Consider the following 72,089-nt stretch of genomic DNA (forward strand, 5'->3'; position numbering starts at 1 on the left):
TTTTGGAACAAGTTTTAAAAATGAACTTTTTGGTACTCAGAAAAAATATGCTAAACTATTAAGCAATTTTATTTTAGTAAACAAAAAGAAAAAAACCAGCCAGTACCAGTTGTAGTTCAACATATAATTTTTCACATTTTTTTTTATACTGAATAGTTATTCCTGTGAAGTGCTTTTATCTTGTAGCGTGTTGGAGTGCTATGTGCTCAGCTGGTCAAAGCTGCTGAGCTCTCTATTGTTCTATTATATTCTGGTTTATTTATTCACATCAGCTTAGGATCAGGGCCTGGAGTATTTTTTTTTTTTTTTTATAATGTGAACTTAATATGTAAATGTTCTGGCATCTATTAATGCTAAAGGTCACCTGGCTGATTTTGTTCTTTCTTTGGATTGCAGCAAACCTTTGAAGAGTGTTAATTGATTGTAATTGTTTCAGTTAATCAATTTCAGGGAATCAGGAACCTATTTTACATGCAGGAGTTGTTTACTTTCAGGCAGTTCACAGAAGTAGTGAAAACTACCTTAGGTCAGTTTTTTGTTTATTGCAAGAGATTAAATATTTATTATATACTGGATGATACTGGTTTGTGAATATGTATGAGCAGAGCTATGAGGAGGGTAAGTATGGTGACCTTATATAAAAGTTGCAGAAAAATACATCTGATAATGATTGCTGAAATGGCTTCAGAAAGGTTAAAGTTTCCTCAGATGATGAGAAACCTAAGATATAGGGAGTGTGGATGGGACTCTTGTAGATCCAGCTTTTCTAAAACCTGTTTATCCTCTTCTTTTTCCATTGAAGGGAAATAAAAAGACAAAAGAGGGGAACCTTCTCCAGGTTTGATATTTCTAACAGCATTTTAAGCTTCGCTGATGTCTGCATCAGTGTCTTGCCAGCTTTCAGCGACCTGAAACTTGTTCCTTGAATGAAAGCTTGAGGGTCTCAAAATGCCCGGGAATGTGTACCAGAGTGCCAAGACTTCCTTAGAGGCTGGGTGAAATCCAAAGGATTTATGTGTAAGTACTCTCATTTATCTATGAAGGACAGTTTATTCAGTTAGGGCAGCTTATCACGGTGTTTGCAGTAAAAGAATGTGAAGTATAATCATGCATTGAATCCTAAGGAAACTTTTGGACTTCTTGAGAAACACACTTCATCTACTCAAAATTTTTCAGAAAGAAGAAATGTCTGTCCTCTCCTACTTCTTTTCCATTACCATATCATTTTCCCTGTCAAACCCTCATATAAGGCCTAGTATCTGAAAACAAGGTAGTTAACGCATAGAATGCGTGTTGTTGTGTATGAAGTAAAAGTAAAACTTCATTATAATTGGAGTGTGATATGGTTTTTCAAAATCTGTGGCAGTGACCTGTCCCGTGAAAAAAGGGGGGGTCTTTGTGGTTTCATCACTGATTTCTTAGTGCAGCCCAATGTATAATTTCATGGTCTGCAGGCATTAAGCAGGGACTATGGACTTTATTGCATAAAGTGGATTTCCCCACCCCCGACCCTAACAAACTTCAAATAAGCTGCAAGGCGGATCTTTTCCTCTCCTGAAAGTTTATTTTTCTATATTTCAGAAACTTCCTGTTCTTTTTTTCTCCTGTTTTTTGCTATCTATGCAGTAACTTCCAAAACCGGCAGATGTTCAGATGAATTAAATAACAAAATTCAGAGGGGAAATGGAAGAGGCTTCTGACCCAGAAGCATGAGTGGCTCACTAAGGAGAATGCTATTAGCAGAAAATGGCAAAGAAGGTAGTTAATGTGAATCCCAGACTTCTGCTAGGAAGAGAAAAACAAGAGTATAAATGAAATGAAATTACCCAACTGAAGAAATCTGTATTTATGGGCTGAATAGTACAAATACAGCGAAAAGGGGGCTATGAATGTGGAGCATAAATTTGACCATATAATTGGAAACTGTGTGTGGAAGTGGAGGAAGGGAGAGAAAAGAGTAACATTCACTTTAAAATTATGAGTGAAAATTAAAAGTAGGCAGTGTTATGCGATAAAGAAGTGACTGCAACAGGAGTTCGTTCTTCCTGAGTTCTCTTATTTCTTCATTCTCTCTTCCTCAAAGCCCTGACTCAGCCTGTGCCTGCTCACACATACCACACACAAATGTTTTATTCTACGCTCTTGGGAGCACTGGGAACAAACTAGTCAGAAACTGAGTACAGAGGTCTGCACTGCCTATGTACTTATTCTTTAAGGCATAGCTGATTATTTGACATCTAATTCAAAACAACCAAAACCACCTAAATAAAAGTCCTGATGATTGAGCCTCTAATCAGAGAATCTCAGCACTGAAAAGCTTTCTACTAAAATAAAGAAAGTCTGATGGGAGTGGAAAAAATAGCTAGAGAGGAGCAATTAGGCTGGTGGGTGATGATTGTTGTGTGAAGACCTGAACGTTTTCCTTTGCTGCAAGCATTTTGAAAGGGGGGTTGGTTGGTACCTGGGACACATCCTGATGCCTTTCCTCTTGGGTGGATTACCACTGCAATACCTAGGTCTGTTAAGGAAAGTATACGGAGTAGCATTTTCAGAAGACGAAAAAAAAAAACCACAACAACTTTTTTTTAATGTTGTAATAAAATATGTTACACTGGTTCCAGCCTGCTAACTTCCAGAAATAAATAGGAGTTACAGTAAACTACAGCACATTCCTTCTGATTTCATCTGACTCTAAAAAAATCACAGGTGCCTGACTCATTCTATATACCTTTTCGTTGTTAAGACAAGCAGGAAATTCAAGAACAGTATAATTGTCAGTAAGATAAATGAGAAGGCAAAATACTGTTGAACAGCAGAGGACACTTGGTGTTATTATGGCCTATTGTTGCTATGAATAGAACCACCCAGACACCAATTAACATCTCATTGCTATGATTACTTGCTACAGTACCTGTTCCACTAATCAAACTTGCACCTTTTTAGTCCATATTTTGATTTCAAAAAGTTATACCAAGAACAGATTACATTTATCTCAAATGCAAATAAATGTGAAGCTTAAGAAGCTAATTAAGTTTATAACCACTGAGAATAACATTAAAAAGAAAATTAAATTGCCTGGTTTGGAGGAAAACCTTTTAGGAAACATTTGTTGAATAAACATAAAAGAAATTCTCCTAATGTACTCTTCTGCAAATAGTGTTCTGTTTATATTTTTCCATATGCCAATCATATGTAAGTCTTATAACTTTTCCTTCACTAAACATTCTTCTTTGTAGGAATATTTACTATCAAACACACAATACGTACTAAGTATGAGAGCTACATGACACCAACTTGCTATAGCTTCCCATAATTCTTGAGGACAGAGTTTCAGCTTTACAAATATTTAGGAAATAATTGCTCCAGGCAACGAAATGGAAATTAAGGATAAAGCACACAAGATATTCCTTCTGTCACTTTTCCCTTTTTATAAGCAGTCATAAAAGATAGAAAATCCCACAGTAAGGAAATTTCTGCTTATGTATCAGGCAGCAGTACTGCAGAATTCTTTGGGCTAGGCTCCATCTTCCAAAGCACTGTGGTGTTGCCCCTTGTCTAACAGACTGCTAAGGCATGTTTGCCATCTATCTAAAGCCAATGAGAAAACAAGGGTAGTTAAGCAGACCTTTAAGTGTTTTGCTGGATCAAGTTGCTTGGTTCCTTGACAGGCTGAGCCTGTGCCTAGGAAGTTACTCAGCCAAAAGGCTGCCCCAACTGCCTTCTGCAGAAAGCAGTTCTGGATGGCACTGGTTCTGCAGAGATTCGCCCTCATCCCAAACAGAATAGCTGCTCTAGCAGAAAATATAACTGCCTAAATATCATTTCTCTGCTTGGTTCAAGGAAAAACTGCGTTTGAAGGAGAAATGGGAATTCCATTTAGTCCAGAATACAAATGGAAGAGTGACTTGATTTCTCCTTGAGGAGTGTTCTGCTGCTTCTCTTCTTTCTGGCCTGCTCTATGGAGCGAAGAAAATCAGTGCAGCATGCACCCCTTCTTTACATCTAGCTCTGGTTCTGCCAGGGCACAGAGGAGCAAAACATCTATGTCCTCCTTGTGTAAGAAAATCAGGGGAGGAGGTTGTGGAATACCATCATTCTCCATTGCTATATACTGTGTTCAAGACTTGACAGCAGCAGAGTCACTCACAGGGAATAATGGCACTAAATCTTTTGTTTTGACTTGCCCTAAGGTATCTGCACCTCCTGGATGAGCTGAGCAGTGGTTTTACCCTCTGCTGGTAACAGCTTCATTTCTGTGAGCTGGGCATAATGCATACAGGGAGGAAATTTTTGTGATAGAAATGATGTATGTGATGTAATTTTGGAGGTCTTGAAATTATTATTTTGTTAATTTTTAACACATGCCTTTAGCTTGCTGGTGTTCAGAGAGCATCACTTTCACTGCAAGGTTTTTAATTACAACTAGACTATTTTGAATTTTGAAACATGCCTCTGATGATCCATGACATTTTTTAAAGCTTTGGACATGCAAGAGCAGTGTTGAACTTGGAGCTTGGATGTAGATATAATTTTTTTTATAAAGCAGCTGACAGGTTTGCTGGATTAGTGTTTATAATGCTTATTGACATCCCATGATACCTTTCCATAGCTGAGCAGAGTTTAGATTGACTCTGGAGTATTAGTACTTGATGAAGGTAATCTGTTTTCTTGGCTGAAGCTCACAAACAAAGCAGTTAAATCCCCATTACAAATAGCCAAACAGGGACCCATTAAACTTCTTATAGGCCTGTCTCATTTCTATAGTCCCTGAAACATTTATAAAGGGCGCTGTTAAAAATTTACAGAACCTTGAGACAGTTTCTTAAGCAAAGCTACTTTGTGTACATGACCTGAAATACTTCTGTCTTCCTTTAAATAGTAAAACAGTAGTTAAGAAAAACTTTTTTTCCACACACTTTGACCTACAGTAACTGTTTTGGCTTTTCATGATTTATTTTCAAAGTTTCATAGAGAAAGAAATGCTACAGGTAGAAAAAAACCCTCAACACTCTTAAGCTACCATAGGAAGGCATTTGGGCTCATTATTAATAATCAAACTGTCTTTGTTAACGTCTGTTTCAATTATTAGTTCCCCAACCACCCTTTTTATACGAGAAGTTACTCTGGAAATTGTTGGTACCAGATTTGATATGAATATGGTAATAGTGGCTGTATCATGTTAATGAGAATTCTCATATTTAGAAATATAAGACACATTATTTTAATGATTCTACTGGCATCAAACGGTGGAAGCCACAAAGTTATTTTTGTAATGAATCAATCCCCACAGGCCTGAAGTAATTGTGTGAAAACTGTTGGACTCTTTTTATTCTGGTAAAAGACAGCCTTAAACTGAAATTACACTTTTTGCTGTTTTTGCCAACATTTTTTCAATAATACCAGGTATTTTCTAAACCTCAAAAGAAAGAAAACATTTAGCACAGCACTGGAGTGGGGAGGTTGAATCAGGCCTCCCAATGCATATCAATAAAGAGGTGATAATTAGAGAGAGAAAAAGCAAAGCCTTCATTAGGCCACGGATTATTTGAGTAGCATGGGCAAACTGTCAAATTGAGCACACCAGGGATGACAGTATCTTGTGAGACAGCCTGTACCTTAGTGCGTGCGGATAGTGGCGTTTGTTTGTATAATAGGGACATGGTACCAGGAAGGGGGAGGGGACAGCCAAGAATAGAAAAGCACTATTGTCTGGTTTGGTTCATTATATTCTTATTCTAATCATCCTCTCTAAGAGCTTAATCTTCTGCTCAAGTATTTTAAAAATAAATAAATGAGTGGTTCTGTTTTTCTAAATATGGGACATGAAATGGGATTGTGGAGAATAATGAAACCACACTGTGTATATATTTTCTAGTTCCTGTGAATTTTGATAATTTCCAGATGGTCCCTTGTAAGTATACTCATCAGACACGAAGAATGGTTTTATAGACTGCAATACATGTTCTAAGACAGCTCTAAAATACCTAGAAAAATTGAATCTTTAGGTGTTATTTTTCTCCTTACCCAACCACTACTGCTGCAAGGAGTAATAATAATAAAGTTCATATGATAGTATGCTTTTTATTTTCATGAATCCCAAAAATATATGCTAAGCCATCTCCACCATCTGCTTCACTAGGGTCAAAGCCCCAGCTGTACAAACCTAGGAGTAAGTGCTGAAGAGCTGATATTTACTGTGGGCTGAAGTTGGTGTTTTAAGTAGTTTCAAGCAAACCTTTCGCAAAATTCAGGGGTGCAACCAGCACTTGTTGCAACCAGCATACTCCTCCTTATGAGTTTTTAGCTAAAAATAAGACCTTTAAGAAAAGTCCTTTTACAGAAAAAGACCTTTTACAGAAAAGTCCTCTCTTAGCCAGGGCCAGAGAAGCAGAAAGTAGCTTATTCCCTTTGCAGTAGATAAGAAGGGAACTACTGGTCAAAAAGTCAATTAAATGCCCAGTACAGTTTAGCTGGGCAATCTTCCAGTTTAAGAGTCAATGCATGCTCAGCTCCAAAATATGGCCCAGCTGTAAAAATGCCACCTTCTCCCGGATGCCTTTCTCCTCCTTTCTGTGCTGCTTCTTATTAGTTATTTGTTCCCGAGCACAAAACAGTAAGGAATTGTACAAATTCCCATGGTGCTTGTATGTGGTCTGGGTACTTGTTTTAGACCTGTGTCCTTTTCAAGTGGGGAAATTGATCATTAGACACAGGACGAGAAGCATAGGAAATTAGCAGCAGCACCAGAAAAGGAAGATTGATTTTGGCTATGCTTGCCAAATTGGCATATATTGGTTGGTCAAATATCCCAGGATATGTATTAGGATGGTCATTGTCGTTAAGCAGCTTGTATTATCTTGACTGGTTTGAGCCTTTTTTGATAAATTTGGCAGAAGGGAAGGATGGCAGAACTTTACACTAGAGTTCGGTCTTCGCTTATACTGTCTCAGTTGGCCGTCTTTCTAGAAGATCCCAGTCTCATGTTGCGCTCCCTTTTGCAACCTTCCTGCTCTAGTTACCTTTTTTACTCGATGGGTGAAGTACTTTTAACTATGACAATATTTCGAGCTCTGTGCATCATAGCCATTCGGTCAATCTATAATCAAAACAAAACATATCTTTGGAATATGATTGACTTGAGCCTAAAATTACCAGGGATAATCAACTGCTTTCACACAGCCTTCATAGGTTTGTATTATATTCTTCTCAAATATTATCTTTCAATTCCAGAATTTGGAGGATAGCCAGAAAATCCAATCTATTGGGTTTCAACATGTATTTCAGTGGTTACATCTGTCAGCCTGTGCTTGAAGGCAGTGAAGAAAACAGGACTGAAAGTACAAATGTAATGTTTAGAAATAATACAGAGGGAGAGGAGGAGAAAAGAGCCCTCACATTCTACATTTCTGCTGTTGTGTCTGTTTAGCAGTTATGCCCGTATGACATACCAGAAGGTTTCAACCATCAAATTATTGTTATTTGTTATTTCCAAACAAAAAAATTTAACCTATGGCTTGCACCACTTTTTTAAGTGCCATCTTATGCACAACTGATGAAGTGCTATTTGTTTGATGCTTGCAGAATCACACTTAAGCAGACTCTTCTGGGAGCTGAGGTTGCCCATTGGAGTGTTGCTTTGAAAGTGATACTAGTTTGAAATAAGCCTGTTTAGGAGTCCTCTGTGCACTCTTCTGCAAATCAAATTATCTACTAGCTAACTAGGAGAGCAATAAGAAGCAAAATACAATCTGTCTGAAGAAAAGAAGGCATAGAAAAGGGAATTAGTTACAACTCCAGTTATGGTGTTCGATGTATTCATGGAAGAAAGGAATAGAAACCTTGTGTCTGTGCACAAAACTGGTCCAAGTGTGGTGGAGATCACTCCGTACAGGTCAGTCTCTGGATGAGTGCTCCAGAACAGCCTTGTTATGAGAAGTTATTCAAGGACCACAGATAAGGCCTGGATATATGATTCCATTAGGAAGGAACTCATTGGTCTAGAATTAAGGATAAGCATGACAAACCTTTCCAGTTTCTGCTTCATATGTAAGGCAGTTCTATTTAAGAATTTTTAATCTATTCTTAAAATGTTGTGCCAGGGACAAGTTTTCAAACATCCAATATTCATAGGAATATGATATAGCTACTCTAATGCGTTTTAGAAAACCTTTATACCTCTAGAATGGAATTTAATGAGACTTGACAATGCTCTCCCAAAAGGTCACTACCCAAGTGTTTTTGCCATCCTGTTCAGGAAGAGGACTCAGCAGCTCAAATTCTTTTCCCATTTAGGGTATGGATTAGATTGAGAGTTCTTAATGTCTCTCCTATTGCACCATCTGAGCTGCCAGAAATGGCTTTAACCACTTTCTTCTCCCTAGGATATTGATCTACTTATTCAGAGTAAGAATAGCTCTGGGCTGTCACAGTCTTGGATATATCAACGGGAAGGGTAGGTCCCTCCTTTGCCTATTTGGAAAAGGTTTTGGTCTTGAATCTCCTTACAAGACAAGAAAATTGCTTCCTACATGTTCTCATTTCTTTGGCATTGTTCTTTTTCAATAGGAGATAAGGTATTCAGAAGCATTGAAAGAGAGGAACAGAGTTAAATAGCAGACACCTTGCTTGTTAGTAGAAGACGGTTAAAGGTAGCATTGCAGGAGCACTTACGTAAAGTGTTGTGTAAGTTACCCTACATTTCCCAGTCACAGCTGAAGTCTACCAGGATATATCTCAAGCCTCTCAGGCTGTGGCTTTGTACCTCTGTGCCTCAATGCACACTGTTAGTTATCACGGGAGTTTGGTCTGGCTAGTGAGTCAATCTTGCTGTGAATTCAGAAAAGCCACGCTGAGCCTGGGCTGGGTGCTGAGTGTGTCAAGCTGTCTGTCCCCCTCCACTGGAAGGCATGGAGGGTAGGTGTTGGGTGCCTTGGGGGTTCAGGAGCTGGTGCTAAGCACCAGCACAGTTAAGCAAGGGCTAATGTACTCACCTAACTGCCCTCAAGTGTCTTTCTGTTATGCTCTTCAGCATGTATTTCCCAGATTTTTTAGTTATGCAGAGTATCCCCTCTTACCATTATCCCAGATAATGGGAAACCTGTCAATGCTAATTTCATCCACAAAATTTTTCTGGCATTATCTTGAGTTTTCTAGATGTTTTAGAAGTTCTCACAGGCAGAAGCAGTTTTCCCTTTACAAAATCATGACAGCAGGTGCTATGAAGTAGCAGTGGCTCTTCCAGGTTATGAGATATCCGCTTGTATGAGGAAATGTGTATCTTTGGCAGACTTCTAAATATTACTGCTTAAATCTATTACAAGGAAGCACAATTTTCTGTAACTTAATTTCCTAAGCTTAATGAACCCAGTAAATTTCCTCTGATGTCTTCCCAAGTTAATATGTTAAATCTAATCTATTTGGCAAAAAAATTAGACAAATTTCCTCTTAATTGAATTAACCTAAAAGAAAAAAAAAATGTATTGTTATGGAAATCTGTGACTAATAATTCACAGATGTGAAAGTCCTGATTTTGGTTCCATTAATTTACTATCTTACAATCGCTATTTTTGCTTCTTATAATTTAGATAGAAAGTTAATTGAAGCATATATGAATTTGAAAAGTTTGATGAACAATACTGAATTAGTTTTTTGTCATTTAATGTTGCAGATTTTTCTGTCCTATGTGATTATTTGCATACTTATTGAATATTATATTTGCCAATTGATTTTCTTTATGTTACAGCTATTTTTGAGGACACCACTAATGAGTGGATGATGCATTTTCATCAGCAGTAATATATTCCTAGCAATTTTGACTGCTAGACAGCAAAGTGGTGGAAACAAGAATTCTCATTATTTATGTTTTAATGTTGAAAAAACAGAAGTGCCAAGTCCCAAGCAAAGCCAAAGCAGGCCCATAATTGGGAACAGGTCCTGAATGTAGTTCAATTCCAACACAAAAACATGAGTTTGCCTGTGCATACTTTGATTTTATGCAAACAGAGTACAGATAAGAAGGATTTAGCAGCGTATCGTCCTGGAACATAATTCATATTCTTTATGCCAATAGCTATAGTCCTACATTCCTGCCACTTCCTTAATAAATGTGGAGAGGTTTGATGTAAACAATGGAGACAAACCTCTGACAAATATATTGCAAGGGCCACTAATGAGTGCAAATCCATGTATGACCTTTAGAGCATTCATGCAGCTGTCTCTACCTTCTGATGTGGCTTGTGCTGGAAGTATCCTACCAATACCTAGCATTTCAAAATTACTAGGGGTATGAAAAATAGTAGTTGTTTTCTTTCTGTTCCTGCATCTCTACCAGCGTCAGAATTAGTCAGGACAGAATTTCAGTTTAAAACTGTAGGCTAAAGAACATTAATACTCTTGCATTTTAAAGTGACTAGTGGTGATATCTATTATTATTTACAAACGGTCCAGGAGTTTATCTGCTACAAATTTTTACCCAGATATTTATATCTTTTCCAGCACAACAGCAATTGTATGAAAAATAGTCAATAAGCTGCAATACTGAGGTCAACAGTTTTAGTATTAAAATCAGTTTACATTATGTTTGCTTGAAGTGCATATAAATTCAAAGAAGCAAGAAGTATAAACAGAATAGCTGATTTCTTGGATGCACTCCAATATAATTATAGCTATTTACCCTTGTGACTATTTGTGTGTGTAGCTTAAAGCTATTTGCCTGCCCTAAGGTACAGTAGCAGTATTTTTATACATCTTTGTATCTGATCAAAATGCAAAACTCAGTAAACCTGGAAAGGATGCTAATAAGCTTAAGGAAATGTATGAGTAAAATTAACCACCAGCCTGAACGTTCATTTTGACATTTGTTAGCAGCACCACCCAATTCCTGGTACAGGTACTTCTCATTCTCTTCAGTTTTGTAACTGAGATATCCCTTAAGGATTTGTCACCAAAATAGTGTATTTCTAATAGGCAATTATGAAAAAAAATCATCATCAATCACATTTATTGCAAACATCTCATAAAACAGTAAAACATTTATGTGGCTCTGGAAGGCAAGTATGTTGCCATGTAATATACTAAGATTTGCATATAAAGAACAGCAGGCAGCAAACAAGTATCTTTCCCTTTCTTATTCCATTTATACAAATGCCTTTGATGCAATGCATCTATTTAATTTGCATCAAAATGTTATAGCTGCAACACCTGAGTGATATTATCTGTCGTTAAGTCTCAGAAGCACACTGTGTGAAGGTAACTGCTAATGCTGGTTCCTTCAGGTAGGGTCTGTCAGGCATGTCACACCTTGTCACAGGCTATCTGCCACCCAGGAGGCAGGATTTGTCTCAAGCTGATGTGCACCTCTCACAGATATTTATTTATGAATTGGGTTTTTTTGGTTTCCTTCCCCTCAGTTTCATTTTTTTCACCAAGATCTTTCAGGTCAGGATTTTGCTTTCAGACTAATTCCAGGGACATTAGGACTATATTGTTTCCTTGTCAACAAGAAAAAAATGCAGTTGCTTGGAAAGAAACATCGCTCTTCTTGTACTGGGGGGTGGTGATGTGGAGGGTGTGTCCAGGCATAGCACTGATTCTTGATACCAACACCTGCTAATCTCCTCTGTAATCATCTATATCTTGTTTGCTGAGCACACTCAAAAATAATTTTCTTGAAACTTTTTTTTTTAATAGCGTAGAGTACATCTACCATGATATAAAATGACTAACAGGATGTAAGTTTATTTATGTATCAGAGTTGGTAACAACTGTCTTTATCTGGGCTTTTTCGACAAGCCTCAAGGTAAAATGAAGCAGGCAGCATTGCAGAGAAGAGAGAAATGAATGGCATCACATTGTACAAATCTGTGGGATTTTTTGACATTTGACTTTCAACTATAATTTTAAAAAATTCTGCCTTCTATTTACTTGTCGGAACTGGATTTAATTCTTACATGCTGCAAGAAATTTGCCATGTTAAGATATTGATATAACAAATTGCTGAATATTTTAGAGATTGATTCTTGCTGACCGAAATGGGCTTTCAGATTGGAAGTCTTTTTTTCCAGAAAACACCTGCTGAGATAGGAGTCTGACTGATGCACAAAAGAAATATACCATTTGTTTAGTCTGCTTCTATCTAGCAATTTACAGATGTTATCAAAAATTGCATTTTTAAAATGAAAATTACCTAAGGATTTGGCAAAGGACCTTGGTTAAATTGGACTGAGTGGGCACTGTCAAGTGAGTATTAACAGACTGATTGGTTGTTACTTCTGTCAGTCTTTCTGCAAAATTATGACAAGCCACACAGCAGGGAGCAAATGATCGTTAATACTTCATCCTCTGGGACACAATAAACTGCCATTCACTTGCATACAAATAAAATACATAAAGCTTGTCAGACAAGGTGACATAAAAAGGTGCTTTTTCAAAATGATTTTATACTACAGTGGGATGTGATCATTTAATACGTTTTTGTATTGTGCAGTATATGATCTTGGCAACAGCATCTTTGAATTTGTTCCAGTTTAAAAATATCTTTCAGTGTTTTTTCTGATGTTTATTGTATGTCATTGAAAGTACATAAGATTTTAGAATATTGTTCTCAGCTATACAGTGAAAAGTTAACAATAGCTTTTGCTGGAAAACACAACCATCATGCCAGCAATGTTTATACCGTCTAACCTAACACCCACACATTCCAGGCTCTGTGCAGAAGACCACAGAGTCTGATGCCAAAAGGTGCCCATTGGAACCAAAATTCCCAAACTAAAGAAAGCTGCCCTAAACTTAAATAAGCTGTTTGCATAACATTTTTGCCAGCAAGAAGTCTAAAAAGGAATTAAGTTTTATGTTGTATTGTACTTTTGGTAAGGTCAGGAGGAGGCTAGTATTTGAGGTATTTGCTTAGGTACTACTTCCAGTAATAATCTTCTGTCCTAGGAAGTACACTGACAAAGATAATTACTGATTTATGAAGGGATTTTGTGTGTTGTTCTGCCTATAGGATATTTTGGTTTGATTTTGGGCTGGTTTTGACACATCTACCAATGAATTATTAGGTGGTTACTGCAAGTTTTCGGTAAGCAAGGCACATAGGGTGGCTTAACCAGTCAGGTTGGAGCGCGATAATTTCAGTGCACTTGAAAGGAATTGTTTTGACATTTATTAGAAAGCCAAGTTTTCTGACAAACTTCTAATGCTTCAGCCTTCTTTTGTCCCTTAATATTTACATGGAGATTTATGGGATGCATGGTATATCTCTTTGTACAAAGCATTTGATATATTTTAATTTCTTTAAAACTACACTTTTTAAGGAAGAAAAAGATATTTTATCAAATACTGTGATCATACTAATGGGTCTCATCTACAGAACTTTGAAGTTGTACTTTGTTGCTTATTTCACTGTCAAGGCAGGTGAGGAAATTTGAACTTCTCCTTTGCCAAAACAGATCCTGAGTTAATGCTTTCACAACGTGGTTCTGTTTGATTGTTTCCTTCTCCTGGCCTTGATGTCAGAAAGAATTACTAATGAATGATGTCTTTTGACTGAGCTAGAGGAAAGAAATACTGGAAGTTTCACACAAAAACTTGGTAGATCTGGCTGTGTTCTCTTCTTGGATCTCTGCTCTTTCTGTGTCCCAGTATCACTATTGCTACTGTAAAGTCACCTACTTTAAGCACCAAATACATGGCAAACTATCTATGAACAACAATGCTATTTAGTAACTCAGAATCAAGCATATATACCAGTTTTAAAAGTTTTGGTAAGGTATCTGCCTATATCATCTAGGAAGAAAACATGTTAGTGTATCCACAGCATCTATATTCATGCGCATGATTGGATAGAGAAGGAAAATAAAAACTCTAGTAGAAAATACTTTTTATATCACTTCAGCAAATTCCTAATTTCTATTCTTCCTTTGTGCACTGAATTACTTTTATTCTAGGCAACAGCTACAAAAGGTGAAAACGGAGCTGAAAAATTAAACAGTGGTCTGGAAAATAGAAAGAGGGAATTGATACGATGAGATTTTTCCCTTTTATGCCCATGCATTAAGTAGTTGTGGGTAACAATCCACAACTGTTTCTTTGTCATTAAAAAAATGGAAAAACACTCGCTGATTTCAGGCCTAAACAGAAAAGTAAATAGTATCTTTAATAAATAAATTTTATTTTTGCAGAAGTTTATCTTTGATATAAGGATAGACTTTTCAATAGATTTTCAAGATAGGTCTTTTGTATTGAATTTTATTTTTATACTGAAGGGAAGATTCCATAGGACAAACCTGGAGACTGAGAGCAGACTGGAAAAGGTAATGACTGCTTTGAATTCTGTGTGAAATGTTGTTAAGTATTATGGTTCACATTGCTTGGGGAAATGTGGATTTCAGCGATAAAATCAGGTTGGGGGGGGGTTGCATGGTAATTTTACTTCACCTTCTGTAAGTCCTATCCTTTCTACTATGTGCATGCAGAAGCATATAAGTTAGGACTGATTAGATGGCACTGGCATTACAAAATCCCAAGAAAAATACTACTGTTAATGAGAATTGTGTTCATAACCCCCTGCTTACTGCAATGGCAATTCATTCCTATGACTGTCAAATATTGTAAAAAATAAATACAACTGATAGCTCAATAATAAATAACAGATCAAGATGCTTTTTTTTAAAAAAAGCAACAACTTTAGAATGTAATAACCTAAATCCTCAGATAGATTGAATCCACCTCTCTCTACTGAGTTCAGTGCAGCTAAAGTGATTTACAGTGGTGAATTAGCCTGTTGTGACTCAAACTGCAAAGTATGCAAAAGTTTTGACAAATCCAGTTTGAAAATGGATGGAAATGAATATGGGGGTTTCAAATGTTGAAAGAAAGCATTGGTTGAAAAATCTCAACAACTTAAACCGCTGCTTGAAAATCCTGAACTACTACCACATATGTTCCAGTAATTTGCTCAGCCATGCAGTATGTTTTATTCACTGAATGAAGAAAAATTCTCGTGAGAATGTTTAAAATGTCACTGAGGTTCAGTCTGGATCAGGGTGCAGGTGGCTCTACAAAGGCTTTGCTGAGGGGATATGTTTATACAGTTGCTGCTGACGGGTGGTATTCATTGGCTAGGCAACTCGTAAAACAAGCAACCTCACTTTCATCTTTGTGGTTTCTGTTCCTTCAATAGATAGAAAAATGGATTTAATTATTCACATCATCCATTTTAGTATATTTTTTTTACTCTTATCCACTCACTGTCTTATAACCTAGTAATATTCTCATCCTCAGATTATTGTACAAATCATGCAAAGAGGGCAGGAGTAGGCAGATATATAAGAAATTTTTAAGGATGCAAAAGTTGATGCTGCCTCACTGCTAAAATTACCAGAAGTCAAGATACATTGAAATATCCACCCTACAAGACTGCCAGAGGCACCTTCAGGTTTACAGAACATTTGACAGCAACTGAGATTTAGATATTGCCATAGTACCTCTGGTGTTTTGCTTGTATTTATTTGAGACCAGTATTTTTAGAGTATCACAGCTTCTACATGTAAGACAAATACTTGCTGCTGTTGTAAACTGTATTTCCTCCCTCTTTGCTAGATTATCACAAAAACCTACAACCTTGGTGTGCAAGCAATTTTAAGGAAAGAGTATAGTAAGCAGTCTTAATCTAGCTCTTGGATTTCCAGTAAAAAATTTTACCAGAAATTATTAGTGTGAAAATAAAATTTTAAATCCAAGATGCTTAAAAAGGACCTCTAATTCTACTGATTCAAAGCAATCCTATCTACATTTCTGGTTGTAGTATGATAGCCGTGGTGTAAGGCACGCTCTGCACAGCACTTGCTGCATCCCCTTGGATCTCCTGAAACACCTTCTGCTCAGGCACTGATATTTGATCTCTTCAAAACTACAATGTTACAGGTTGCAATCCTTTCTCCCAGAGGCCATTTTCTCCTATTGTGTGACAAATTTTTCAGCTTTCATGTAACCTGGGACTTGTGATAAGAGTTTGAGGTCATTTAGTGCTTCTGGTTCTGCAGTTTGTTGGTCCTTAGAACAGAATTCCCATACCATAATGGGAATTTTGATGCTTTTAGTTATAATTGCCCATTCTTTCATGTATTAGTGGCTGCTGAGAAGAAAAAGGTATAACATGGGCATATGCAAATCAGAAGACAACACCTTTTACTTGCTTTGTTTGCATTTTTAGGAGTGAAAAAAGTGAATATGTTCTTTATTGTTTGCAGAAGAGCTGAAAAATTAGAAAAAAATAATCTTAATTTTGGGAACAAAATACTTCATTTGTTGATTTACAGTGGCCGGCTTTATTTAACATTTGAGCTAGTTAGTAGATGCATGCGATCATCATGACTTCTATGTTCTGCTGATGAACTTCATGGACAAACATATCAAGGAGTAGTGTATGGACTTGATGGCTACAGCTGCGTGCTAATTCTTTTGCACAATAGACTTGAGTCAGGCTTTTGGATGAATTAGCCATTGAAATTATCTGAGCTTTTCATAGTTTGTATAGGTATGCTTCTCTGGAATTGCTCTGCTAAAAAAATTTCCCCTTGGAGATGTGAGATACAGCCCAGTTGTAATTTCTATAAACCTACATTTAATAGCATTTATAGAAACTATTCAGGCTACAAAATCTCTGCTACTTCCTGGCTTTGTAGAAAAAGACAAACGTGTGAAGTAAAGAAACACAAGATATAGCAGAGCTGAGGAGTTTTTAGGTGGTTGACAAATCCAAGGGAAAGCAGCAGATAGAGAAAGAGCATTGTTTCTGTCTCTGAACTGGCCTTACAGAGTTTTAAAGAGCTCTCTAGGTGATCTTGGATAGGTTACATAAAAATAAACAAGTGTATTCTGGCTCAGAAATAACATCAAATATATGGCACAGCAAGTAAAATGAGAAGGGAGTAAAGATGCGAGAGTTCCTTAGTCAAGTATTGGTCAAGCTACCTTTCTGTAGCTTCTTTTCTTCTTTTTGAGATGTTCCCTTTTTTCTTCAAGCTAATTTTAACTCTAAACTGTCTGTGATTATTTTCTTTATAAATCAAATTGAGTATTAAGGAGAAGACAGACAGGAAAACAAGAACCCAAAATATGCAAGGTGGCATCCCTCTTAAATGTGGTCTGCTGGAGAGCACAGTTTCAGGGGAGAGTACTAGTGGATGGTAGGAAAAGCTGCCTCACCCTCCCCATGACAAATATGTAAGTAAAAGGATAAAAAATGAAAGAGAAAGGAAAAAAAAAATGACAGGTTTTCAAAACCTTATGCTATGCTTCCTCCATATTTAGCAGTCAGTCTTGTACACAGCATCAGTTCAGAATAAATACTGTCCTTTTATGACTATTTAGTTTCTTTTATCACGTCAGCCTGTATCTCAGAAGTAATAATTTGCCAGTGGAAGAAAAAAAGTCAAGCTGATTGCAGAGGTTGCATATTCCCCATCTCCAGTAAAATAAACTAGGAACCCATGTAAATGAGGCAGTTTACAATGAACTGGGCTGATCACGATGTTGTGTTGAAGTGTGTCTCCCAAATTTCATTAACTTAATGTAATACACAGTGGCAAGAAGGATACCTATGATTACTCCAATTAAAATGATAGTTTTCTGCTTTTCTGTGATGCAAGTTAGTGCTGTGAGAACTTGAAGCACACCTCATAAATGTCATCCAGTTGCAAAAGCAACAAAGTAAGCCTGCCAGGTTTTCCTAATGGCATTGAGAATAACAGGCATGGCTGCAACTGGCTTTTGTTATTGCTGGAAACTCTGGCAGCCCACCAAGCATGGTAAGACCAAGGCAATAAGTCTGTGATAGCTTTGCTCAACAAGTCATTAAAATACATGGAAAATATGAAAACATACACTCTTAAATAGAAATAAAAATAAAGTAAATATATGGTACGTGGATACCACTAAGAGAAGGCTATAAGCTAGTGAGGATAGCATGCTATCCTGCTCAAAAGAAGTATAGGATTAAAGCTTTGCTCTGTTTTGAGCTCACTGCTTATTAATAAAGAGTGGATGGTGACTGAAGAGATGAAGAGACTCTATTGTGAGACACCACAGAGCACTGCATGTATGATGTTTCTTCTGAAGCTGTAATAACCATTTGATTTCTGACCCTGAGGTGAATTTTATATACTCATATGCATGAAGGAGGTGAAAGGATATGCACCGAGATGTGCCCTTCTTTCCAAACTGTGTTTTTAGAAGTGATATAATTGAGGTATAAATAAAATAACAAAGGCGGCTTTTATACATATATATATTATTATTTCAAACTACCAACAGTTGTCTTCACATTTGCTGGTATTTTAGAGTCCTGAATTTTAAATGGCACATTTTACCATCTCCTGTAAAATGCACTCAGTAGAGAATACATCTTAAAGGACATTTACAGAAATTAGGCCTGTAATAAACAACCCCAGGAACTTTACTTGAATTCCCTGCTCATCTCTTATTTGTCCTGTGACATCTCTGACAATAAAGAAGATAGCCCTAAAATGGACTTGCAATAGGCGAGTCCATACCCTTCCCCCAACATTAAAATTGGGACCTAGTGCATGGTAGTTGCTTAAAGTGTCTGCCATTATGTGGGATGCCAAGAGGCTACCCCCTGCTGTTTTCCATTCAGATGAATGGGAAACCGATGGATAAATAACCACCTGCAGTGAGTGGTAGTGGACATTTTAAGCAGATGGCACTGTAGCTCTGTAATTATGCAAGTATTCTTCTAATATTATACAATTAGATGGCCCCATCTCTTTCTCTTGGTAATGTTTTTGTAGGTGTCAATAGCACTGAACTCTCTCCTTGTTCAATCACATCTCCGTGCAATACAACCAGAACTTTCCTGATGCTCCTGGAGCTGGCACTTATCCTGTACCAGAGGCTGTCTTCTGCTGCATTTTCAGTACTGCATTAGATTTTTTGTATAGTGAGACAGTAAAACTACGGAGAGAACAGTCAGCAAGCAATCACACTTTACCTCTACTAGGGATAACTGGCAGTGTTGGCTGGTAGAAAGATGCAGCTGGCTTTATTTTCTTCAACAGAAGCATCTTCCCTGAAGAGTGATGTAGGAGATAGACCAAAAAGTGTCAGTGCATCCATTATGCATTTGAGGGAACTTTGTACTAAAAGGAATGGGAGGGAAACTGGACAGTATGAAGCAAAGCCAACTTTTTCAAAAGTGAAAAAATAGGTTACAGATCTCAACTGAGGGAACCATCTTAGGAGCAAATTGCTATTTTGTTCTTGGAAGTTGTTCAGAAAAGCATGTTTTACTACAAAATGTTTCTCCCTTTGTCATTATAATCTCCTTTTTTCCTTCTCATGATTTCAGTTTGTAATTAACAGTTAGTTTATGAATACTAAAACTTGAATTTTCTTAAAGATTGTTCATATTACTAGCTGATATTCCATTTTCTCCCTGATGCAGAACCCAAGCCTCAGTTGCCATTTAACAGTCTAGCACTTCTGATTTTGTCCATTTCTCCTGTATTTTGTTCCTACAAGACTTTAATTGAACAAGAAATTGTGGAGATCTCTTGATGTCACACAGGGTACCAAATCTCATCCTAAAGAGGTGACAATCATTCTGAAGTAGTCTAAAAATTTATTGTTACAGCAGCCTACAAAATCTACTCATTTTAGTCTTTCTTTATATTTCTTAAGGTAAGGAAAGCCAGCTACACAAGGTAAGGATCTGTTCTCCAATGAGCCTTTGCCTGTTAGACTAAAGTTTAAAATAAGTTTAGATTCAACACCAAGGTTGTTAATAAGTACCTGGTTTTTTACATAAATTTGGGTTAAGTCACAGTGAATTTTGTGTCTGAAAGGCTTCCTTCCTGCTGCCTTAAAGAGAATTACTGTAAACAAAAATTGTGAGCCAATTTGAAATTGCCTTTAGTTCTGCTGTTTACAAGATCCACAAACCTTTCTGCAAAAAGCAGGCAAAGATTATTAAACTGGCCTTCAGAAGCAGCTGTTACCACGTTACCCCTCACTCCGCAGCTGGCTAGCACCGGCTCTGTGGCTGCGCTGGCGAACTGGAGTGCAGGCTCAAAAAGAGTGTAGGGAAACCACCATTTTACAGACTTGTCCACATGTTGGCAGTTATGCAGCCATGTAAGAGATGAACATGGATACTGATTTTTTTAAATCATATGTGACTGTCCAAAGGCTCCCGTGTGGTGGTAGGCAGGGCACAACCCTGCTGTCGGTCCCCTGGGCTCTGTGCTGGCCGTGCAGCGGATGTTTATAAACAGCATCACAGGCAACTATGAGACTGGGTGACACTTGGTGACAAAGCTAAAGTACTTTGGCTGGCTATTGCAGATTGCGGGTTCTCCCGCGTGTGCCTGATGCGCTGTGCTCCGGCACAGGTGGAGCAAAGCCATCCTGCCCTCTCTCATCACTCCTGCAGTTGCATTTCTTTTCAGGTCAGCATGAGAGTATTTCCTCGCTCTTACGCACAGCACAGGATTCTAGAGTTGTAATACCTTTCTTATCTCTTCCCAAAAGTTAGCCCCTTGCTTTCTTTGTACATTCATTCAACAATAGATTTTTAAGCTCATTAAAGATTAATCTGCACATTTCAGAGTAAGTAAATTGATCTCAATTAGGTTGCGGATAATAAGAAAGGGTGAGTATTTTCACTTCAGGTGTCCTGAAAAGGACTTTTAAAATAGCAGAAAATGTGAAAGATTTTTCTGCATTTATTTCTTGAGTTGGTGTTAATACAGGGCTTTTGACAGCTTGATGATGGTTGGACTCGATGATCCGGTGGGTCTCTTCCAATCTGGTTATTCTATGATTCTATGATTCTATGAATATGACAATAACAGAGCATCGTTCTAAATTGATAAACTAGAAGAACAAATCATGGTGACATAATGCCCCCTATGGTTTGTAAGGCAGTATGTACAATGAATTAAGAGGAATGCTTCCTTACATACTTTGTCATATTAGAATTCGAATTACATGTTATGCTTCTCAGCTAGAAAGGAAAAAATCTGGATGGCTTTTCTTAATAAAGAGGTCAGATGCTGTTAATTTAGATGGCACTGAATTTCTTCCTTCTTTTTGGAGGTTCAAAGCAATTGGGATCAAAAGTGGTTTTGAGTAATATAATTGCATAATAGTAGCAGTGGAGTTATTACATTTGCATACCAGACAGTTTAATGTAGGAAGTTATCACCTAAGGAAAGGCAAGCAGCCTGCCCAAGAGAGGGGAGGGGCTCTGTAATTGAATAAATGGCCACTTGATGGCAATATTTTACCACACATAAGTAAACCCAGCAGAATTTGACAGTAGAAACTATAAACTTGGAATCATGCACGCTTCCTCCTGACGCAGTTTAAAAAAGCTCCAGACATTCATACAACATTGTTTTCCAATAACCTCTGCAAACAAGGCTTTCATCCACCATGTCCTGTGTATATCACAACTGTAAATCCATGCAGGAATTCCCTTGTTATGGGATTTCATTTACCAAGTTAGCAATTCCTTCTGTAAGGTAGCCCTTTCAAGCAGAAGTGAACATAATGTATTAATAGGTTTGCAGAGCGGTAAGTCACCTCAGTGGTAAGTTACTCAGAAGATAACGTGTCAATAATGATAGGATATTGGCTGGTAAATTAGCAGTCTTTTTCTGCTTGGAGTTTTTTATCCCACTTCCCCACATCCAGTTTAAAGGCATGTCTGTCTTCCTGTAGTCTCAGCTCCTTTATGGTCTCACGGTTCCAATGAGAGCTGAAGCACCACTATATCCAGGACAGGGAGCAAACCTGCTCACTTACCAAGTAGTGTCATCTGAAAGCACTGACAAGCCGGGCTGCCCTGCTCTGAACGTTTTTAAGAACTGTGAAGACAGTATCCAGGGTTGCTGGGGCAGTGAAGTGATCCAAGACCTTAAATGGATTAAATTAATTATGCTCACCTTTCAGCTGTGGGTAGGGAAACACCCTGGGCTCGGTTCTCTTTCAGTTCCTGTGAAGCCCACAAATTCACTTTTAAACAGTCCTAGTGAAAGAAGAATTTGGTGATCCTTGTATGATGGTGAACTGGCAGCAGTCAGGGCAGGTGCAGAGACACGTGAGTGCCTACATAGAGTAAGACAAAATGTATATTGGCTGTTGCAGGTCAGCAAGGAGCCAAAGTGCAAACGTGCGCAAGTTGACTCTTCAAGCAAATTGGCCACGTGTGACATGACAGAGATGATGTCTCCCAGGCCCAATCTTTCAGGTTTGTGTCTTGGATTGTTTTGTCCTTCCAGGCTGAATAATCTTGATTATGCATTTCTTCTATTTCACTAACTACTGAAAAAGTAATGGTTTTCATATATTTATATCTTTGCAACATGGGGACTGGGCAGGAAGGGAAAATACAGGGACAAAGTAGGAGTGACTCACTGGGAATAACTATTGCACGTTGTCAGAATGTAATGAGAATTATTTTGATCTTCTGCTTTTAAGCTGGAATCCTGCTAGTAAACCATATGCAGATTGTTTCAGCTGTAAGTACATTTAGAACTCTGAATAAAATAGACATGTCATTTCACTGACAGTTTATGACAGTAATCCTCTTGCTATCTCTCAGATACAGCCAGCTCATGTCTGGAGTAGGAATACTTCTTTCTCACTTCTTCTGGAACAGTCATTTATTTGTTGAACTGGGACTGAAACCACAATTCACTGCTACATTTGCCACGGCTAAGGTTAAACAAATGATTATTTGTTATTCCAACTACTGGTTCATGGACACATATATGTAGTTAATAGTTAGAATCCATGAAAAGACATATTCATAAGGTTTGTGAAAAATGAGGCAGTTTTCCTTCCCATAATGGCAGGGATCTCAAATCTGTTGTATTGTCAATGGGAGCACAAGAGGTTATATAGTTTTCCATAATCTATAAAGCAGCTTCAGAATCATGCCATTAACTTTCCTGTGGTAGTGCACAGCACAGCTAATAATGCAATTATGGTTCTTGTATTTAAACTATTCTATTGATATTTTTTTTTCCCAGGAGGCCTTCATTTGTAGCAATTCTAATCATCTTTGTTGTACAGCTGTATGGATTCCACATTTCACTGTGAGGGAAATAAAATTGCAAATAAATACCATCTTTCCTAATGTGTCTGTAAATGCCAGATTTAGTAACCATTAACCAAATGTTGGAGTCTATAGAATGTATAATTCTTTGTATAAAAAAAATGAAGACACATTCACATACCAGTCACCAGAATAAACTACTATGAAGTAATAAGTGAGAGCAGAATTTCATCCAGAATTTGTTTATTCTTATTTCTTGCTACTATAATTCATTACATTTTCTGGTTTTGGTATGCTAGCTCTTCCTGTGTCTGTCTACTGTATTTAAACTGTAAGTATTAGAATAAATTAGTATAATTACCCCATGAAAATTGTTTGTGTGTTTAGCAGGAGTGGAGTCCTTTCTTAACTTCTCTTCTTTTAAACAAATCTAGGATCTGGAGTTCTGTACTTTTACATACTTACACAGTAAGTATGAGAGCTGGCAAGCAGAGGATAATTCAGATGCTATTGAGTCTATTATTAAGCATTAACTTATGACTCCCATTAAGGAAATATTATATTTTCTTTAGAAAATAAATGGTTCCATCTATGTCAATGCCCACTACAGCAAAAATATCAGTTCTGAGATGTTTAAACCCTTATTCAAAAGCATAAAACAAGAAATAAAGATGTTCACTAACCCTCCCGGTCTCAGTCTTCCAAGATTAACATTGTTCCAAGAAGGGCAACTATTAGAGCAATAAATCTCTGAAAAGGCTGCTCTGACTTCTTGAGAAAAATGTTGCTTCTATTAGCCACTGTGTTTCTTCTGAGTAAACTACCTATTGCATCACAAAATCTTCAGATAAAACAATTCATAAGGCCATAGTGTGCTAATCATTTTGCTGAGAAACACTCTCCTCCCTTAACATGCCTGAGACACAAAGAGTTGAAAATAAACACAAAATATGTTCACCATTAGGTGTCTGAGGAAAAAACATAGATATGAGAAAGACCTGCTCAGTGGACCACATGGACACGGAAGAGAGTTCAATATAAAAATAAAGCAAACATGGCTAAGGTCTTTAGATGTTCTTGTAAAAAGTTTTTTGTGATAACGAACTCTCCATGCTTTTAGTATCTTTAGAGAGAACGTTGGTCATTTTCCTGCATACATCAGAGGCACCAAGTTGTCATTTCAGGATCTCACAGGATATACAATAGGTCTAACCCAAGTGAGCTGAGATGGGGAGCTTATTATGCTCTTAGAGGAGTTTCTGCCATTCCTCCTCTGCGATTGCTGGAAGAGGGAGGGACTGTGCAGTGACAGAGGAAATGGAAATATTACTGAGGTTCACATGCATTTTCCATTGTAACCCGTATTTTTAAATGGCTCAATTCTTCTGCATGTTATTCTTTCTACATTTTATTAATGGGGGAGGTCTGTTCCATAAAAACTCTTCTGACTTTTGTTCTCCAGTAGAGCATTGAAAATAGGCAACCTGGTAGTTTGAAATATATAAGCAAAATGCTGTCAAGATATACTAGTTAGAAAAGTTGTGCATGCATGACTTCCTAGATGGTGGTAGGTCAAAGTAGTAGGTTGTCTTTAAAGGAAAAGTAGGTCTGAAACTACAAGCATCCATAAATTTCATTTATGCAGAATTTTTCTCATTAGCTTTTTTTGCTAACTTAAACCTTTTGTGGTTTGCTAATGTTTTCTTCTCCCCTTTTAATTTGTTTAACAAGAAATCTGTAAAGTGCTTTGGAGGAATCTAAAGTACAAATTTGTTGCTTTGGGGAATAAAAAACAAATGGAAAAACTTGCTGTAATTTTTCACCCGTAACTTTAATACAAGGAGAGAGGAACATAATACAAACTTGGGAAAAAAGAAAAAACTTTTCTGATCTGCTCTGACAGATTAATGAATTCACATGTCTATAACAACGTGTGATTTGACCATTAGTATAGCAGCTGCTTAGTGACGATGGAATGGTCCAGGTAAACCAAGGCATGAAACATTTGTGCAGCTAGGTGTCCTGGACACTTACCTAGAATTTTGTCTGACCCTGTTGGGATGCTTATGGGTAACTATGCTTGTATCTGCTGGAAAATTAGCACTGGATAAGGTTTCAAAAAAAATCCCTGTGTTATCCCTACTGGTTATCTGATTTAATAGTAGGAGATAATACAAAAAATAGCATTACCAGGCATTCTGTAATCATTACTTTTTTACAGAATTGCCCTGCTGACCCTTTGATCGGTAGAATGTCTGAAATGCAGTATGTGGAGAACAAGAGTATTTTCAAATCGGAAGAAATGACTAAAAGTTGTGTTGTGTTATTAGGCAGAATTTCCAAACATTGCTACTGAATGCAGAAAACAAATTTGATTGAGATCTGTAATTCCTTTTATTATTTTTTTAGGGGATGAAAAGCTTTGTTAGTATTAAGCTCATCTGAAACTTATTATTCTTTCAGCATGCTAATTAATATAGCAGGATCATGGATTTGTTAATTAAAATAAGATACCTCAGGGAAACTGAAATTAATTTCAATGTCCTAATAGACTTACCATTATGTCATTAAATCTTGTGGATGCCTTATCTGTTTCTCTTCTTTTTCTTTCCTCAAAAAGTGAAAAATATTCACATCATTTGAATTTGGAAGTAAAATATTGACTGGTGACTTTCTGAAGATGCAGAGAAGATCAGCTGATTATTTTGGAATAGCTATATCCTTCATGGGAATGTGAGGACTGTTTGCCTCATATGCCCTAAATGAGCACAAAACTGTTTGCCTCTGGGTCACCGGATCTGTGTTACTAGGAATTAAATTGTAAACAGTCACTTCAGTAGCCTGCTAGAGGAACTTAGTAATGTTGGATTATATTTTCCAGAGATGAAACTGGCAAAACTCAACCATCAGGCAGACATCAGAATGACTGCCAAAAATTTATTGCATCTTAATGAAATGTCTTTCGTGGATGAAAGGTGTCACCTGACAGCAAATATTGTGGTCAGCTGTGTATGTCCATGTTTGTAATTCAGTTCCTATAGAGTTTTTTAAGGGAATCCCCTGGCTCTACCCACTTGCTGTACTTGAGCGTAGATTTGGAGCAGTCCTAGAGTGTGCAGACTGATTCCTGTTAGTTGGGATGAAGCTGCAAGACGTGTTCCAGGAGCATACTGAGCACCACCAATGATGCTCAAGCAGAGGACTGCCAAAGAGCCAAAGCAAAACCCCGAGCAACTGAGCACAGGTGAGTCCTCAGTGCCTGTCTTCTCTTTCTATATGTCTGCTGCTGCCGCCCTGTGTTGTTGGCTGATGTGGACGTAGCTGGGGCTGTTCAGATTTCACCCAATGACTTGACAAGTGTAATAGTTCATATGGATGTTCATTTTCATGTAAGTAAATTTTACAGAAGGAAAAGCACCTAAAATATAGTGAATGTTTTCTGATACTTTGACTTTCCAGTACTCTTCTTTCCAATTTAGATATTTTACAGTGCAGAGAAAGGGAAAAAGAGCTAAGAATGAGAAAAGGACTAGTTTTTCTTCTCCAGCAAAGCACTGTTGTTCTATTGGTATTTAACAACTTTTCAAGGCCAGCAAAGTAGTTCTGCATTATTGCCAAAGTGTTAATTGCATTTGTATCCAAAACTTCTGTCATTCAGTGTAACAGAAGATAGGAAGAATCTTATTACTATATCAGTGTATATTGTTTGAGTACTTTATCTCATTTTATCACTGCGCTAAATGAATAAAATTTAATTGCAGACAAGTACTAGATCTAATTCTTAGAGGCTGCTGAGCAGCTGCAGTTTGGATAGTCTGGTGAAAGCTTATGACTTCCCAGGAAGAATACCTACTGTTTCCTTTTGGCCTGAAAAATATTTGGAGGGGTTTGGTTGCGAGTAATGAAGGACAAGATGTAGTTCTCTTACTGTTAAATCACAGAATCGTAGAACTATTTGCGTTAAAAAAGATCTTCTTAAAGATCTTCTAGTTCCAACTCCCCTGCCATGGGCAGGGATACCCCCTACTAGATCAGGCTGTCCAAGGCCCCATCCAACCTGGCCTTGAACACCTCCAGGGATGGGGCATCCACAGCTTCCCTGGGCAACCTGTGCCAGGGCCTCATCATCCTCATTGTGAAGAATTTCCTACTTATGTCTAGTATAAATCTGCCCCTCTCCAATTCAGAGCCCCTCATCCTATCACTACGTGCCTTTGTAGAAAGTCCTTCCCCCAGTTTTCTTTTATGCTCCTTTCAGGTACTGGAAGGTCCCTAAGGTCTCCTTGGAGCCCTCTCTTCTCCAGGCTGAACAACCCCAACTCTCTCAGCCTGTCTTCGTATGGGAGATGCTCCAGCCCTCTGATCATCTTTGTAGCCCTCCTCTGTACCCACTCCAACAGTTCCATATACTTATGTTGAGGATTCCCGAGCTGGACAATACTCCAGGTGGAGTCTCACAAGAGCGGAATAGAGGTGCAGAACCACCTCCCTCGACCTGCTGGCCACACTTCTTTTGATGCAGCCCAGGTTGGCCTTCTGGGCTGTGAGTCTGCATTGTGAGCTCATGTCAAGCTTATTATCAATGAGCACCTCCAAGTCCTTCTCTGCAGGGCTGCTCTCAATCCTGTTATCCCTCATCCTGTATTGAAACTGCGGATTGCCATTGACTGGTACTTTCTGAATATGAGCATCCAGCCCACTGAACAGTCCACTCATCAAATTATTTCTCTCGAGTTTAGAGAGAAGGATGTTGTGGGGAATCATGTCAAAGGCTTCACAGAAGTCCAGATAGATCACATCTGTTGGTTTTCCATGTCCACTGCTGTGATTACCCCATCACAGAAAGCTGTTGGTCATACAGGACTTACCCTTGGTGAAGCCATGCTGGCTGCCACTAATCACCTCCCCATCCTCCATGTGCTTTAGCAGAGCTTCTTGAGTCTGTGTTTAATGAGCAAAAAGAAGTTGAGATGGTCTGCGAATTTCAGTTGAACTTGGCAAATGTTTTCAAGCCCAAATAGAAATAAAATCTTGTAAAATTCACTTTAGCTTCTCAAAATAGATTAATCACAGCACTGTTTATTAAAGTGAGCAGATAAGATGCATAAAATGTCTTTGTTTCCAATGTAGAGTTAAAGCAGTGAACTTTATGTACCTCCAGAATGCTCTTGCCGCAGAACTATGGTTATTCTTTCTGACACACAAACCTAATGAATATTAAAGGATATTTACCTGGAGCAGAATAGATTTTAAAAAATTCCGTCAGAGTACTCGTTAATCAGGGCAAATTTACCCAGAGGGGAGTGATCAATTTGAAAATTTCTTTCTGACCCAAGAGAAGGTTTGGTACATGGTTTGGCACAAGATACCTTCAGGTCCTGCACACTGCTCCTTTCCAGCCTTATTTTTGCTTAAAATACATTGGTTTGCTTACATAAATAAGCCTCTTTACGGTTACACTTGCTCTGTGTTTATCATAAAATCTGTTAAATATGATTAAAATTTATATATTTGGGTCCGGGATTGAATTCAGTATTTTGGACTGATTATTTCATACAGGTGTTTTGGAACTGCTAGGAAGCCAGAATGTGCGTTCCCCCTGCTCCTCCCCCCCCCACCCCAAGCCCTCAAAGGCTTCTCCATCTACTGTATCAAAATTGAGTATGGAAGAAGCTGGTTTATGAATTTCCATTTGAATACTATATTTTACTGATGTATATATTTAGGGTCTGACCTGTATCAATACTTGCTGGGGGTAGCGTAAAAATTTCTAACACGTTTAGCACACATGTACCATTTCTAAATACAAGTGCTTGAAAGGTTTCTCTCTTGATAATTTCTTGCACAGCCAGTTTACGATTGCTATTTTGATCCCATTTCTCCCAGTTCAGCTAAATGCAAAAGAAAGAGCAGATCAGCTGAATAGCTGTTATTTTTAAGGTTGTATTTTTCTATTAACTCATGCACAACAGTCACCTTGTGGAATAGCTATGATAAACCTACCATTGACAGAAAAATGAAAGAAGCCTGTTCCGCAGCTCTGTGTGTGATACATGTGCTATCAGCACTGGAATTGACTGGCGAGCCAGCCGGTCAGCGCTGCTGATGCTGGGTTGCTGGGATGCTGACTGCAGTATTTCAACATGATTGCAGATGTCTTTGGAGGGGAGGAGTTACTGTAGACACGAACTGCAGCGAGACGCCTCACAAACCAAAGTTGAAGGTGAGACCATATTAGACAGTAGCTGATTTAAGAAATTGATTTTTTTTTTCCCCTGGTGCTGAAAGCAAAAATCGGTAAAAATCTGTAACTTCAAGCTTGTTTCACAGTCTGATAGTTATGCTCATGCTCAGCATTTCTCCCTGTGCTAAAGGCAACGGAAAGAAGGCTGTGTAATTTCCTATTAAAAAAATGACATGCTGGTGATGATATTTTGAGGAAAGAAAATATCAAATGCATTAGTGATTAATCCTCTTAGCAGAGGAGCTTGGGCGTTTCTCAATGAGGTTTTGGGTGCATTTCCTGGTGCCTGCACACTCTCCTTAAGCTGCCTGCTGGGTGGCACAGTGCATCCCTGGGTGCTTGGACCTCAGTAAGAGCAGGTAAGAAAGAACTGAGCTCTCTCACATGAACTTGTCTAAACTGTGGGGACAAGGGGAGAGGCAATTCCTGCCTGCCTGGGGATCCGATAGTAATACAGTGGGGAAAGGGCAATGTTGTCTCTTCCCCATGGAGTGCAAGGGCAAATATCTTGCACCAGGTTTATAAAGCAGTTCTCTGAGCAGCAGGGAGTTGGACAAGAAATCAAACAGCTTTTCCTAATGCTTTCGATTCTTTTGCTGCCTCTCTTGGTGCCTCTGACCAGTAGTGAACATGTTTTTTTTGTGGAACCACTGCCATGCTCTGGCTGTGGTGCCTCTAGAAAATAGAAGAACAATTAAGCTCCAGAAAAGCAGCACCTATGCTGAGCTGTACAGTGTCTTTGATCCACCTGGTTGATCAACTAACATGCTGTCTGGAGGAAAATCTGTATTCTGGCTCTGTGCTGTCTAGAACAATGATGTCATAGTCCGTGGATAGGTTTCCTACAAGCTGCAATAATTTGTGTCATAACTTTCAACTACAATGATGTTTGTACATCAGCTTAGAAGGGAGGGATCCTGTGTTTTAGGAGAAGTAGTAGTTACAGAAAAGATGCAATATAACTTTTCTTTAAAGAAAAAAAAAGGTTCTAGATGCATAAGCTCCTCCAGCCAAGAACTGCTTGCTCTGATCTAAATAATCTCATTGATTTTAATGGATCCATGATAACTTGCATTTTCTGAGGGTTTGCTCATCACTTTTTATAAGCTTTACAGGATGGGATGGAAAGAGTATATTTTATAGGTAGAGGGAACAGATGTATGCACACTCGGTTTCAATTTAAATTTTTTTTTAATTTCATTTATACCTGTGAATGTGTTACAGATGTTCAGCACATTTGTACAGAGGAAGGGAGCATGCTCAGATTCCTAATGATAGAGTAAACGTAGGCAGTGACACCTGGGAGCCTTCTGCAAAGGTCAAAGGAAGTGAGCTTTGTGTCTCGGCTGAATCCCACTTCGGGTGGTGCCGTTTGGCTTCCTGGAGTCCTTAACAGTTGGCCAGAAATAGCTGTACACAATTCCTTAAATGCTTGTGCTGATATCTTGAGTAGTTTTCCTTCTGCATTTCTGAACAGAGCCAGAGGACGGCTGCATTTGTGTCTGGACAAACATGATTAAGTCTTCTGCTCCCAAAGTCCTTAGTGAGGCTGCTTTTAATCATGCCTGTGTAGGTTTGACTAATATGTGAGTACTTATTTGAAAAAAAAGAATAAAAAAGACAAATATTCAGATTAAAGAAACTATTAAATACATGGTTTTATTTCTGAAGACTTATGCCAATGCAAGACTACTGTTTACAAATCCTGCAGCTATCTATTGGTGAAACTACTACAATTATTCCTTCAGAAGAAAACAATAAGAACAGGATAAGAGGAGATGTTGTAGAAGGTACAGAACATTGTGAAAGAAGTAGAATAACATAAAATGTACTTCAATTCAAGTTTTATATCTTTTTATGACCTATTTACAGCAATTTTGTAAATAATTCTGGGAAGTTAGTTCTTTGGGGCAGTACGGCTTCAGGGAAATGTTTATTTTGAGTGGCAAGATAATGAAGCCTAGCTTCTGCAGATATGTGGACCTGCCTGTGCCACTGTGGTGGCTCTTGCTCAGGAGTCCACGCTACAGCACCAGCAGCTCCCACCTCTGCTGGGCTGTCATGTCCTAGAGCCCACAAATGCTATAGGAATGACTGGGACTGGTCCTGAATTAGAGGTACTGAGCACAGCACAGACAGGCTGTATTGGTGTCTGTGTGTTCCTCCAGGCCAGCAAGTGAACTGTTCAGACTTCTCAAAAATGCTTTTTATACATCTTTGAACCACCATTTTCCAGCATATATGTTGTCATTTTAGGTACATTTTTCTCATTTCACTACACTTGCTTAATGCATTTACAGAAATATTGGGTTGTTTTTTTCTTTGTTTGATTTTCTGGTAGCTAAACTAAATCTTTATTCATTTCTTAAAGTATATAGGTGCCATCTCATCTGAGTTTTCACCTGTCATTTTCAAAGTTAGGTTTACTGTATTCATCCAGAGCTTTCCCTTTTTTGTCTTTGTCTGGACTTTGTGTCTGCTTTCCCAGTTAGATCCTCTCCTCCACAGCACATCTTTGACAGGAAGAATGGAAACAAAGATTTCTAGTTATTCTTAATCTTCATTTACAGTGATGCCAAGCTTCTTCCCAGTCCAGAACATTTTGTTTAGTGTCCATTTTTCAGCAACCAAATTTTTTTGTCTGTGGGCTGCCTTCTTCCTTCAAATGTTGCTCCCAGCAGGGAGCAGCTGCTGGGTCAGGCTGTGCTGCCAGAGAACCCAGGGACTTCTGAAGATGACAATGATAAGTTCAGATTTCGGAAAGGCAAATTTTCACATGTTCCACACATAGACCTGGGGGCTTTGAATGGACTAATATGGTTAATTAAAACCAGCTTCCACATATTTTTTTTGAGAGGGATTTTCTGCATTCTTCCTTCAGAGATCCTCATCAGCATCTTCCTGAGCTGCAAATTCTGGAATTGTATCTGCTCAGACATACTGCTACAGACCATTTCAAATCAGTAGGACTTGCGGTAGCAGAGAGAACAGAAACTAGTCCCCAACACCTCCTTCTGCTCTGCTGAGCTCTGTGCTTAGGCTCTGCCATTTTTGCAGCCATGCATCACATCTGTTGGCAGATTGCATGTGCGTGATGATCTCCATGGCGACTTGGGTACTTGAGGCAGAAATATGAGCTGGTAAGTCAAGGTTACTCTCCCTCCGCCTCCTCCTCTCCTGTCAGCGTAATGCAGGTGATTACATGCATTATGTTTTGGTATGGATGATGCTTGTCTGGAGCAAAGAACAACCAATCTGTTTTAACTCTCCAAATCCAGTTTAAACACCTCACGTAAATCAGCAGAGCCCTGCATGGGGGTATGTTTGTGGGGTTGGGGTCAGGGGGGTACAGGATCATTTTCTGGGTCTGGGTTACAGGCATGATATCCCTTGTAGGGGAGTCTGCTGCTATGTAGCTGGAAGATAGGGAGAAATCCAACACAGCTTTCTTTGCATAGGAAGTGTTGACTGGGGCCAGATGTAGGTAAATGCATCTAATTAGATCCTCTGTCTTTACTGGATACCCTAAAGAAACAGAAACATAAATATTCAATTATAAACATATAATTTGTGTCAGCCAGTGCATACTTTGAAGTTTTTCCTTTATGTATTCACAAAACACTTTTCCACCTTTCCATTGGTGCAAAGACTTGAAATTAATAATGTTTTTCTTGTTTATTAGCATTATCTCCCCCTGTTGTCCATCGACATAAAATGCAGTGTTCTGGAACATGAGAAAGGCAACACATTTCCTCCAGTTCTTTGTAAACTGATATGAAGCAGACAGGCGCCTTCTGAAGTTTTGTGCATGCTGTGCTCTCTTTTTCTTTGCTGCAACAAGAAAAACCTTCTCTTTTAACCTGGCTTCCTTTGAAGAAGTAACTCAGGAAGCTTCATGGCCTCTCAAGGTAAGTGCATCTATAGTCTGTATTTTTAGATCATGTTTACAGAAAACTACAGTCTTGTACATTTCTAGCAATCAGCAGTCTGATGAAATGAGACTTTTAGGTTAAAACCACATCAGCCAAAGCACAGTTGTTTTGGCTCCTTTTAATTTTTCAGCATTCAAGAGGCTCCTAAGGAGACTAAAATCTATACTAGAAAGTTATTTGAATAAAAATATGTTACAAAATGTTAGCGTCTGCATTCAATCGGAAAAGATAATGTTTGTATCTTTGTACTTAAGCCTGTTGGTGCAGAATGCGAGGGAAAAGCATGCACTGAGCCAAGAGTACCACTATTTTTGCACACTTCTTTCCTATTCCACTTTGGAAATACCAAACCAGCAAACGCTTTTTACTTTCAAAACTGGCCAGAATCCTGACACCAAGTAGGGAAAATAAATATCTGAAGAATAACTATATTTAACCAGATTATAACTGTCTGGGTTCATCTTTGTCGTGTATTGTCTTTTAGCAGCAGCCATTTGGGTACTTGGGGCTACAGGCAAATATTGCAGCATGCTGATACAACCAGCCTTCTAAATTCAATTTCTCCAAGCTAAGTATAAGGACACAAACCTATTTTTTCTTAACATGAATGCAACACAAAGCTCACCCTGTTGTGATGTACAGAGGGAGATGATGGCCCAGGAGTTTCAGCAACGTCTGTTTATGTTTGCCAGATGTTTACCCCTCCTAGTTGCCCCCCAAATACTCAAGAAAATTCTGCATTTTTAGCACTAAAAAGTATATAGCAGCAAGCAGGCTCCACAGCATTGTTATACTATTGCAATGTACATTTTTTTTTTATCTGGTTTATCTTTAGCCATGTAAGAGACAAGATTTAATGCATAGTAGTTAACAAGAGTAGCAAAATAGTCATGTTATGTAATATGGTTTTCATAATGACAGAACTTGATGATATACTTCTTTTCGGAACAAGTAACTCTACAAATTGTGTTTGTACAGAATGCTCAGTGTATCATACAGTAACTTTTAAGTTTTCCCATACTGTAAATGAAATGGGAAACATCCACAAAAATAGACAAAATGTCAGCTTGTATTGTCATCAATACTTAATGTATTTACTGTTTGATTTTTGTATAGCTTAAAATTTGACAGGTAGAACTGCAAGCTATTGTCTTTTTTCTCTTTATTATTCAAGAATAACACTAACACTTGGCCACTTCATGGCATTTCACGTAACGACAAGAGCTACAGCAGTAACAGAACCCTGTGAGGTAAAATGATGCAGAAAAGCATATGAAATATTTATTACCCAGTTATACATTTTTAAAAGCCAGCTACAAATTCAAAGGGGTTATTTCTTCTTCCTGTGGTCTCAGACTTTGAAAGAAAGCAGTGGCTGCAAAGACAAATTAAGATCAAAACATGATTAACTGATGAATCAGCCACAGTGAGTTCAAATAGTGCTAAAGGATCTCATTTAAACCCACAACAGCAAAAGAGAGCTTCAGACTTAGAGCCAAAATTTCTTCTGGACTTTAGATCCCATTGTGCCTAAGTATTGTCACATATGAGATGAAAATGATCAGTTTAGGGACTGCTTTACTGCTGAAGTGCAGCGTCTCAGCTTTATAGAGGATTTGATATTTATATGTGAAGAGCTTCATCTTACTCTCTCTTGTTCCAGCAGAGCCAGCGTTACTGAAGGTTATGCAAAGACGCTTGTAGTAAAACCAGTGGGATTTTATTATGAATCAAATGGCTAAGGTGATCACTGCACTGTGGGAGATAGTGCCTGTGCATATGAAGGAGTTTGGGGATACAGATGCCTGTAACAGTAAATACTTTTGTTACCTTCACAGTACTAGCCAAGGTAACCATCACTGTATCCTAAAGGATATGTTTGCAATAGCAAACCAGAAAAAGCAGCTTAATCATATCTGATCTTTTCATTAAGGTAATAATGAATAATACACTGTAAGAGGCTGTGTAGTCTTTGATGCCAGTGTTGTAAAATCCAGCTTGGGGAATCTGAGATCCCTGGAAAAGTTATCTCTAATTAAGAGAAAATATGCATGCCCTTGAGATGCTAGGAAGCATCTTGCCAGAAGCAAGCCCTCAGCAGCCTGGTGTACGTTAGCATGCAGGGCAGTTCATGGGGAGCAGGGCTGAGCAGCCTGTGCTAGGCATTTTGTGGCCACCCTGTGTGTAAGTCCAGACCAGCTCCAGATGTGTCCCACTGACACATGATGTGTCCTACTGCTTGCAAGCAGTCAAAGTGGATTAGGTGCCCTCCAAGACCAGATTTCCTGGTTTAGCTTCGTTTACAGTGATTCTACCTTGTATATTCTAAGACTGCTTTATAAAGTGTATCAGAATGCTCAAAGTGTGGGGCCATCGGGGGATTAATTTCAGATCCTCACTCCTGTCCTGAACTGAAATATTGATGTAGTCACAGGCAGACTGTCGCATCAATGGTCCAATTTTGAGCCAAGCATCTAGCGGCTGTTTGGTCAGTTAATTTCTGATTTATTTGTTGTCTTTTCCTGCAGAATCTCAGGGTCAAACCAAACCAATCTTTAAGGATTACCTCCCTGGTTCTCCTGACCTTCCTGAACAGAATGAGCCTGTTGAACCAACAAGCGTCTCGAAGAAAACATCACACACTCATAACTTGCCACCTGGTCTGGAGTACCTGAACCAGGTCCTGAATCTTTCCAAATGTTAGAATTGTATATTTTTCCTTATAGACTTCTTTGATACTTTAAGGGTTGGGGTTGTTTGGATTTTTTCTTGGGGAAGGGGCAGGTGGAGATGTAGAGGCTTTTTTGTTGTTTGATATTACTATGAAATAAGGAGCATGGGAATGACAATTCTGCCATTCATTTTTACACAAATCCATTTTTTTTTTTTTTGCATGCAGCTCTCCTTGCACCAAAACCAAGGGTTTCTTCCCTCTAGGAGTTTTCCTTGGTGATACTATTACCCCATACGTTGTCCCCCCAGTTTCCTTACAGCTCCTTAAGAGCTCACCCTCAGGGAAATGTCTAAGAAACTCCATTTGGCCTCAAAAAGACTAAAACTTGCAGTGTTTGAAGGATTTGTAACCGATCCTTTGAGGAACACAGTGGTCTTCCAAACAAACTCTTTCTGCCAAGGACACTGCTCTCCAGCTTAGAGGTAAGGTCCTAAGGAAGCAAGCTCCCAAGGAGACAACCTTGTGAGCGTGTGCCTGGGTGGTTATAAACCTGCATCCACATTTTTTTGGGTTGTGAGGCAGGAAAGCGCCTGTGCCCAGGAGATGGAAATGGCTGGAAATGGAATTAGACAAGTGATTACCCGCAGAGGTGAGACAGGAAATGCTAAAGTCTTTTCAGTCCTGTTGCTAAATGTGTGGCTGTCCATCTCGCTCTGTGAAACCTCTCAGCTCCTGGAGTTCAGATCAGTGACGGTGCTGCTGCTACAGAGTTTTCATCTTTTCCTGCATTTTTTCACTGAGAGGGTCACTCCCTGCTACAACTTGGACACTGTCTCCAGTTTGCACTTTGGATTTGTGGTTGGATTCTGCCACCCATATGTGCTGAGTAACACTTCAAACACCCTGCCTGGTACAGACAGGGACTGAATCAGGCCCCCACTGTAGACAGGTTGTGATTCTGATAAACACGCTTCTGCTCTGTTTGTATTAGGGTGGTGCTGGGAGATGTTTATTTCACTTGAGGTCTGTATTTTATATCTGCATTTCTGGTGAGTTTGTAAAGAAGCACAAATTGAACGTATTTTATATTTGGAGCTAAGTTACCCAGATAGCTAATGAAACTGGGATACCCTTCAGAAATTATCTTTCATGCAGAGTTATGTTTTTCATTTCATGGTGCCCATGCACAAAATGATATGTGTTGTCAATTACATGAGCATTTGCTCACAGAATAAGAGCTACATTTTTTAGTCTAAAAATGATTGTGATATTAAACAGTTGGCAGGTTACATATTCTGTCTCCTGTATGAACATGAATTATATCTCAGATTTACCCATACAGTGTGGGCAAGCAAATTCTATTACTGCATTTTATAAAACATGTGACATAAAGACAAAAGAACAAGTAATTGTCAGAATTAGAACTAGAACTGAAGACTTCATTCATGCTTGTTCTTGGGCCAATAACCACGTGTGAGGGTTGCAGTCCTCACTAATCTCAGTTTTCTCTGCAGTCTGAAAAGTGGAAAGCATGTGTGCAATGATTATTGGCATATACCCACAGCTAGAGTTTCCGTGCATTGCAGAACATTTTGGTGTGCAATGCTGAAGTCATTCTGGCTGTGTGACTAATGAAACAAGCTCATACAGGATGGACGGCAGCAGAAAGGAGATCCGATCAGCAGGGAGAAGGCTGCTTGCAGAATGAATGTGGGATTTACAGCTGTCAGGGTGATCCCTTGGGATTTATCCTGATGGACTAAGAGATTTTCATGTAATGAAATTCTCAAAATGAATGAAGATGTTTCTAGCAGAAATGGGAATTTCTGATGGCATTGGGAAGACTGGAATACTGTGTATGCTTCTGGTGTGTGCATCGGGGAAAGGTGGGTCCAAACTGAAACAGGCACAGGCAGGTGTCACTGGAAGGACATGGAGAATAGAGAACCTGCTTTAAAACAAGACTGCAATTGTTCCATCTTTAGACTAAAATGTACCTAATGGAGAGGGAATCATGACAAAGTACGCAGAAGAGTAAAAAACCTGTGGGAGAGAGACATTTGATTTATAGAATTATATTACTGAATGGGAGATTATATAGAAAGTGGTTGTGAATAAATCCAGGATACCAAATATAAATGAGTTTCTGGGATTATCTCCAGCAGGAGTGGTGAAGACAGCTGGATAAATTTGAGAAAGTTGAATAAATTTTTTAATAAGACTATGATATGTTTGATTCTGAAACAAGGATCCAAATTTAGTGAATCTTAAATAGATCCCTACAGTCTTATTTTAATAGCAACTCAAGGACAAAGTGTATAGTGTTGGATGAGAAGAAAAGAAAATATCTGTCCCATACATTAAGGCCAGACAGCAATACGTCACTCTGTGAATGCACACCTGGAGTCAAACAGGCTGAGGAACTATTTGCTCATCTGTTCAAGGTGCACCAGAGGAACGACAATAAACTGCTGCTGCCTCAGCAAACGGATACTATGGTTTCTATAACTATCACAGAAGTGACACTCTTTAAATAATTTCCTACAAAAAATGTTACCCAAACCTCATTATTATCTTCCAGATCACCACCATAGTTTGAGGAAGTGTCCAGCACTCATCACAAAAACTGAGGGAACAATTTCTTTTTTTCAAGAATAGATAGACAAGACCTCAGAGAATAATTTTCCATGTTGGTCAACAGCTTGTTGTGCCGTCATTTAGGCTTAACCAATTTTGTAAAAAGCTTTTTAATTTAGACTTGGTTAGATTGATCGGATGTAAATTTAATGCCCACAAAACTGAATACCGATAATTAGCTGTGTATAAAGAATTTTAACATATCTGAGCTCAAGAGGACTCAGACCTTTGTAAACCAAAGGGCTTTAGATGGTTTCAAATGCAAGTTCAGAATTCCCTTAATCCACAGGTGCCCCAATAAAACACACAGAATAGCTCCCTGGTAGAAATAAGTGAAAGGCAAAACAAGCCTAACAAGTGGTACTGCCATGTGTTCTCAGCATACACTGCTCACAATAAACCAATACCCTGATGAAATCACTCAAAGCGTTTAACAGTTCAGGCTCATTAATTTTCTTTTCCCCGTGAACATCTTTGTAGGGCAAAAAAATCCATATTAAAATCAATAGTAAAATATTAAAATAGCCCTACCATCTTTAACTTGTTTATTGTTTTTTCGTCTACAGAGCAGTTACCATGAGCTCCAAGAGTTCACATCTTTCATGAAACCTAAACAACGTAACAGCAAAAATTCTTGGGAGAAAATTTTTAAGTCCAATTTTTAAAAAATTATTATTTCAATGACTGGCATGCACATTTCAGAGGTTAATGAAAGGGATAAAGAAGCCTCTCTTTCACCATCTTTTCTTTGCAGCCTGAACTAGCTGCAGGAGATGACAAGAACTGACAAATGTCTGCAACAGTTTGAATAGGTACCAGGCAGGCTTTATGAATTGTAAAATATCTAGATGCAGGAAAGCTGTGACATGCCGGCCTCAGAAGGTCTCTGTGTGCTTTCTGTCTGCAGCTGAGTGATGGCAAAATCCTGTGCCAAGTGTTTGCCCATCAGGAATTTAAGGAAAAGATTAGCAAAGCCTGAACCATCACATAAAGCAGGCATAAAAAGCCACATAAACGTGAAAGGTAGACTGAGATTAACTCTTGCTGGTTTTATAATACTAATGACTTTTCTCTAAAAAAGAATAATGTCGGAGGGATGATAAACACGTCGACACTGGGCATCACGGCAAACAGTTTTTCTCCTGAATTTGGAACCAGCTCACAGGGGAAGACAGTTTCAACCAGCTGAGGGTTTCTTTGAGTAGCTGTTTGTTGGTTTGCTCATTCTGGCACCCTGGTGTGACCCTTTCCCAGATTTATGGTACAGAACTCCCAGTACCTGAGACCAGAGTATTAAAGCTCGTGTGTACCATCATTGGCATCACCTGATAGGTGACTGGGCTTCTCCAGTGGGGCCCTTTGGGATGTGGCCACAGCATATTTTGAGCTTGAGCCCAAACTCATTCACTCTGGCACAGCTGTGGTGTTCAGCACTAACCTGAGCTTTCCTGTAAGAGTCTTCCCCCTGCCAAGACCAGGAGAGAGGAAAAGAGGTGCGTCCTGCTGCTCACATACATCTTTCCATTGCTGTTGCCTTCCTTATTCTGCCTGTGAAGATTATTTTTCTTCAAATGTGCAGGTGAATTACACAACCACAGCACCCAGTATCACACCTTTCAGTCATCAATTCAGAGAGATGTCTAAATGACTTGATGTCTTCAGACAGCTCTCACGCACCCGGCTTGTGCACCTCTGGAAGGAAAGGAATCCTAATAATGGGGAGATGAGCAATAAGAATAGATAGGTGATAACTGGTAGCCTCAGACATTTCCAACACACACAATCTTGCTTATTTTTTTAAACAGCTGGATCGGATAATTATTCATCAGCAAGTGGAGCTTCTTGAAGGTATGGTGCAATCCTTATCACTCTTTAATTGTGTGGATAGATCTTTAAAAGGCTTCCAAGTCTTGCCCCCAACTTGCTGAAATCATTGCCTGCTGACCTTGCATCAGGCCTGTAACGTGGTGTTAATGTGGTGAAAGCCAGTTTCTTTCTGCCTTTCTGTAGCAAAACAGTGAAAAGAGAAAGATTACAGTGAGTAATCTCTACACCAATCATAAATTCTCTCCCTCAGATGCCTTCCTCTCGAAATAATTAAAGTTTAACCATCTTTCCAATCCATGGAAAAATGTACTGTCTTTAACAATATTTAACTGCTATGAGTAACAAAGCAAATAAAGAAAGGAAGGTCAGAAAGTGCAAAACATAAGTGTAAGACTTCCTATTTATGTAGTTCCTCAGAATTTTCGAAGTACTGAACAAGTATTAAGTTCTGCAAGTCAAACATTTTTTAATATATTTTTTCCATTCACGATGGCTTTGGCCTGATTCTTGGATACCTCATTGGGTGAAAGTTTTGGCGCTGGAGTGGGACAGCCTTATATTGTTACTTTGCCACAATGATAAAGGGAGAAACAGCCTAATTGAAAAGTCAGCATCTGAATTCTGTTTTACGTTATGTATTTTAGTGTACAGCAAATCAAATCTTTGAACCAGAGTTTCCTTCAAAATACAGACCTGACATTATAATTTCCTTGTAATTGTATATATTGTGTTTTTATTTTTAAGCACTCTCTGTTTAATAGATTATTAGAATATATACTAATATATATATATATCTACACACTAATATTATACTAAGGTAATGTTCTACTTGTTTCTCTTTATTAGCCATACTTGGCACAGAGACCTCCAGCAAATACGAGATAAAAAACCATTTAGGACAAAGAGTTTACTTTGCAGTAGAAGAAAATGATTGCTTTGATCGTAACTTGTGTTCACCTATAAGGTCTTTCACTATAAGAATTGCTGATAACACGGGCCGAGAAGTGATTAGAGTGAACAGACCCTTGAGATGCAACAGCTGCTGGTTCCCCTGCTTCCTACAAGAAGTGAGTCGATACTAATTGTCATTTCATAGAATCACCAGGTTGGAAAAGACCCACTGGGTCATCGAGTCCAACCATTCCTATCAATCACTAAACCATGTCCCTCAGTGCCTCGTCCACCTGCCCCTTAAACACCTCCAGGGAAGGTGACTCAGCCCCCTTCCTGGGCAGCCTGTTCCAGTGCTGACCATTTCTGTGAAAATTTTTTTCCTAATTTGTCCAGGCATCTCACTATATGGGACAACATTAATGTCGCTGAGTGTAACATCAGTGAAAGGGGCAGGAAGGAATTGACACCCACCTGGGGGACTGTGTGGTGGCCTTCATTTAGAAGTAACTACAGATAATCAAGGCCCTTTTATGAGGTGCATTCCCAGCATGCCTCCTCCCTTTCATGGGACCTTACTTCTCCACCATCACTTAAAAGGCTGGTGTGTCTGATCGTACAGATGTCTCTCTAGTCAGGTAACACTCCAAAACGCTGCTTGCCCTGACACAGATTAATGTGCTACGGATGAAAATCACCCAATGTACTCCCAGAGCATGAAGGGTGGAAAATCTCTAGAGGCCTTTGGTACATGCAGGTACAACTGGGAAGCAGCTCCCTGAGGAGGCTGATGTTTTGCTCCATGGCTCTGTCTCATCAAGGCCATATATCTATGGGAAATTGCACAACTTGGAAACAGGCTGCTTTAAGTGAAACATTCAGATTCTATGAGGCATTAGACCTTTCATCCTCATTTTTGACTCTCCTTTATTCAGACTTCTTTCTTGTTTTAGGAAAATGTTTATATTCTAACTTATCTCCCTACTTTCCCTGTACTGCATCAGAATTAAAAAAAAACCCTATTTTGTAGCACAGCTACTGTATAAAAAAGCTTATAAGATACTCACTGATTACAGTAACAAAAACTTTTCACCCTGTGTCCCTCAGAGGTTTGTACTGGGACTGGTGCTGTGTAATATCTTCATCAATGATATAGACAGCGAGATTGAGTGCACCCTCAGCAAGTTTGCAGATGACACCAAGCTGAGTGGTATATTTGCCACACCTGAAGGATGGGATGTCACCCAGAGGGACCTGGACAGGCTGGAGAAGTGGGGCAGTGAGAAAATCATGAGGTTCAACAAGGCCAAGTGCAAGGTCCGACACCTGGGTCAGGGCAATCCCTATTTTCAGTACATGATGGGGGCTGACGTGATTGAGAGCTGCCCTGCAGAGAAGGACTTGGGAGTGCTGGTCGAGGAGAAGCTTGATATGAGCTGGCAATGTGTGCTTGCAGCCCAGAAGGCCGACTGTAGCCTGGGCTGCATCAATAGCAGTGTGGCCGGCGGGGCGAGGGAGGCGATTCTGCCCCTCTATTCCTCTCTTGTGAGACCCCATCTGGAGCACTGTGTCCAGTTCTGGAATCCTCAATGTAAGAAGGATGTGGAACTCTTGGAACGGGTCCAGAGGAGGGCTACAAAGATGATCAGAGGGCTGTAGCACCTCTGCTATGAGGACAGGCTGAGAGAGTTGGGGTTGATCAGCCTGGAGAAGGCTCTGAGGAGATCTTACAGCGACTTTCCAGTACCTGAAAGGGGCCTACAGGAAAGCTGGGGAGGGGCTATTCATAAAAGCTTGTGGTGATAGGATAAGGGGGAACAGATATAAACTGGAGAGGGGCAGGTTTAGACTAGACATTAGGAAGAATTTCTTCATCATAAGAGTGGTGAGACACTGGCACAGGTTGCCCAGGGAAGCTGTGGCTGCCCCATCCCTGGAAGTGTTTAAGGCCAGATTGGATGGGGTCTGGGGTAACTTGATCTAGTGGGATGTCCCTTCCCATGGCAGGGGGGTTAGAACTAGAATATCTTTAAGGTCCCTTCCAACCCTAACTATTCTATGATTCTACGATTCTATGATTCTATGTGTATGGCTTTTATCAAATCTTCTATGGAAGTTGCTACCTTCTGGTGCAGTTTTTGAGCTTCATATTATCCACTACATTTAAAACCACCATCAGACATCCTTGTAATATTCAGTTCATAGTTTGGTAAAATTATATATAATTATATTCAATAAATAAGTTGTCATTATATAAGCAATACACTATTTGGACAAATATAGTAATATAAAATTAGCTTACAAGATTTTTTTCCTTTTGTTTGCTAGTTAGAAGTTCAGTCCCCACCTGGTACAATAGCTGGGTATGTTGTACAGAACTGGGACCCTTTTCTGCCAAAGTTTACTATACAGAATGAAAGCAAAGAAGATACACTAAAAATAATTGGCCCATATGCAACTTGTGGCTGTTTTGAAGATGTTGACTTTGAGGTATGTTTCTTACGAGTATTAAGTATTTTAAAGTTTTATTACCCTGAATAAATTTCCCACTGAAAAATTCTGTTATTCTACCCTTAAAAAATAGTACATACGTTGCTATAATTCTAGAACATAAGTACAACCACATGCATTGGAATTCCTGACTTGTACCCTCAGATTCCTACATATGTTTTCTGGACAGGAGTGACAATTCCTTCAAGGAAATAAATACGTTGCCAGTGAAGCCCTGGCACTCTACAGTCCACGAGCACTCAGACATTGCTTTTGATAGGCTCAGGATTTCATACCACATACATTCACTGTTACCTGATGCACAGTCCCTTGAAGCCTGTGGCATCAAATCTGCTGGCTTCATTACTCTTGGACTGAGAACCACAGGCAGTATCACTGTCCAATAGGTCTACACCCATTTGACAACATTCATCAGGAGAAAAATAATTCTGAGGCACCACTGAGATGTTTAAGGGATGTGAGGGAGAAAGGAAGATGCTCAGAGGAACCTCTGAGTGGAGTTTTCTGACATGAACAAAACACTTTGTCTTAGTTAAGTGATTATAAAAGGACTTCTGTGTTGGTGAACTAGTTAGGGAAATCAGAAGACTTCAGTGGGTACTGTTTGAAATTTCAGGATACTGTGAGAAACCTGCAGATGGCCACGTAATTGAGAACATAACTGTCAGTTGTAGGGGATAGTGGTGCAACCTCAATGGTATTACTGTCACTTGGAGCATAACAGAAACACAAGACAGGAAAGAAAATATCTTTGTGAAAGAAGCACAAAAGAGGTATAAACTTCCACAACTGTTTTCCTCCACTTTTTTGTCAGCTGTAAAGGTGCTGATGTTTCCAAACTTGAGACTCTCGTGTGCCACTCGTAGAGGCAAATCTGACACTAAAGGAGCATCTCAGTGATAAGAATAAAAGAAGAGCCTGACAACTACAGCATAGTGTGTGTGTCTGGGCAGAGTCATTGATTCTGCAGAGCTATAACTAGCGTGTATTTGATTTATTTACATTTAGGTGTATTTCTGTTTTTTTATTTCTGCAGGTAAAAGCTCTCAATGAGATGTCAACGATTGGCAAAATTTCCAAGTACTGGTCTGGATTTGTAAACGATGTCTTTACCAACACTGCCAACTTCGGGATCCAGGTCCCTGTAGATCTTGATGTGAGAATCAAGGCGGTAATGATTGGTGCTTGTTTCCTCATTGTAAGTATGGGAAACCAAGAGGTAGACCAAGAGGGTGGGGAGGCTGGGACAAAAGGGGGCTTTGTTATCAGCTGTGATCTTACAAAGCCATTAAGTGCAGTGAAAAGCCAGACCTGCTAACTAAAGATAAATGAACTGGGAACCTTTTAATTTGTATGGCTGCTTTTGTTTTTTTCTTGTTTGCTGAGCATTAGGTTCCTATTTTTTTTTTTTAACTAAACTGTTTTAAGAAGTATTCCAGATGTAGTTCAATATCTTGCATGGCAGGACCAAATAACAACAATGTCAAACATACCAAACTACCCCAATTCTCTCATCTGTTTTGTCTGAATGGGTGTACAAGCCAGACCCAAAGTTATGCTGTTTCTTATGGCAATTTCAAATAGTGAGTGCCACTTCAATAGTTCTGTTGAATGCTGCATGTAAGACCTTCAGGTCGTATGAAACTTCCTAAAAAATTCCCTTGTGAAGATATTTGTAAGAGAATTATATGAAAAGAATACTCACCACTAGGGGTAAGGATGAAGTTAACATGTATGTCTTCTAGAATTGCAAATTTATGTTTGCCGTGTACCTCTTTCATCAACACTAATGTGCTAACATTAACATGATATGGCTTCAGAATTGCACTTGATGCATCGGAGAATATAAAACAAAAGGGCAAAACTATTTAAATTATTTACTGGAAAGTGTTTGCTATAAAATAGCAACAACAATTCAGATAATTTGCTTTTATTAGGTTGGAAATGGTACTCTCACAATGCTTCAGATTTTCACATTGTGTCCTCCAAAATTTCTGTTACTCAGTGGCAGAGTAATAGAAAATGATTGACTAATCTAATTACTTTATGTAAAAAAACCTACAAGTAAGACTTTTGATAGAAATTGTTGTATTTCTGTACCTGCCTTACCATTCACAGTTTGTTTATTTGTAGGACTTAATGTTCTTTGAAAAGTCTTTGAACGGATTATAACAAGATGATGGAAACAATAAAATATGCAGAATGTGTTTCAGTAAGTAAAAATGAAAATAAATTGATCTTCTTTCTTTGAAGACTTACACATTAGATACTTTCTAATTCTTTTTCATTTTCTTACAGAAATCCCTTGAGCTTTGGACATGATTTTGAACTGCACATATACTTGTTCCTTATAGGAAAAGAAAAGGAGCTAATGATGATGTTTATTAAAATATGTCTCACATAAATAATAATTTCCCACTTACATTTTATATGTGTTGTAGCTAAACACATACTTTTCACACAGAGCAGAAATGTGTTATTCTCTTCTTTCTCTTTTGATGTTCCTGTACGAGAAATCATGAAAGATTAGATGAAGGCTTGCAGTGTCATTGATGAAAGTCTATGTTTAGAGAAGCCTTTGATCTTTTGCAAGCACTGGTACCAATTCTAACCACATGAGGGTGTGTTCTGGGGGTTTTGCTTTTTCATAATTTTAGAAGTAATTTGAATTTTTATTTAATTAATAGCAACAAACTGAGATTGAAAGTAACAAATATAAAGACATCACCCAATGGGAAGTTCAAGATGTTATCTCTTTTAGTAAGTTGAAAGAAAGGAAGTGATGTTTGCTATTATAATAATTTTATTACAAAGATCTGTTTAACGAGTGGCAGCCAGAAATTAGGCTTCCAGTACTGGACTTGGAAACTTAAGCTCTATTTAAAAAAATCTGGTCTTCCACTGCCTTTATTGAGTTTGAGAGACAGTCCTCTGTGTGCTAGAGGTGCACAAATCGTATTTGAATTATCTAGTGTTAAGGATTTTTGCTCCCATCCACTCAAGAATTTCCTTAAAAGGTTGGCTCTTCCTCATAATACCTGGTGGTTGATAACTTTTCATTCAGCCTTGCCTGAGGCCACCCCAGAACAGAATTATTCTTTTCCTTTGGCAAGCTCAGGTATTTTCTATGACAGCAGTGTGCAATAGGAGCTTTTTTCTTTTCAGATAGCATTTTTACATATCTGTTCATTCCTGTGGTCACACTGCATCATACTGTTCCCCAACATTCCCATTGACAGGCTTTTACTAATACAAACTTCCTTTGTAGGAGCATCTATGATATATATGCAAGACATAAACAGAAAATAGTTTTCTTGTAAAATATTTTCTGTTTGAATTTGCTTACATCCCTCTTAAAAACATCATGAGTCCTCAAGAAGTGAAACAGTATCGTGCAATACTGGCAGTAAAAGAAAATGCTATTATAGTCACTGGTCAAGTTTCCAAGGGGGGACATTTTACAAATTATTGTGAATGCTGGATTTTTTTAGCATGAACTAGTAATTCAATTCTTGCAAATAACCAACACATCAACGGAAAGGAGAGGAGATAATGAATAATTCATAAAAATGAAAAAGAGCTAAATTTATCAGGTGATTAATTCTCCACAAATATTTAGACTAATTTTAAATTAATGTTCATGGATATAAATTCAAATACAGTGAAGTCAGGAAGTTGCAACTAATATTCCCATAGTGAAATTAACTCAGGAATGCGTATAGATTTAAACAGTACGTTTTAGATTATATACCACACTTAGGTATTTATACAGATTTACATATGTCTTGAAAATAATTGTAGTTAACAAGCTCTGATAATCATCATTATCTGTTAACCATTTCATTCCTGACTCTCGCTGTGACTCTTAGCAGCGCAATCAGGCTGCAAGCCGCAGAAATTAAGAACTCCCAGGGAAGCAGGGCTGTTACCTCTCCCAGGAGGAGGCACCCCGGGAGCCGCGTGGGCGAGAAGCGCCCTCGTGTGGAAATTTTACTTGTGCAGAGGTATAGAAATGACTGATGCCTCCCCAGTTTCACGCTAGTGTCATTCTGTTCAGCTCAACGCTTTCAGTCCTGACTTCCCATACTGCAAAAAGAGAGCCGGATTTTTATATTAATTTATCTCTTTGAATCCCCATGCCATTTTAGACAGAAGTGGCTATTCCGGTAGCCAGCAGTGCTGAGACTCAAGCAAAATCATGTTCTTGTAGTGTTGCTGAACTGCGTGTGACCGAATGCAGTGCCTGGCGAGATCAGCAGACTCCCCTGCTATCTGCTGCTCTTCCTCTGCTCTTTTTATGACCCTTAACAAGCCAAAGACATCTTTGAAGCACATCTGTCAAATCACCATCGAAGTCAAAACAAAATAGGGTCTTATTTACCTGCAGGGCTGAATTTAGCTGTGAATGTCCACATATGTACCCTATATGTAAACAATATTTGCATATATGTTTAAATATATTCCAACAGATGGTAGCACTGTGTTTCTGTTCACTTAGTGACTTTGTTGCTGCTAGTACAATTTTTTTTTTGTTAGTGTAATGTTTTCCTAAACATGTGAGTATGTTTGAATGTCTCTGTTAATATCCAGCAGCAGCTTCTGGGACATACAGGAACAGGTTCAGTCCCTGAATAAAAGAGAACACTGGGGCTGGGATAGCTTTTGGTGGCTAGAACTGCCTCAGCAGCCTGCTTGACCTTGGTCCTACCCTTCAACATCCCGGTAAAAATTCAGTGCCAGTGCCATCACTTCTTTCAACTGGAAGCTCCTTCATCTAAGCCACAGCTGCCATATGAGGGCAACTATTTATTCTTGGCAAAGATGATGGAGTTCTGCACAAGATTATTAAAGAAAAGCAAACATATACTAAAATGTAAAAAATCTTGCAGCTCTAACTCATTAACTCTTTCTTACTAACAGCAATGTGTTTCACATTGTGGCAGCTATGTATGCTCTTTACAAATCTCAGTTTTCATGATTCCCCTGTGGGCCAGGAGTGGTCCTCCAAAGGAGAATTCAGTATTCCCTGAAGATGGATAGACGTTCTCTAAAGCAGATTTATGTCTTGAATGTCTTCTAGGAAGAAACATGATTGTTATAATGAAAAAGAAATTTTACTTAATCCAGCCAAGCAAATAGTTTCACTCTTGGTCACTAGCCAAATTGTAAAGCTCTGCAGTACATAATTCTTGTGTTCAGCAGATGGCAGCAACAGTTCATCGTTACGATACTTATCTTTTCATCAATCACAAGCTATACCTAGGACACTGATTAAAGATCAACACACCTTTAACTGCTAATTGATTTCTATCTTTAACTGGAGAATTTTTTTTTTTTGGTTGATATTAAACCTTTGTCATATAGTGCTCAGTTACCTTTATTGTCTGCAACTTACAGCTAAAGTATTTGTGACTGATATTTTACTAGCTCTAGTAGATACATGGGCAGAATCCAGTCTACTGCAAAGCAAGCTCTGCTGGTCAGCCCCAAACCTATTTTTTGCACCTGCAGCATCTCTCCAGCTTCCACAAGTGTACAGAGGAGAAGACCCAGCTCCAGGACATTCCCCACGTTCTGCAGAACTGCAAGTACTGTGTCTAAAGGTGACTGTGTTGCCGCGGGTTCTGGGTAAAAATAATTTTGCCCTCATGTCATATCATGGTCCCCCACTATATGTTGTGCTGGGGAAGAGGGATGGAAACCACCTGTAGTGCCACAAACCAAGATGACACCACTACCTAAGAAGGAGACAGTTTGTCCATGGGAAATTCAATCACTTTTTGTAAGAGAGTGGCAGCACAGCAGCTCTCTAAGTCCTGAGATCTTTTGGTCATCTGATAATTTGGTGGAAGCAAAAGAACCTCTCTTCATGTACTTTGATGTGCATATTGAAATTTTCATTTCAACTGGCTTATTTGTTACAAATTAGACAAACATAGCAATGATTCAAAATACACATACACACACAAAAAGGCAATTTCCTCCTCCTGACTCTCTCATCTTCTGAGTTGTATTGATTTCTTTTCAATTAGAATGGTATATTCTGTGTTAGAATGATGCATACTAGTTTAATTTAAAGATGAACTGCAGTTTTTTAAATGTGGATTTTTCTTCCCTAAAAATTACTCCCTTAGGGGGCAAAAAAGACTTTAGTTCCTTAGGGAAAATTGCCCCATAACACATGAAAGGAGATTTGTAATGTTTTTTTCTAGGATCTTAGTTGTTTTTCTGAACTTGATCCCTCTTAGAAATAGCTTTCCTAATACCAGTTCCTTATTGAAGTAACCTGCTTGTACTCATTATGACACAACAGTTTATTTATGATATTTCAGAATTTTACTACTTCACTCCTCCAAAATGAAGTCAGCAAAATCATTTTTAAGATGCTAATACACACTTTTTGGAGTGAGACAGCCCAGGCCAGATACAACTTTTTATTTTCTTTCTGTATTTGTTAGTACAATGCTTACAAAAGCCCACTAATCTTTTACAAAAGAAAGGTCAGAAGGACAGAGACTGATGTGTGCCCAGTGACTTGCCCCCAAAGTGCATTCAGCCCTTTATCTAAACGACAGTGAATTCCTGCCCCTGTGAAAAGGAGACCTGCAGGTGACCTCACATTGTTGCCTATCTCCTAGAGTGCCATTGAAATGTCATCTCAATTCACAATTAGGTCTTATTCTCCAATCTCTCTTGGCAAATATCAATATAGAGACTTCTTACCCCTGTTCTCACTTCCATTTCCTTCTGGCAAAGGACTATAAACATATTTATTACAGCATTGCTGCAAGAATCGGAGTCCTGACCACATCTGCCTTGATATGCAGACCTTCTTGAAAATGCAGATTTCACATTAAACTTTCTGTATTAATGTACACAGGACTATTCAATCCAGTGAACCTCAAGTCCCACTGATTATTGAAGAGACACACAGTGAAGTTCATGTTGGTGGACTTTGTTTCCAGTATGGAGTCCTGGGGTCAGCTGTGAAGTCATGCAGCAGTGGCTAGTTTGTCAGTCTCAGTTTTGAAATAAATTTACTTTAGTGTATTGCATGGATTAAATCTATCTATCTCCTCCATTTAACATCCCCATTCACGAGGAATAAATAACTTGGGCAGTATTGTAGAAATCCAAATTCAGTGCTTTCACAGGCTACGCATTCTGTGTACTTATTTATTACATGGGCTCTATTCTATTCTGGCACAGAATACCTTCTAAAATCTGGGTACTAGCAAGCAAATAAGCATAGAAATTGCTCAAATGCTTAAAGATAAGGGAGCAGTTTGTGTGCACTAGTTTCTAAAGAACCCAGCAACTCCTGGGTTTAATCATCAAATAACAGTGTAATAAAAAATGTTGATGAGAACTCCTCAGTTGTCACATAAAATCCTAATTGGATGGAAGGAAAGTCCTCACTTGCTTGAGTCACCTTGTTAACTCTGTTATTTATCTAAAGTAGGAGTGCTTTGTGGTAAAGGTTGATAGATTAGGCTTAGTGTGCAATAAAATAAAACAATATTACAGAAAAATGCAGGAGAAACCCAAGAGCCTCAGGGTGGGTGACATCGTGAGAGCTGTGTTGCCTCACAGCCATCCCAGGGCTGGGTATCCTCTTCTTCATTGCTTATAGGGAAAACTGCACTTCAAACACATGAGGCTGGAAAACAGGGAAGCATGCACTATGCATTTCTGATCCTTAGGTTTCTATGGCCCAGTCATAATGTGTCTAATAATGTTTCAAGTCTGGCAACTGGGTGAGTATTTAAGGAAAACTCTTTCAGTAAGTCATTTCAGCAGGATTCATTCACTTGAGGTGCTTTTCCACTTTAAGATATTAATTTGAGGGACTTCTTTGCTCTGTGCCAGCAAAATCAGAAAAGTGGTCTATTTACATTGCTGATTTTTCTTATTTAAACCCAACATACAGCAAGAAAAGCCTACAAGCCACTATTGGCAGCCAGTGCTGTCTCTATAAAGACTTGTTTCTATCTAGAAATTACCCTGCACATTTTTTGTTGTTGTTGTTTCAGATGAGCACATTTAGGGAAAGAAAATGTCACAGTGCATGTGTCAATCTTCAATGCCTCTTTGTAAGTAATATTTTAGTCATTTATCAATTGCTTGCAGAAACTTGGGTAATTTTTGGACAAGGCTAATGACTGTTATTATTCTATTCAAGTGTTATTTCTAGGCTCTGAAGAATCACGTTTTGCCACTGGGAATAATTTGCAGCAGCTGTGTTCAGTAATAATGCCTGTACACACCAGCCAGCACCAAAATAAGAAATGAAGCCTGGGATCAAAATAAGGATCACTACTAGAAATGTCCTGGAAGTGTCACACTTCTCTAGAATTCAAATGAAAGTCTTGAGCTTTTTTTTTAAAATTACTTCTGGGTTTCATGAAGAACCAAAGTGTGAAAATAGTGTTCTATTTAAATAAGAAGAATCCTATTTGTTTTGCAAACTCAAGGGAGATATTTTGGCTATTATATAGGATAGTTTGCTGAGTGTATAGGATAGGAGTGAAAAAGATTTTTTTTTATTATGCAATTATTATATTATTTAGCTTCTCTCCTGCCTTTACTTTCATGTAGTTGTAGAGTAAGGCTCAGAGCACCTAGGAACTCAGAGCCACAAATGATGCTTTCTCTGTCCTTCTTCACTGCTCAGTACCAGGGCAGCAATCACACATGGAACTGTAAGTATCCCTTGAAAATAAGGCTATGGTTAAATAAGTCCTTACTGTTTATGATTCAAGTGAAGTTTTTAATACTAGTATTTAAATAAAGAACTGGATGTGCATTTTAAAATCCTTAGAATTGAGAACAGTTTTGATTTGATAAATGTTTGGTTCTGAAACATTTTCACTTAACTGAGCCTATCATATGACAGCAGCATCACACCAATGCTCTGGAAAAATGCGACAGCTCAGATAAAACGAAGTTTAGTGGAAAGCAAGACAAGAAGGTTATTACTTAAATTAAAAATGTAGTAACTAAATTAATTAAATGGTTCCCTATCAGGAACAGTTTTATCTCTGCCTTTATTGCTGCAGTCTTTTAAGGACCTGTTACAAAACTACCTTTAACTACCCTAAAAGTGAAACTCCAACAAGGATTAGTAGTATACAATGTATTTCATCTTCCTTGTTACAGCACTGTGGCTATTGTCCCAGAAAAGTCAATATTGTCCCAGAGTTTGATTCCTTGATTCCTTTCCATTCCTAATGGAAAATTAAAGAGACTTTTTTTCCTTTCAGTGATCCGCAAGACCTGTGGTGATTGATGTCCTTCAACCACCTGGATGCTCAAATCGTATTCATCATTGTGATACCAGACTAATACTAATACTTCACATTCATGCAATGTGAAGCGGTACTGTGCTTGTCACTGAGGAAAGCTTGAACTTAAAAGCTTTTCTGCTTGCTTTGCTGAGTAACTACAAACAGTGCATGAGGAAATAACGTAAACCTTTCAGGGCAGTTAGGTAAGGACAAGTGACACAAAAGCTAGGGCTTGGGAAGACTGTAAAGAGAAGTGCCTGTGTAAAAGGATAAGGTGTGTCATTGGGAAAGGCTTCGTTCAGCAAGAGCAGAGAAACACCAACAGATACAATGACACTAAACATTCTAGTAAGTGTGACACTTAAATAAACAGTGTGTATGCAATCTGCAAAAACTTCTGTAAGCTAAACCTGCTTGGTTTTAGCTGTAGTAGTTGGATTCAGAAAGACTAGGAATTTTTTCTTTTTTTTTCCTTTTTTTTTTTTTTTTAACAGAAAAACTTATCTCCTCTAATGGGTGTGTATGCATGTGACTTCCATATGCACATGGGCTGGGAGGCTGTTATCATAAAGAAGTGCTGTTATGTGACTAACGGTGAAAAAAAATAAGCCTACTTTTGGCCTGATTTCAGACTAGCCTGTTTGTATAAGCAGTCTCATAAAATGATTTGTCTCAATTCTTTTGGTCTTTTGCTCAGTCCTCTCTCGGCAGTACTGGGTTTGACACATTTTAGGGAATGTGGTGTCTTAGTTGCATTGCCACCACCCTGGGTGAGGCCATGGGCCCTGACATCAGCTGAAGGGTGAATGAATGTGGAGCTTGGGAAGAGGAAAAGTCTGATACTAATCCCTGCAAGACCACAAGGTAACTTGAGCTGAAGGAAAGAGCAAGTGTGTCATGGGAACAAAATGAACACGGGGTAGATGATGACACAAAGAGAGTAAAATATTTCTAAAGGAATGCTTTCAACTAACTGTGAAGTCTAACTAAGTCTTCACAAATGTGTGTTCAGTATAAAAAGTATAATGGAACTTCATTACAAAATATTAGTGAAGTCATGGTTATCTGTTACAGCTGACCTGTTCAAGCTATAATGATCCATTATCTTGTACTTCAGAATTATAACCTGTAGCATCTGGAAGAGGAACCGCAGTGTTTGTCCAGGAGCTCTCACCAGGATCTGTCCTTGTGCAGGCAGAGTGGACGTATCCTGCTTTTGCCTTGCCAGCAGTGAGACGTGGTTAAAGGGAGAGAAAAGGGCATCTCCTTGATAAGTAGCAACTAGCAGCTCAATTACTTTAAACAATTGAATCAAGTATTGGGTAGTAAATACAATTTATAATACCATATGATACAGCAATCAGGGAGAAATATCTCCTGGGCTGAGAGTAACAAATCTGACAAACCTGATTTAAGAAATAAAAGGACTAAATGTGAATCTCCTGAAAGCTGTGCTCAGGATTTCTAAGGAAGGATCCTGGTGCGAGCACGAGGTCACTGCTTTGATGAGCAATTTATTCATGTGTAATTACTCCACATCCCCAGTAACTGGTATGAGTTAAGAATTTACTGTACCTGACATGGCTGGCTAGGTCTTAATAGTGAATAGGGTTTATGTCTGATGTAAATCTTCTCTGTTTTCCTTTTCCTGTGTTTTCTCCTCCCCAGCTTTCAAACCTCCCTAAATCCCACACAAATCACAATCTCTCTGTGTGAGAAGCAGTGCCTGGTGCTGAGTTTCCTTGATTCTCATTCTTAATTGACCTGTAAATTCACCTCATAAACTCTTGCAGATATAGTAGCCCTTCTAACTTTACAACTTCTTAATTATCTTCTAAATTAATGAAATCCTCAAGGTCCCCAGTACAGTAACAGACTTGCGTGAGTCTGTTAAGAAATGCATTAACTTGGACTTTGTTGACTTTAATAACATTCTGTTCTCTGCTTGATTATGTGTTTAGGTATTGCACTATTCATCCTCAGGTTGATAAAAGAAGTGAGTGCCAGTATATATCACAGCAAAATCAGAAAGAATCCCATCTACAGCTTTTCTTTATCAGCAGCTCCCTGATAAGCCTAGGTGCCTATTCAAATACAGTAAAGTTCAAGGTTCTTATTTTATCATAATAGTGAATTCAAAACAGACGCTACCCAAAACATATGGTATCCAAAAGACTACGGTGCTGTAAATGAAAGTGGATGTGGGCTCAGGTGCTGCTGGGTACTATTTGCTGTGCCAAGACAAAGGTGGAGCTGGGGAGTAGGGTGTCCAGAAGGCAGGGTAAGGGAGTGGGGAAGCACTCCTACCCTCCAGCCAAAGACAGCCCATTCGCCATGGCAATGGGCTGCTGTTTACTGGCTTTATTTCATGTACCTTTTAAAAAGAGAGATGTCTATTCAAGACCCCAGGTGTCCTAACATAATCACTTTATGTGATTCCAGTTTTGTAGCAGTGCAACAACATCAGCTCTAGAGGAATCTGGCCAGTGAAACCCACTGACACACATTCCTCATTTGCCCAAGAAAGGGACTGGAGGGAGGCGAGTGTTCAAGGACTCCTAACACTTCATTGCTGCTGCACGATCTAACATTACCTGCAAAAGGGCTTAAATGAAAGAAACTGACTTTGTAAAACTTTTAAAAATCCCCGAAAAAAAGAAACAAACAAAACCTCAAACAAGCAAAACTCTCAGACAGATAACTCCATGCAGCTTGGAAATCCAGAGTGCCAACTTCAACACACAGAGCTGCATGTCTGCAGGATTGCACATACAGAATTGGCTGTAGTTGGCTTTCCTAGTGTATTGTATTAATTAACATATATTAATTATGTTTATTTAGGAAAAAAATAACATCTAGGAAAATGTTGCCTGTAAATATCTATTTGCAGGATCAGAATCTCTTAAGCAGAAAACAGGATTTACACAAGCTGCATTTTAAACTCTTGGTATCATAGTTAATCCAAACACTGTAAACTGTAATGGCCTATTTCTTCATGTCAAACTGTTCTTTTCTTCCCTACATCCTGGTTTCCAGCTCTAAAGCAGCTTATGTTGGTTCATCTGCAGCGCTGACATTCAAAAACATGTATGACTGGTGGCAGTAAACTTTATTTAGCCTCCTTCTCAGCCTAAGAAAGAAATTGGTATGGCGCAAAAATGTTTATTAGCAAAATCAGGTATATAGGGTTGTTTCTATTGTTTTTTAGTTGTTGTTTTCCCCTCATGTTGAAATATCTTGAGGAAAGACTGATGATGATGGATGACAGTTCACTGAGGGAATTGCTTTTCCTATTTAAGTTATGATTGTTAGTAACAGCCTTCAGAGACATTGCTGGTCAGTATTTGTAAAAATATAAGGACTGCTGCTTTATGGGGTTTGAAATTCTTAATTGTACAATCCTGCTATCTGGATGTCGAATTAACAAAGATATTATAAGACTAAAGCCATTTTCATCCATTTTCCTTCTCAAAGGAGAACCTAAAAATCATTTGTTAGACGGCAGGCTTGATGACTGACTTGATATTATTGAATGAAATCAAATAAGCTAACGAGTCCTGATACCACAGTTGCAAATCTTTAATAGAGATAATGCATTAGCTGTCTCTCCTGGCTTCATGAATACATTATTTATTATCTTAGTGGAGGCCTAATTACTGAATCAAAAAGAGAGCTATATGGGGACTTGGGAAATGTTGGATGCCTGTCAGCTGTAAGTGTGATGGAATCTATTTGCCCCAGTTCCACATCAAAGAAATAATACTAATAGCAATTTATCAACTTTTTAAAATGTTTGGATTTGAAATGCTTTTACTACACGTACATTACATCTGATAAACTGCCGGTGGTCTGGTATTAGATTCATGATGTTCATCAAAATTTAGATTTTGCCTATTGGAACATTTCATCATTTGCCTATCTACCTACAAAACTGTCACTAGTTTGCATACAACAAGTAGTATAATGAGGGGATGGAATTTATAACACAGATGCCCTAGCACTGCTTGGAAAGCGTTAAATTTTAGATCAGAAACTGAAGGTCCTGGACTCAGTCAGTGTCTTTTCCATTCCTCTGTGTATGAGGAATGGAAAACTGTTTTGAGTGACATCAGCCTTTCAGAGCTGTGCACAAGCGAGGGATGGGAGACAGGAGAAAAAAAAGTGCCCCTTGGCTGGGGCTGCTGCTAGTGCAGCTCAGGATTCTTTCCTGGCCTGCCATGGGTAGGGGGCAGCTTTTTCATAAAAGGGTCCTTAAAGATCATCCAGTTCCAGCCCCTTACCGCAGGTAGAGACACCTTCCACTGGATCAGGTTGCTCATAGCCGCATCCAGCCTGGTCTTGAACACCTCCAGGGATGGAGCATCTATGACTTCTCCAGGCAACCTGTTTCAGTGCCTCTTCTTTTTCTTCTTCTTCTTCTTCTTTTTTAAAATTATTTTTTTTTATTTCCTTCTCTTCTTTTTCCTTTATTTCCTGGTGCCACCCTTAATTTCCTGCCTCGGAACTAACATCTCCTGTCTTTTCTTTATTTAAGAAAACAACAACTGCTCACAGCTAATCTTTCTCTGCAAATGCAGTGCTGCTTGCTGGTCTGGGTTTCCCTTCCACGTCACAAATGCTGGGAAAATGAGTTTGCATATTCTGTGGGATTATGTACACAGATACACAGGCAAACTTCCCAGTGTTCACAATTACTTCCTGTGGCATGCAAACAATGCCTTTCTTGAGGTTAAATGCCATTATAAATGCTGTGAGTTCCACAAAAGCTATTTACTTCTTGTACACAACCACGAGTGCGTTTCCTCCCACGTTCCATCATACAGACTGTAATGCTGGAACACTAAGTGCTGTTTAGGTGACGTCAGCAAGAAAGATGACAGCTACTTTGGTGAGCCCAACTCCATCCAGCAAATCAAGTTCTGAGACTTCTGTGTCAGAAGATGGTGGAGGAACTAATCACATTTCTGATGTTGGGTACCACTCGATCAGACAAGGTGCTGGTGTTGGAGTATCAGAAGCTAAAGCAGTAGTGAATATTATGAATGTGCACCCCATAAGCAATATACCTAGAAAATGGGGTCAAGAATCTATAAATAATGTTTCTTTTCAGTTAAACAAGATAAACCTGAAGAATGTGCCCAGGTGGCCAAGAAGGCCAATGGCATCTTGGCTTGTATCAGAAACGGCGTGACCAGCAGGTCCAGGGAGGTTATCCTCCCTCTGTACTTGGCACTGGTGAGACCGCTCCTCGAATACTGTGTTCAGTTCTGGGCCCCTCACCACAAGAAGGATGTTGAGGCTCTGGAGAGAGTACAGAGAAAAGCAACAAAGCTGGTGAAAGGGCTGGAGAACAGGCCTTATGAGGAGCGGCTGAGAGAGCTGGGGTTGTTTAGCCTGGAGAAGAGGAGGCTGAGGGGTGACCTCATTGCTCTCTACAACTACCTGAAAGGACGTTGTAGAGAGGAGGGTGCTGGCCTCTTCTCCCAAGTGACAGGGGACAGGACAAGAGGGAATGGCCTCAAGCTCCGACAGGGGAGGTTTAGGCTAGACGTTAGGAAAAAATTCTTTACAGAAAGGGTCATTGGGCACTGGAACAGGCTGCCCAGGGAGGTGGTTGAGTCACCTTCCCTGGAGGTGTTTAAGGCACGGGTGGACGAGGTGCTGAGGGATATGGTTTAGTGTTTGGTAGGAACGGTTGGACTCGGTGATCCGGTGGGTCTCTTCCAACCTGGTTATTCTGTGATTCTGTGATTCTGTAATAAATTACTTGGGAGCATGATCCCTTTCTCACTTATCTTGAAGGAATTCCGACTTCTTTTCCAAATGTTTAAGGGGTTCCCTTGCAGCCCTGATCAAATCTGCTCACTGGTGAAAATAAAAAGTGTTTCAACCCACTGATCTAACAGAAAAGCACTGTCTGCTCATCATGATACCAATGATCCTAGTTGGATAAAAAAAGGAGTATTATTTGATATGGCAAAGACTGGTAATTTGCTTTGTATTGTGTTAATCATGGCATCTTTTTTTCTGCCATCGCAGATGAATAGGGTTTTTCCTACTGATAAATGCCTGAAAGGAAGAGTTACGCTGCTATCTGTGTTCTCTTTGATAAGATGAAGATATCCTCATGTAATAAATAACATTCATCCCTCTGTCAAAAAGCCATCCTTGCTGGGCAATAGGATTTAAATTTCTGGTTATAAAGCTGAATTGAGTTAAATATAACTGTTTCATTCCTGTTAAAAAGGAGAAGTCCTATCAAATACTACTACATGCTTCTAATTTCCCAACCATGTCAAAATAATTCTATACCTATTTCTTAAAGCCTATTTCTCGGTGTCTGGTATTAATCCTCTTAGTGGACTGAATGTAGTTGTGTGGAAAAATGCTAGTCAGCTTTAGGTGAGACACTTAGGTACCTGAGGAAACTAGCAAGCTAAAATCCCCAAGTCCTTGTTGTATCTGGTGTCAGCACTGGAAGAATAGGGGATTTTGTTTATGGGAAGTTGAATATCGAAACAAGAGATTTTGCTTTGGGAATTAGAAGAGAAAGGCTACAGAGTGACCTGCACTTACTTGTTTCTGTTTCTTTAAAAGGATTCAAATTCAATTTTCAGTCTCGGAACTCATGCAAGCACAAATAACTGTGATCAGATTTGTCTGCTTTAGATTAAGTACAGCTTACTTTACAGAGACACACACAGACACCAGCAGCTCTAGTACAGACTGGGCAGATGTACAGAAAAAGATGCAGAAGGTTAGTTCACCAACACTCTAATCAGCACACGAGCCAAGTTGCTCCAAGTGCTTTCTTTCCCAAAGAATTCACATTTATTTGTTCTTGCTCCTGTAACTATGGAGTTCTCATGAACAGATTGTTTTCCATGAGGTGATGCCTTACAAGCAAGCCAAAATTGTTTCAAATATCTTTTCTTTCCCTTTCAAGGTAGCCACACAGCTTGGAATTATCATCTGTCTGTAGGTAGGTAACCAGGTATTCCGTGGATAAAATTAATATCTTCCTAGAAGTGTAATTACTGAAAAAGCCCTGTGTACTTCATGTAATAATTTAAAAATTTATTGTGCTGCTTGGATTTTGTGTAGACCAAATATTTTGATGGATGAAGAGGGAAATACATACCATACCACACCATACCATATTTTTTGAGATGGAAAAAATATCATGAGGAGAAAAGTTACGTAATCTTTAGAATTGTTTTTGCATTTTACAATCAGATATACAAATGTTCTTTCTGTTCTTCCACTCTGCTAGAGGAAAAAAGGCCCCAAAACTTAAATTGTTAGTTTGGGATTGGTTTTTTTCCACTTGAAACACAGTAATATTTTCATAGAGTGGTTGGGTTTTTTTCCAGTGGATATTAAACGTGGATCTGTGAACAGCATGGTCTTCACAATACAACAACACAATAACATTCTTCTGAGGGCTTGACTTTGTTACAGGAAGGACCTGACGTCCTGCCAAGCCCTGTTCTTCCCCTGGCACTTGCTCAGATGCCTGGTTCCAGATGAGGAGGCAATGCTGGGGGAGCAGCCCAGCTGGCTGCCAGCAAGTGGAGGCTGCAGGTTGCGTGAGTACTACTCTTCTCTGCTGAAATTTATTTGATGCCATCTGAAATAGCTTATATTTCAAAATGTGATATCTTATATTTAAGAAATATCTTATATTTAAAAATGTGGATGATTTCTTGTGAATCTGAAATATATTTCAGAATGATGCTGCTTACTATAGCCACTTTGACACTGCGATCATTTGAGTGTAAGAATAAGCCAGTTAAGCCCTAACAAAGAAGGAGCAGACTGTCCTTTGCCCTTCTTGTGAAAACACCACACATTTTTGTGTCTACTAATCTATCAAACAGGATTATCTTCTTCACAGGTAATAACTAGTACTTACCTGAAAGTATTCTTAAGTATTATGGAGTAGGAATGGATAACTGAAGAAAAGGATAGCAGCAGCCTAGAGATGAAAATATGAAAAGTTCATTTTACTACCACAGATCAATTATTTAGACCTTTTAACAGAACAGAACAGTTCTTTGCTTTGTTTTATAATTCTCTCGTGAAAATAAGACTTACATTTTGCATCTCATTAAGTTTTACCTGCACCTGTGCACACTGTCCAAATGTTTCTGAAGAATGAATGACAGGACTTTCAACAGTATAAAGAGAAGTTTAGAAGACCCTAATACTTTGGGTTTTGTTTTGGTGGTTGTTGCTGCTGCTGTGTTTTTTATTTATTTAAAATTCAACTTACCATGTTTATTTCAATAACATTGAAGAAAATAGCAGGAGAATTCAGTATAATATTTAAAACCTAAGAAAATATTTTGTTATTCACTATTATGTGTTATAAAAAATATCTAGAATGTATTTTTTTTCATATACTCTAAAGATTGAAATACATTACAGCAAAAATATAGACTACATGTTTGTAGACAAGAGGACTTCCATGTGAAACTTAACAGTGACATTTAAAGACAATCCTCTGCAATACGTTATACCAGTTTCTCTGTAACCTTGGAACATTATATGATTATCACTAACAAGCATTGCATAAATCTACAATGACCTTTGTAAAATCAGGCATGTCAGTTCAATATATTAATGGTTTATCCACGTAACTATTACAGAAAACACCTTACCAGAGCGCACACAGCACGCTGAGTCACATTCATCCACCTGATACTTCAGCTGCTGGAACCAAGGTCTATACACAGCAGGTGGCTCCAGTGAACCAACAGGTGCCCTTTTTGACTTTCTTAGCCACTTACTCACAAATTCTCATTAGTTTTCTCTCTGCTGAGTTTCTCCTGTTGGCTCCACCCTACGTTTCCTTAGTCTCCAGTACAACTTCCTTCAGGCAGAGCATCAGGCTGCAGCTCCAGCTGGGTGTCTCTGGAGAGAAACCCCAAACAAAAAAATCCCGGGGCAATTATACCCTTACGATCTAAGCTCCCACCTGCCATGCACTCTTCATGCTCTGTCCATGTGACAGTTGGTTCAATGGTGTTTTAGGAGCTGGCTTTTCATTCTTCATCGTGTTTTTTTTTCCTTGTCTTTATGCAGGCTGCCTCTTTTCTTATCTTCAAGGTTTGCAGCTCGTGTAGCTTCTTATCTTGTGGCTCTGGGGGTTCTTTCATGCAATTCAGTGAAAGCTAAGCATAAAATTTGTCATATCGAGGTGAAAGTTCACAGCTTGCGGCTTAAGGCTTCACAAATTGAGCTACTAATGCTAAGCCAGTTCTGCTATGTAGTATTTCTTTGCAGTTTCAACAGGCTCTATCTATACTTCATTTTCATGGCCTAATGCTAAGATACTAATTCTAAAAGGTTGGACCTATTATATTTTAGACTAAAACAATGTTATTTAACAGTAACATTGATGTTAACTGCATCTTTTGATCATCTTGAACCTGAAAATATTTGGAATATATAACATGTTTTGTAATAAGGTAGCTTTTCTTAACAATTTGTGATGCAAGTGAGGGCTTTAAAACTTCTCTGTCTTGATCTTACACTATTTAACAACAAATCCACTGAAAAATGGGGCATTTTGAGATGTAACGGTATCTCCATTTAAAAAAAAATAATTAAGGTAAACCTTATTGAACAGAAACTTTGAGCCCTTATTTCAGAGGGGTCATATGCACCCACAACTGCTGCTTTTATGTCAAATACCTTCAGCAGCTCTTCTGGAACTCTCTTTCTGGGCATCCCCATCCTTCAGCACTAAAAGGCTGCTAAGGATCAAGGATGGTGAGGAGCTCCACAGAGCTTACACGTAACCAGGAAAGTACAGTGAATTTAGGGTCATGCCCCAAATGTGTTTGTATACAGTCAGTTTTGAAATGCAATATTGTCTACCCTTCTTGGGTTTCACCTTGTACTATGGGTAAGTTTATTATCAAAAGAGTACACAAATTAATAGGTGCCTCCTGTCCTTACTTCAGTTCTCACAATCATGCATAACTGGATTCTGCATCATGGAACTATCCCTTTTTGTAAGAGTCGTTTTTTGTAGTAGGCACAAATGGGTTTGAAATAAAAAAGCTTTAAAAATTATAGGAAACTTAGAAACTTTGGACATTTTCAGGCCTAAAACCAGTGTTTCCCCAAGCAATATGAATGCACTGCCTGTATCATACCAATTAATGTTCATTAGAATGAACCAAAAATAAGGTAATAATTTCCTCACATCAGCTGTGTTTTTAGGATATCTTTCAGATATATTGCATCAGTATAAGTACCAAGTAAAAGTGTTTAAGGTTTGGTTATTTTTTTTCCCATTAACAGATATCTCACAGAAACCAGCTCTTTGCTGAACATTTAGTTTATGGTGGAAACTTTTTCAGACAAGAGGAGGTGATAGTACAAAGGCTACAGGAAACAAGTTTTTATTTAATTACTGTGAATATTTATTTGATACACACCAAATACAATTGAGGATTGGGGGCTCTGAGCAACCTGATCTAGTTAAAGATGTCCCTGCTCCTGCAGAGGGGTCGGACTATTACAATCTAGACGTAAGGAAATGTTTCTTCACTATGAGGTTAGTGAGGCACTGGCATCGGTTGCCCGGGGGAGACTGTGGGTACCCCATACCAGGAGGTGTTCAAGGCCAGGTTGGATGGACCTTGGGGAGCGTGATCTACTGGTAATTGTCCCTACCCATGGCAGAGGGGTTGGAACTAGATGATCTTTAAGGTCCCTTGCAACCCAAACAATTCTATGATTCTATAATTCTATGATTCTATGACCTGTAAAGGTCCCTTCAAACCCAAAGCATTCTATGATTACACCTCCAAAAGACAATAGGTACACAGCCAAGTTTTAACTGCTATACCTCCCTAATGAAGAACATTTTAGTTGTGGAAGTTACAGAGACAGACGTTACTATCTTAAATTTCTAGCTTTGCAGGACAACCTTGTAGAGATACGGCATCCCTAGGCTTAAGCAAATATTTGACACTGTTCCAATGCCACAGCATCTGAGGTGTTTGCAGATCAAACATATCCCAAAGAAGAGCAACAAAGCTGGTGAAGGGGCTGGAGAACAGGCCTTATGAGGAACGGCTGAGAGAGCTGGGGGTGTTTAGCCTAGAGAGGAGGAGGCTGAGGGGAGACCTCATTGCTCTCTACAACTACCTGACAGGAGGTAGTGGAGAGGAGGGAGCTGGGCTCTTCTCCCAAGTGACAGGGGACAGGACAAGAGAGAATGGCCTCAAGATCTGCCAGGGGAGGTTTAGGCTGAACATTAGGAAAAAATTTTTCATGGAAATGGTCGGTCATTGGGCACTGGCAGAGGCTGCCCAGGGAGGTGGTTGAGTCACCTTCCCTGGAGGTGTTTAAGACACGGGTGGACAAGGTGCTGAGGGACATGGTTTAGTGATTGATAGGAATGGTTGGACTCGATGATCCTGGGGGTCTTTTCCAACCTGGTGATTCTATGATTCCCCAGCTGGAGGGTGAGGGAAGGGTCGGGACCAGGCGCTGGCTCCCAGCACCTAACTCCTCAGCTGGGGCTATTCTGGGGTCGGGCGACGCTAGGGAGCCTGCGGCAGGAAAACCCGCCGAGTTTTGCCCTTTCCCGACTACCCCACGGATCCCACAACTCCGCTCCCGCTGCCACAGGCGCTACCGGCGCGGTACAAACCGCCAACCCCCAGCGCTGGGCAGGCGGGGACGCTGCCGCCGCGCCGCTTCTCCGCCCTCTACGCGACCGGGTGGTGTTTCGGTTTCTGTTTTGGTTTTTTTTGTTTGGTTTTTTTTTTTTTTTTTTTAGCGGAAACAACAAACCGCCGTGGCCGCCCGCCCCGGAGCTGCCCCAGAGGCGGGGACTCCGCTGCCCTCCCCGGGGCGGCTCCGCGGCGCTCGGCTGGCCGGAGCGGAGCTTGCGAGGCGAAGCGGCTCCGGGAGCGGGTGTGTTGGTGCTGTGACTGTGAGTGGCTAAACTGCATAGGAGTGCTCCGAGCTGCTCCTGGCGGGTGCGGGCCTGCTTTATTTTCATCGCAGGGATTAGAAGCGCTGTGGGAAAGGACCTGAGGGTTAGAAGGGCTGTGGAATGGACCTGATGGTTCCAAGGGCTGGGGAAAGGACCTGAGGGTTAGAAGAAGGGCTGTGGAGTGGACCTGACGGTTTGAAGGGCTGGGGAGAGGACCTGAGGGTTAGGAGAGGTGCTGGGGAATGGACCTGATGGATTGAAGGGGTGGGGAAAGGACCTGAGGGTTAGAAGAAGGGCTGTGGAATCGACCTGATGGTTCGAAGGGCTGTGGAAAGGACCTGAGGGTTAGGAGAGGGGCTGAGGAAAGGACCTGAGGGTTAGGAGAGGGGCTGGGGAATGGACCTGATGGTTCGAAGGGCTGGGGAGAGGACCTGAGGGTTAGAAGAAGGGCTGTGGAATCGACCTGATGGTTCGAAGGGCTGGGGAAAGGACCTGAGGGTTAGAAGAAGGGCTGTGGAATCGACCTGATGGTTCGAAGGGCTGGGGAAAGGACCTGAGGGTTAGAAGAAGGGCTGTGGAGTGGACTTAATGGTTAGAAGGGCTGGGTATTTAAATGGCAGCGTACGTCATGTTTGTGCTCAGGGGGGCCTATGTTTTTTATTATTTCATGGTCTTTATAAATTACTCAGCTAAAAAGCAGGGCATAATTGAAAGTGTATTTATCTTGGTGACTGAACTGGAGGTGGTTGAAGGAGTCTAGGTAGAAAAACAATAGAAGAAAAGAGGCAATTTTAATATGAGAAATATTCTTAACTATTCTCTTTAGCATCATGTCTGATTCTTGATTCTATGAAGCAGGAGTTGAACTTGGTAAAATATTTGTTGCATTTCTAGCTGTAGAGCGGATCAACATTTTCTAAACCCTAGATCGCACAGTAGGGTTTGTGTATGGTTAGAAGAAGGGCTGTGGAGTGGAGGTGATGGTTAGAAGAGGGGCTGTAGAGTGGTCTTGATGGTTAGAAGGTCTGGGGAATGGACCTCATGGTTAGAAGAAGGGCTTTGGAATAGACTTGATGGTAAGAAGGGCTGTGGAGGTGACCTGTTGGTTAGAAAAAGGGCTGTGGAATGGACCTGATGGTTAGAAAAAGGGCTGTGGAATGGACCTGATGGTTAGAAAAAGGGCTGTGGAGAGGACCTGATGGTTAGAAGAAGGGCTGTGGAGAGGACCTGATAGTTAGAAGAAGGGCTGTGGAGAGGACCTGATGGTTAGAAGAAGGGCTGTGGAGAGGACCTGATGGTTAGAAGAAGGTCTGTGGAGAGGACCTGATGGTTAGAAGAAGGGCGTGGAAAGGACCTGAGGATTAGAAGAAGGGCTGTGGAATGGACCTGATGGTTAGAAGAAGGGCTGTAGAAACGATGGATAGAAGAAGGGTTGTGTCTTCCAACTGGGGATTGCACATTAATTTAGAGTTTCTTTCAAGCAAAGTAACTGGCTTGCAAAGACTGGTTCAAGGAAAGAACTTGCTGCCAGGGCTGTCTTGGGAGAGCCGTGTTGGAAAGAGCTGAAGGCAGCAGGCAGCATTCAAGCAGGGGTTGTGCCCTCACCCAGCAGTGAAGTGGGCAGCGTCACAGGTGGGCTCTCATCTCAGCGAGGCTGGGTACCCAGAGTATGACCTGGTATTTCAACTCTCACACTTCAGGACTTCCAGGTTTCAGGAGAGATGTCTGTGGAAGGGGAAAGGGTACCTTGTTGAATCAGAACAATATATGTCAATTAATAGCTCATTTCATTCCTTCTCTGAAGTCTATTTTGTTAACTCTAGTAGTGTTTTGTTAACCTGTTTAATTAGATCAACTAGATTATTTTTAAGTATACTGTTTCTTCAGCAGTCAAGGTTAAAATCTTAATAAGTCTGGATAATCTAGTAGTCTCGTAATGGCTGAATAGTCTAATATCATGTGATGATGAAAACAAGTGCCACAAAGCTAGTTAGAGTGAACTAATGTGTGCCCTACAGCTATTTGGCTTTCTAAGTCTGTTTTTTTGAACCATAAAACTTCTGAGAAAGCACTGGCTTGGTATTTAAATGGCAGCGTGCGTCATGTTTGTGCTCAGGGGGCCTATGTTAATATGCTCTTGGCAGTATTCTAGTGAGCTGGATGAGAAACGAAACTGATAGTCATGAATAAATCTGGGTCTATTTTGCCAATGAAAAGCAGAAGCTCTGTAGTTAACTGAATTGAGATCTCTAAATCAGTTGTAGTGTATCTGCTGACACACATCAGTGTAAGGGACATCTAGCTATGTAATGCAGATCTTAAAATGAGAAAGTGACTGCGAAGAAACATGGACATTCCTTGCAAAGGAACAATCTAGGGATGTTATTTTCTTACTGTTTTCTGAACTAGTGCAAGTGCCCTGGGGGGACTTCAGACCATCCAGAGACTGTATTTCATAAGAATGGTTTGTTCTCAGGCAGCTGCTTTGCATGAGGTGTTCCCAGCTCCCCCAGTGCTTCCTTCCTGCCAGTAAAATTGCTTCTGCTTTCCCTTGTGTGAAGCAGAACCTAGGTAAGTCCCCTCCTTGAGAGAAGCAAGGATATTTATACCTCTCCTGTACTCCCCTTGGGAGTGTGGACCTAGAGCTATGGGAATCCATAGTATAGTCAGGAAAGGGCAAAACTCAGCGACTTTTCCTTGCACAGGCTTCCTTGCATAGCCCTACCCCGGAGTAGCCCTGCTGAGATGCTGGGGGCCAGAGCCTGGTCCCAACCCTTCTCTCACCCTTCAGCACTCCAGCTGAGGAGTGTTGGGTATGTTTGATCTGCAAACGCCTCTGATAATGCAATAAAATGTTGAAGGATGTTTATAATCCTAGCATAATTTAGGTTGGAAAGGATAACCTGTAGAGGTCATTTGGTCCATTCCTCTTCTAAAAGCCAGACTAACTTCAAATTTAGATCATATTGCTTGTGGCCTTGTAAAGGTTTTTATAAGATGTACTCAAGGATATGCAGCTGCTTCTTCTGGAACACCTTGGCTAGTGTATTCACTCCAATACAACTTACTCCGGATTTATGTTGTGAGTCAGGTTGCAGCATGTGGTTAACATAGCACAAGGGATTCATGCAGCTACTGTTTCGTTGAACTAGAATTAATTCAATAATGAACTCCTACTGGCTGAAGGTCTGTCCGTCTGTCTCTCTGTCCACCTCTCTGTCCGTCTGTCTCTCTGTCTTTGGAATTTTAACTCCATTTCAAACAAATAGCATTCTGCCTCTTTTGTATTAGTGGGAGCTGAATGCAAATACTTTCCTCTGTTAAGGAAGTAATGTTTCAATGATTGTTCCTTGTATTTATTTTAAAATTTGTTACTAGAACTAGTAACACCTAGCAGGATCTAAAGTCTTATTTTATTAAACTTAATTGAAAATGCAACGCTTCAAATCATTGCTTTGTGTAAACCAGGGAGCTGGAACCAACGTGTTTCTAAGTGACTGGGCTTCTCATTACTACTGTTTCTTGACAGAGGTTTCACCAGGTGGGAATTTCCCCATGTGTAACAATACAGCTGAAAGATATATTGTGCAATATAAAGGCTGAAAAAAGGGATGTGGTTTTCCTCATTCCTTTAGTATTTCAGAGTTTTTTATTATTTCACAATCTTTATAAATTATTCAGATAAAAAGCAAGGCATAACTGAAAGTGTATTTATCATGGTGACTGAACTGGAGGTGGTTGAAGGAGTCTAGCTAAAAAAACATTAGAAGAAAAGAGGCAATTTTAATATGAGAAATATTCTTAACTATTCTCTTTAGCATCATATCTGATTCTTGATTCTATGAAGTTGAACTTGGTAAAATATTTGTTGCTTTTCTAGCTGTAGAGCGGATCAACAGTTTCTAAACCCTAGATTGCACAGTAGGGTATGTGTATGGTTGTAGGGAGAAAAAAGATTTCAAGCTATGAAGCCTTTCTTTTAAATACATCATAGGATTCTCTTTCTGCTCTCACTGTACCGAAGATTTCAGCTGCAATTATCAGTATTTCACTAACAGTGTTGTAAGATGGAACATTTCCCAATATAAACTGATCTTTTGCTAGCTTAAATAACTTTTTTTTTATTAATCTGTAATTTATGATATTCCTAAAAGCTGGTAGTTTTGACAACGTATTTTAATATGGTCATATATTAAAATTATCACTCTATATTATCAGCTGTGAGAACAAAGTTTAAGTTAAGTGCCTTGAATATGTTCTTTCAGACTTTTAAATTAGATGCATGATTTTGAATTATTTCCTATTGCTTTATTTTATCTATATTCATACGGGGTCCAGAATCCAATTAAAGTACATAAAACAGGATGGTGGCTTTGTTAGTAAAGTAGAAGAAAAAATACCTTAAAAAAAGAACACTTTAAGATCAATTTATCAAACAAGGAGGATGTTGTGTACAAGTTGGGATGTGAGCTAGGTGCTGTGTCATCCCAGAACTGTTAAACATCCTCCCGTGACATCTAGTTTTTCTCTGGGAGTGAAAAGCAGGAAGGAACTGCTTTCAGGTTCAATTCCAATCCAGCTTTGAATGACTTTCTTCATTGAACTGAACTGGTTGGTATAACTGTAAAAGACAAAAATATCTTACTAGTTTACCTTGAACTGCGTTCTTTTTAAGGAATATCTAGGTTTATCATTTATTTTAAAGCTTTGGGTCCTATAAAAAAGAGGTCCTATAATATTCTTTTTTATACTTTCACTTATGGCTATTTTGGCTATTTTGGACCTCTGACTTTAGAATTTGCTGTCATTCTCTTGCATCTCTCACTACCCCAAAGACTGAAAGGAGTATCTCTGAAGGTTGATGCTGTCACCAGTAAGTGTTCTTTCTGCTTTGTTTTAACTAGTTTTGGCAACTCTGGAAGATTAGAAAGAAAAAGACAAGCAGTTGTCTCTGTCACTCTTGATGTTTTGCTGTGGAAGCCCACGCGCCTGTGCAAGCCAACCCCATATTATGGCATAGAGACAAAAACTGGATACATGATACTTAGTAGAACCACTTTAGACAAGAAATAGCATGAAGAACTGAATAGGTGGTAGCGTGGCTCACAGCTGCTCCAGGGTTTACTCAAGCAGGTTTTGTAGTCAACATCAATACACTAAACCAGTTGCTGTGAAATTGTGGTAGTAATTTGTTATGTGAATTGTGTTACTTTTGTGAATTGCTGCACAATTGGAGTACTGTGCTGCAATGAAGTAATTGCACATCCTGATGCCTTCCTCTAAGTTGAAGATGGTTTCAGGGTACTCAAAGCGTGAATGCAGGTATAGATAATTCACTTATGTTGTGGTGGAGACATGAGCTGGAAGGAGGCAGAGATATTTGTTTATTTTAGCTTGTATTTGTACTTCACCTTTCCCATACAGTTTAGACAGGCAGGTATCTTTTATCAATCATAAATAGAGAGGTCTGGATAATTCTTATATGAACTTATATATTAAAACCCCCATGAAATAAAAATGTTGTTTTGCAGATCGATTATAAGCAGATCCACGGCAATGCAAGGTGAGTAAAATATAAGCAAAATATCATCTTTTGTTAATATAAAAGACAACATGGGTCCTTCTGAGGGCTTCAAGCAATATTAGCTTTTTTATTAGTTTACCTTCTAATTTTTTGAAGTATATATGAATGTTTTAAGTTGAAACTATTTACATTTTAAAATGGAATCAGTTACAAAACTTACAGCTTACATTTTCAGATCTTGATTTTTAAAGTTAAATAAAATCATCCTGAAATTTGAGTTATTTCTGCTTACAGACTGAAATTGCTAAATGTTATTAAATTCATAACCCTTTTAGGTGAGGCATTAGGATAGTCCTGACTTGAAGAAATTTGGAGAAAATGTTTTATATAGCAGAGAATTGTTCATTACCAGTTTGTTCTGTAAAAGAGGGCAGCGTGTCAGTTCCCTGTCATTTCTTTGAATTAGAGCATCCTGCTGAATGTAAATGAGTAAAGGCATCTCTCATCCAAACAGAAAGTGAACTGACCCTGCCTGGGCAGGGGTTGACTAGGTGATCTCAAAATGTTCCTTCTAAGCTAAAAGAGTCTGTGATTCTGTGACATTTTCATGACATCATGTGCAATACTTGTCTTTTTTCTGCACTTTAAAGGTCAGAACTCCTTTAAGTTATACTGGTGTTTAAATATGCATATTGTGCATAAATATGACCCTGTTATATATTTTTAGCTATACAGAAAATGGCTGCTTGATTTTTCTTTTGTGTCTGCTTGGAAAAGGGAGGCAATATTTGGGATCTTTCACCATAGGGTAGGAGGAAGTGAGCAATACTCAGTGTTTTCCATTCTTTCAGAACATACAGCTGCACCACCACCTGGATTTTCAAACCCTAGCTACGGACCAGGAAATCAGGTCCCCTATGGCTACCCTCAGTATGCACCTGGGGCTTACCAGGGTAGGTTGCTTGGCTGCAGATCTGCTGTACCAGTAGGAAATAAGCACGGGAACTAGGAGGTTTCACAGAGATTACTGTCTCTAGTATACTTTTCTGCTGTTAATTCTGCAGAGTTTCTTTTAATTTCTGTTTTGCTGCAAAGTCGTCTTCTTTCCTTCTTGGTGCTACGTGTTAGTATGTGCTGAGCAGTACCGTCAGTGGCAGGAGTTAAAAATGTTGGATGTTACTCAGTGGTCATGTTAGGGACTTCTTATAGATGTAAAACAATTAATGTGTGGCAGCTTCTTGCTTATGACCACATTTTTTAATTAACATGTTATTTCACTATTTCACTTTATTTTTCTCAAGAAATCTAGAACTGAAGAAGGAATTGTTTCCCTTTCACAGTACTACTGGTCCATGTATTCTGTTCCTGTTTCCTACTCTGTTGCAGCATTTTGCGTGTGGTTATACCTTACACTTCCACTCATTTGCTTTTCCTCATTTTCTGCTCCACATTAAAAATGCAGCACTTCTAAATGGCTTCTCATGTCCTACCAGCTAATTTTTTTCTGAAGAACCAAA

The 72,089-nt window shown here is 39.2% G+C and overlaps 2 protein-coding genes across 6 annotated transcripts in view; both read left to right on the top strand.

Annotated features, from left to right (window-relative positions):
• The first annotated feature begins 29,204 nt into the window (after positions 1 to 29,204).
• LOC138724617 (phospholipid scramblase family member 5-like) lies at positions 29,205 to 49,629 on the top strand. 3 transcript variants are annotated; one of them, XM_069864753.1, is made up of 10 exons: positions 29,205 to 29,306; positions 32,209 to 32,467; positions 33,010 to 33,235; positions 35,788 to 35,939; positions 40,376 to 40,418; positions 41,244 to 41,464; positions 43,617 to 43,778; positions 44,836 to 44,997; positions 45,933 to 46,011; positions 46,098 to 49,629. In XM_069864753.1, the coding sequence occupies exons 3-9, from the start codon at positions 33,223 to 33,225 to the stop codon at positions 45,969 to 45,971; spliced, it is 792 nt and encodes a 263-aa protein (XP_069720854.1). In that variant the 5' UTR covers positions 29,205 to 29,306; positions 32,209 to 32,467; positions 33,010 to 33,222; the 3' UTR covers positions 45,972 to 46,011; positions 46,098 to 49,629. The 3 variants fall into 3 exon arrangements, with proteins under 3 accessions (XP_069720854.1, XP_069720856.1, XP_069720855.1); XM_069864754.1 differs by lacking the exon at positions 29,205 to 29,306 and adding an exon at positions 29,637 to 29,686; XM_069864755.1 differs by lacking the exon at positions 32,209 to 32,467 and having other exon boundaries at positions 29,251 to 29,306.
• Positions 49,630 to 64,987: 15,358 nt separating this feature from the next.
• Positions 64,988 to 72,089, top strand: part of LOC138724710 (phospholipid scramblase 1-like) — a 15,192-nt gene continuing 8,090 nt past the window's right edge. The window contains exons 1-3 of one of the 3 annotated variants that reach the window (XM_069864915.1): positions 64,988 to 65,045; positions 70,580 to 70,611; positions 71,424 to 71,525. In XM_069864915.1, coding sequence (XP_069721016.1) covers positions 70,605 to 70,611; positions 71,424 to 71,525 — 109 coding nt within the window. In that variant the 5' untranslated portion in view covers positions 64,988 to 65,045; positions 70,580 to 70,604. Of the gene's footprint in view, positions 65,046 to 70,359; positions 70,612 to 71,423; positions 71,526 to 72,089 lie in introns of those variants that run through there. The other 2 variants (XM_069864916.1, XM_069864914.1) reach the window with 2 other exon arrangements.

The sequence above is a fragment of the Phaenicophaeus curvirostris genome, chromosome 10 (assembly GCF_032191515.1).
Source record: "Phaenicophaeus curvirostris isolate KB17595 chromosome 10, BPBGC_Pcur_1.0, whole genome shotgun sequence".
NCBI classification, from domain to species: domain Eukaryota; kingdom Metazoa; phylum Chordata; class Aves; order Cuculiformes; family Cuculidae; genus Phaenicophaeus; species Phaenicophaeus curvirostris.

Bases quoted from the DNA above. Each gene is read 5' to 3' on its own strand.
- LOC138724617 (XM_069864753.1), top strand. The intron at 35,940-40,375 runs GTCCTGAATCTT...TTTTTTAAACAG, and splicing joins GTCTGGAGTACCTGAACCAG to CTGGATCGGATAATTATTCA. The intron at 43,779-44,835 runs GTATGTTTCTTA...TTATTTCTGCAG, and splicing joins TTGAAGATGTTGACTTTGAG to GTAAAAGCTCTCAATGAGAT.